Source organism: Pristiophorus japonicus, chromosome 30 (assembly GCF_044704955.1).
Source record: "Pristiophorus japonicus isolate sPriJap1 chromosome 30, sPriJap1.hap1, whole genome shotgun sequence".
In the NCBI taxonomy this organism is placed as follows: Eukaryota; Metazoa; Chordata; class Chondrichthyes; family Pristiophoridae; genus Pristiophorus; species Pristiophorus japonicus.
This window is the reverse complement of record NC_092006.1, coordinates 2,754,641-2,824,684: the sequence shown is the minus strand read 5'-3', so window position 1 is coordinate 2,824,684 and position 70,044 is coordinate 2,754,641. Positions and strand designations below refer to the sequence as shown.

The following is a 70,044-nucleotide window of genomic DNA, read 5'->3' as shown; positions in this document are numbered from 1 at the left end:
CTGTCGCCGTTGGAGTTTAGAAGAATGAGAGGCGATCTTATTGAGGCATATAAGATAATGAGGGGGGCTGGACAGGGTAGATGCAGAGAGGATGTTTCCCCCCTCGTGGGGGGAATCTAGAACAAGGTGGGCACATAGCCTCAGAATAAGGGGTCGCCCGTTTAAGACGGAGATGAGGAGGAATCTGGTGAATCTGTGGAATTCTCTGCCCCAGGGCGCTGTGGGGGGCTGGGTCATTGAATATATTCAAGGTGGAGCTGGACAGATTTTTGAGCGATAAGGGAGTGAAGGGGAGCGGGCGGGGAAGTGGAGCTCAGGCCAAGATCAGATCAGCCGCGATGCTATTGGATGGCGGAGCAGGCTCGAGGGGCCGAATGGCCGACTCCTGCTCCTGTTTCTTGTGCGCGTTGCTGTGAATGGCGATGTAATTGTGACCTGTTTGCGGCCCCCCCCACAGTGGCGGGATGAGCTAACCCAGTTCTGCGAGAAGGAATCCATGGTCAAAACCAGACAATATCACTGCTGCGTGGTGGCACAGGACGAACGCCAGCACTGTTTCGCCAGGGCCGGGGAGCCTCACGGCTACGGGCCCGTGGGTTCGCAGCAGGCGAAGGCGATGGTGGCGATGGCTCGGGGCCACTCGGCCCCGATGGAGATAAGGATGCCGGAGATCGCCTTCCCGCCCGCCGAACCGAACCAGCATAACATCCACAACATCTGCCACCTGAAGAAGTTCCGCCCCCACCATGACCTCAAGACCATGCCCCAGGTCGCCTACAATTGGCTGCTCCGTCGGGCCAAGGCCGTCAACCAGATGGAGGCCGCCTACAACAAGTGCTGCCAGGGCCCCGAAGCGTTGGACTGCGCGCACGAGCAAGTAAGGGGATGGGGTGGGGATGGGGTGGGGTGCTGCACTGTTGGAGGGGCGGTACTGAGGGAGCGCCGCACTGTCGGAGGGGCGGTACTGAGGGAGCGCCGCACTGTCGGAGGGGCGGTACTGAGGGAGCGCCGCACTGTCGGAGGGGCGGTACTGAGGGAGCGCCGCACTGTCGGAGGGGCGGTACTGAGGGAGCGCCGCACTGTCGGAGGGGCAGTACTGAGGGAGCGCCGTACTGCGCTGTCGGAGGGGCAGTACTGAGGGAGCGCCGCACTGTCGGAGGGGCGGTACTGAGGGAGCGCCGCACTGTCAGAGGGGCGGTACTGAGGGAGCGCCGCACTGTCGGAGGGGCAGTACTGAGGGAGCGCCGCACTGTCGGAGGGGCAGTACTGAGGGAGTGCCGCACTGTCGGAGGGGCAGTACTGAGGGAGCGCCGCACTGTCGGAGGGGCGGTACTGAGGGAACGCCACACTGTCGGAGGGGCAGTACTGAGGGAGCGCCGCACTGTCGGAGGGGCGGTACTGAGGGAGCGCCGCACTGTCGGAGGGGCAGTACTGAGGGAGTGCCGCACTGTCGGAGGGGCTGCCTTTCGGATGAGACGTTAAACCGAGGCCCCGTCTGCCCTCTCAGGTGGATGTAAAAGATCCCGGGGCCACTATTGGAAGAAGAGCAGGGGGAGTTCTCCCCGGTGTCCTGGGGCCAATATTTATCCCTCGACCAACATCACTAAAACAGATGATCCGGGTCATTATCACATTGCTGTGTGTGGGAGCTTGCTGTGCGCAAATTGGCTTCTGCGTGTCCCACATTACAACAGTGACCACAGTCCAAAAGTACTTCATTGGCTTTGGGACATCCGGTGGTCATGAAAGGCGCTATATAAATGCAAGTCTTTACTTCTCTCTCTCTCTCTCTCTCTCTCCCAGTGGATGAATGTGCTGTCTGAGTTCTGCAATAAAGAGTTCTCGGTGAAGGATAAACACTACCATTGCTGCAAGTCACACGGGCAGCACAGACTGGCGTGCTTCAGGGACGAGGCCCCTTACCCCAAATACGATCACGAGATTCAAACAATCAGCTTGATCCATGTGACGGAGCTGACAATGAGGATGGTGTGCCTGAAACCTCTCAAAGTACTGAGCAAAATGTAAGTGGCAAATTTTTAAAATCTTGTTCTCCCAGGGCAGGTACAGCACGGGGTTAGATACAGAGTAAAGCTCCCTCTACACTGTCCCATCAAACACTCCCAGGGCAGGTACAGCACGGGTTAGATAGAGAGTAAAGCTCCCTCTACACTGTCCCGTCAAACACTCCCAGGGCAGGTACAGCACGGGGTTAGATACAGAGTAAAGCTCCCTCTACACTGTCCCATCAAACACTCCCAGGGCAGGTACAGGGGGTTAGATACAGAGTAAAGCTCCCTCTACACTGTCCCATCAAACACTCCCAGGGCAGGTACAGGGGGTTAGATACAGAGTGAAGCTCCCTCTACACTGTCCCATCAAACACTCCCAGGGCAGGTACAGCACGGAGTTAGATACAGAGTAAAGCTCCCTCTACACTGTCCCATCAAACACTCCAGGGCAGGTACAGCACGGAGTTAGATACAGAGTAAAGCTCCCTCTACACTGTCCCATCAAACACTCCAGGGCAGGTACAGGGGGTTAGATACAGAGTAAAGCTTCCTCTACACTGTCCCATCAAACACTCCAGGACAGGTACAGGGGGTTAGATACAGAGTAAAGCTCCCTCTACACTGTCCCATCAAACACTCCCGGGGCAGGTACAGGGGGTTAGATACAGAGTAAAGCTCCCTCTACACTGTCCCATCAAACACTCCCAGGACAGGTACAGGGGGTTAGATACAGAGTAAAGCTCCCTCTACACTGTCCCATCAAACACTCCCAGGGCAGGTACAGCACAGGGTTAGATACAGAGTAAAGCTCCCTCTACACTGTCCCATCAAACACTCCCAGGGCAGGTACACGGGGTTAGATACAGAGTAAAGCTCCCTCTACACTGTCCCCATCAAACACTCCCAAGGCAGGTACAGGGGGTTAGATACAGAGTAAAGCTCCCTCTACAATGTCCCCATCAAACAATCCCAGGGCAGGTACAGCATGGGGTTAGATACAGAGTAAAGCTCCCTCTACACTGTCCCATCAAACACTCCCAGGGCAGGTACAGGGGGTTAGATACAGAGTAAAGCTCCCTCTACACTGTCCCATCAAACACTCCCAGGGCAGGTACAGGGGGTTAGATACAGAGTAAAGCTCCCTCTACACTGTCCCATCAAACACTCCCAGGGCAGGTACAGGGGGTTAGATACAGAGTAAAGCTCCCTCTACACTGTCCCCATCAAACACTCCCAGGGCAGGTACAGGGGGTTAGATACAGAGTAAAGATTCCTCTACACTGTCCCTATCAAACACTCCCAGGGCAGGTACAGCACGGGGTTAGATACAGAGTAAAGCTCCCTCTGCACTCTCCCACTCTACTCTGCAGAATTCATCGGGCTGGAATGCCTCTGATTATCATTTGCCAGTGACCCTCGCGGGAAGTTCGGGTAATGGCTGCTTTGGGCTGAGCTGTGAGGCCGCCGGCAGTCGAACAGCCTGCCAATATCTCTGACCAGGTTGACAGGTGGTGATTTTCCGCGTTAGGTGAGGCGACGGAGGGTCCTGTGGAACTGCGATCTGAGCATAAGGAGTGAATCGGTCGAGGTTGAGGAGATTGGGGAGGGCGGGGGACATATGTATTTCGAAAGAGAATTGTTTGCTGACTGAATTTGTTTCTCTTTATTTCGTTCAGGCCTGCAAGCCACCTGGTGAGGAAGATGCAGAAAAACTGCTGCTCCCATGAGACGATGGAGCAACGGGTTCAGTGTGGAATCGCAGAGGTCAGAACACGTCTTGTGTTACCATTTACTCCCTCCCTCTCCCGCCCACTCGCTGGCTGTTGCTCAGATGTGAAACGCAGGCCCCCCCCTCTGCTACGTGACACGAGGTGGCCATTTTATGTGTGGCCCTCCCCCCGGGATGTATTTGCTGACCGCCTATTCGACTGTGTGAGGCGTCACGGACAGGCCAGATCCCTGAGGCTGGTACCTTTCTCCTGGCCTGGAGTCCAACGTTAGTTCGTCAAGCACCACCGGCCTATCTCCGCATAGATCAGTGGTTTAACGCCAGGAAATTGCCTGATTTGATTGGCCAGTTGCATGGTGTCTTTCCCACGGCCAGCCACCAGGGGAGCTGTTTCCCCACATTCTTTTTGTCCCTCTACCTGATTGTTGCTCAGTGCTGTCCCCTGGTGGCCCGGTCAGGTTACAGCTGGGACAGTGTAGAGGGAGCTTTACTCTGTATCTAACCCCCTGTACCTGCCCTGGGAGTGTTTGATGGGACAGTGTAGAGGGAGCTTTACTCTGTATCTAACCCCCTGTACCTGCCCTGGGAGTGTTTGATGGGACAGTGTAGAGGCAGCTTTACTCTGTATCTAACCCCCTGTACCTGCCCTGGGATTGTTTGATGGGACAGTGTAGAGGGAGCTTTGCTCTGTATCTAACCCCCTGTACCTGCCCTGGGAATGTTTGATGGGACAGTGTAGAGGGAGCTTTACTCTGTATCTAACCCCCTGTACCTGCCCTCGGAGTGTTTGATGGGACAGTGTAGAGGGAGCTTTACTCTGTATCTAAACCCGTGCTGTACCTGCCCTGGGAGTGTTTGATGGGGACAGTGTAGAGGGAGCTTTACTCTGTATCTAACCCCGTGCTGTACCTGCCCTGGGAGTGTTTGATGGGACAGTGTAGAGGGAGCTTTGCTCTGTATCTAACCCCGTGCTGTACCTGCCCTGGGAGTGTTTGATGGGGACAGTGTAGAGGGAGCTTTACTCTGTATCTAACCCCCTGTACCTGCCCTGGGAGTGTTTGATGGGGACAGTGTAGAGGGAGCTTTACTCTGTATCTAACCCCGTGCTGTACCTGCCCTGGGAGTGTTTGATGGGACAGTGTAGAGGGAGCTTTACTCTGTATCTAACCCCCTGTACCTGCCCTGGGAGTGTTTGATGGGACAGTGTAGAGGGAGCTTTACTCTGTATCTAACCCCCCTGTACCTGCCCTGGGAGTGTTTGATGGGACAGTGTAGAGGGAGCTTTACTCTGTATCTAATCCCGTGCTGTACCTGCCCTGGGAGTGTTTGATGGGACAGTGTAGAGGGAGCTTTACTCTGTATCTAATCCCGTGCTGTACCTGCCCTGGGAGTGCTTGATGATTCCATTCACCGATGCTAATCATCATCATTATAGGCAGTCCCTCGGAATCGAGGGAGACTTGCTTCCACTCTAAAAGTGAGTTCTTGGGTGACTGAACAGTCCCATACGGGAATTACAGTCTTTGTCACAGGTGGGACAGATAGTCGTTGATGGAAAGGGTGAGTGGGGAGTCTGGTTTGCCGCACGCTCCTTCCGCTGTCTGCGTTAGGTTTCTGCATGCTCTCTGCGACGAGACCCGAGGTGCTCAGCGCTCCAATGCACAATGAGCAGGATATTTGGGAGTGGAAGTTGGGGGAATTGCACAGGAAGGTAATTTACATTGAACAGAATTGTTGGAGCCTCAAATTAAACATTGCCTATCTCATTTTCTACACAGAAAACGGCGTTCGCTGACGAGATGTGCGGTAGACATCGAGGAGATTGGAAAGATCGTATGAAGTGCTGTTCTAAGGATGCAGCCTCCTGCTTGGACTCTCATTACCTGGCGCACGTTCAGCTGGCCAAAAGGAAACGATACTGAGTGTCCTGGGGGAGGGGGGTTCGTAGGTGATGGCTTCACGCAGCTGAGCATTAAAATACGTAACATTAAATATTCAATGCTTTGATTTCTCTGGCTTGCATCTCCCTGCTTTTGGCTTCTGCTCGGCTCGTTTGTACTTCGCAGCCCCACGTCGCCATCCAATGGTTGCATTTGGGACTTGCCCGAGTGATGTGACGGGATGGACTGAGAGAGACAGAGAGAGAGAGGGACAGAGAGTGAGTGAGGGAGAGAGAGACAGAGAGGGATGGAGTGAGTGAGAGACTGGGAAGTGGGGGAGGGGGGGGGGGTGTGGGGGAGAGAGAGAGGGGGGGGGGGGAATGAAGAGAGTGAGTCAGTGAGTGACGGAGATGGAGAAAGTGAGTGAGAGACGGAGAGAGAAAAGAGGTGAGCGTGGGAGAGATGGAGTGAGCGAGTGAGAGAGGGATTGAGTGAGTGAGAGACGGAGAGAGAGGGAGATGGAGAGTGAGTCAGTGAGTGAGGGAGATGGAGAGAGTGAGTGAGAGACAGAGAGAGATGGAGAAACTGTGAGCGAGACGGAGAAAGTGAGTGAGAGAGAGAGATCCCACAATCACACATCCCTGAGATTTGGTCCATTCTGTCAATAAATTCTTGTATTCAGTTCCAGATGAAGCCAGTGATTTGTGTTGAGTTGACGGGGGGGGGGGGGGGGGGTGTTACTATAATTAGCCTCCAGTCAGGACTCTTCCCCCAGGAACCCACAATCGTGCTGTCCCTGAGAGAGGTCTGACTGGAGAGCAAGGGATGTGGCTCTCAGCCAGGCGCTGTTGGAGGGATTCCATTCCGTTTGATTTCCTTCCCGTATACCTGCTGGCTGTAATTTTTGAGAGGGGAGCTTTGCATTTAAAAGCTTAAAAAAAATGTTTTTTTAAAGTTAATTGTCAGCGACACACACACATACACTGCACCGCACTGTCGGAGGGGCGGTACTGAGGGAGTGCCGTACTGTTGGAGGTGCCGTTGTTGATTTCTGGATTCTTTTACCTCAATCTGGTTCAGCAAAATTACTGAAACGAATACCGTTTGTGCTTTAAACACAGCAAGCTTTTATTTAAAAAGCAAATCCCGATCGGGGACCTTATCAGACAGAAGGAATGCAACTCTGATAGAACGCACCCACTTCCTACGGACAAAGGGACGTTACATTGTAAAGAGACGACGGTTATACATTTTCGGCAAAAGATAACAAGATAGGGCTAGAGTGACATCCTAGTTCAGCTTATTCCTTTTGATCCCTCTTTCCCTTTGTCCACTCATAAGCCGACCTAAGTATGGTCTGATTTTAAACAAAGACCTTCTATTAATGTTTCAGGTTAATAACATGATTTAATAAGACCTTGAGGTTTTTCTGCAAGCTGTTTCGCAGTCTCGAGTCTGAGATGTCATGGCTATTCCTCCATGAATTCTTTGTTAGCTTATACTGTCCATATACAATTCCCACGTTCTCAACTTCAATGTCTCTATACATTTTTAAACATTCACATTCCCCCCTTTTATCATTCTAGGAGTATCGCATTCATCCATTCACACTCTATTTCCTGAATCATATTGTTGTTAGTGTCGAGTAGTTCTTTAGTTCGTTGGATCATAACTCGGGAGCCCTTGACCACAAGAGGGTTTGCTAACCTTGCCATCATTACTTTACAACAAAGGTTAAGGCAACCAACAATTAGATAGGATCTCCAAGATCCATCTGATAGCTCATCAAACCAGCTAGATCCTTCTGCTGGTGTGGATAACTTCTTCACCTCCCTTCTTATGTGATCAGCGAGATTGGTTATGTTTTCTGAACTATCAGGAATGTAAGTGCAACATTCAGATCCTATCAGGGCACACGTTCCCCCTTTCTCAGCTAACAGGTAATCGAGGGCCATTCGGTTTTGTAATGCTACGGTCCTTATTGCTACCATTTCAGCTGTGATGGCCTCCAGAGCTTCAGCAGTATTGTTAGCTATCTGTTCCAATATCGTCTCTAGGTTCTGTACTTCATCCATGAGACGTCCTATCCCGATTGGGAACATTAAGACCCCAAAGAACTTGTAGGTGGGGGTGATGGCTCGCTTGTATCGGCTGGAGGCATGTGCTTCCGCCTGGGTATGTACTTGCCGCACAAATGGCACCACATATCCCAGATAGCAGAACCCTGTCCATCGCCCAGGCAACCAAGGATTCGGATCGTGAGAGTGGATGGTGACTCGTGCACCTGTGGTGAGGTTGAGACTGTGTGGGCAATTGCTGTCCCTTGTTACTGGTGTCATTTCGGGTTAGACATATGTCCCCGGTTGGCCTCCCAATCCCTGAGGTATTGGTCAGGGCTAAGAATGGGGGTTCCTTTTCACGGTTGTAGGTTGGTTGGTACCATCCCTGAAACGTCTGACTAATGGGATCTCCAGCACTCTCCCACTTGGTGACCTCCCCGTGGTCATTCATGTGGTAACGGTATGATACGCCTCCTGATCTCCGTGATCCCTCTTTTGACCCGCCTTTCCTCTCTTGTATTTGTATTGGCCCCCTGCTCCTCTCGTGATAGTTTGGCTCTGAATCCATCTGACAGTCTCAGTTAGGGTCAGTGGAACGGGGTGCAAAGGAATTCCCCCTTTGGAATGTATAGGGAAATGTATAGGGAATGTGAACACACCCAGCATCTAGAAAAGTTCTCATTTTGCGCATAAACATAAGACATGTATAAAAAGGTGTTTACATGGAGCTCTCATCTCTGTCTCCCCTCCCATGCGCCGAAACTGTCATATATCAACACTATTATACAGACTGTGGCATACAGACAGTTTCATCTTATGTCTCAGGATTCAGATAAATAGTCCAATTATTTTGCTGATTAAAAGAGTTCGGTTCTCCCGTCTCTCTTCTCAGGTCACCGTCGGTGTAGCTGGCTGTCTATCACTACGGGTAAAAGTTCAAACTGGTTCACGTTCCATTTAGGATGCCAACGGCCTTGTTCAGCTATGGAGAAGAGGAAGTCTGGAACAGAAACAGGAATTAGAATAACCAGTAAAATAGGTTCGTTAGAGGGTGGTGAGCTTGCAGTGGTGCAGGTGAACCCAGGCACCCCTCCCCTCAACCTTGGCTGCAGTGGGGGTAGTGAGTAACACCTGAAAAGGCCCCTCCCATTGTGGCTCTAATCCCTTCCAAATCCATACTTCCCTGGTGCCACGAGGATACAATTCGGGTAAAACTGGGAGGTCGAGGTGAGCATCTTGAACCTGGTTGTGAGCTAGTCGCAGAGCCTGAGTCAGAGAAAGGACATAGGTGGTCATCAGTCGAGCTGAGATCTCATACCTAGGAACAATTTCCCTCATTAACACCTTAACAACAATTTGAGCCTTATTGTCCAGGTTAGGGTAGGCTTCAATCCATCTGCTAAACACATCTACTATTACTAACACATATTTGTAACACTGAACTTTTTGCAACTCAATGTAGTCCAACTGAAATGTCTCAAAGGGACCTTCGGGTAGGGGCGTTTTACCCCAATCACAGGGGACTCCCTTCCCTGGATTATGTTGCTGGCAAACCAGGCAACGACTACTGATGTTCTGGGCGAGCGCCTGGAGTCTAGGGTGCCACCAAGTAGCCAAAAGTGTATCACTCGTGGTCCTTGCTCCACAATGAGTAGCAAAATGCATATATTCAATAACCCATAGAGCCAACTCGTCAGACATGCAAGTCTGTTCCGCGGGAGTGGTCCAGAGTTTAGAAACATTGTCATAAGTACATCCATAATCTTTCCACAACAGTTTATCTTTTTCAGGAGTGTCCTCCTGTGCTTTTATAACATCTTGGATGGTTGGCATTGGTTTTTCCGAGGCTAACTTATCCTTCGCAGGATTTTTTTTAGTCTGACTCATCATTTTGGGCACTACCATCTGTTGGTCACGAGAGGCCTGTTTGGCCTCTTTGTCAGCACAGTGGTTCCCTATATCAACCGGGGATTTTCCGGTGGTGTGGGCGGTACATTTAACAATGGCAATGTGCTTGGGGAGCATGAGTGCTTGCAACAAATCAGATACTAGTTGCTTATTTTTCCATAATTGTCTGAAATCATGGGCCACCCCAAAGGCATACCTAGAGTCGGTATAGATATTGACTTTGAGATCTTTGGCCAAGATACAGGCTCGGGTGAGGGAGAATAGTTCAGCCTGCTGGGCAGAATAGGCGGTTTCAAAAGCGGCAGATTCCAAGACCTGATTCTCCTGGTTTACTATGGCGTATCCTGAGATTCGTGTACCTTCTGGATTAATAGAAGAACTTCCGTCAACATACATAATACAGTCTGGATCTTCCATTGGTACATCAACTAAATCTTCCCTGACTGATGTGGCCTCTTAAATTAAAGATAAACAATCATGACTGGGTTCTTCCTCATCTTGGGGTGGCTCAGTGAGAAAACAGGCCGGATTAATTGCAGTACAGTGCCGAAAGTTTAGGATTGCCTGTGATTTCAGTGGGTTCTGTCGGATAGAGGGCCAGTCCACATTGCCCTGCACTGGGATCTCAATCGGATCAATGGGAGTATAACCCACTTGGGAGGGGTCCTCTGCCCACACATGAGGATCCACATAGTCAGGTATGCCAGAGCCAGTATGATGCTGCAGAGTCGTTAAGACCTTCTCGGGGGCCCCGTGGAATTGGACTGTTCGGCCATGTTTTACAACTTGCACATCCCGGCTGGTAGGGTCAGCCTCGTCTATAGCCTGGCGCACCATAACTTCCAAATCTTTAGCGTGGTGGGGAGGTAATACTTCGAGTAATATGTGGTGCCACAGTTGGGGGCTGTCCATTTCCACAAAATCTGCCTTCCCTTCCGGTCCAGTCACTCTAGCCCTTAATAGAATTCCCTTCACTTCCCCTTCGTGATCCTGATAAAAGTTCTGCAGGTCCTGATTCTTTCCACTGGGATCGTATGCTAGGGTCACGTGATTGGGTGCCTGCGGCAGGTCCAGAGACCACCACCGAGGGGTTCTAGTGGTATAATACTGCCGCTTAAGGATTCCCTGTTTTACAATCATCCCATCATCTCCACACTCCAAATGCAACTGGAATTTGCAGAGGAGGTCTCTAGCCATCGAGTTACAGTCCAGATTGGTTGTGATAACAAATCGATGTTCCACCGATTCTTCCCATTTTAACCGGTTCTGACACTGGGAATGTAGAGACTTGTCCCAGGAATCCTGACAGTCTCTGTGTTTCAGTGAAGGCGGGGAGTTTAAGCTTTGATTGTACAGAAGACATGAAGGCTCCCGTATCTATCAAGAAGGGTTGCCACTCATTCAGAATTTTTAACAATATCATCGGTTCGTCATCCGGGGAGGGTCCCTGCACAATCAAGCTGCGTAGTCAATACTAATCGGGGGACGGTTGGCCAAAGGGGTTGTTCTGGGAGAAGTTAGTGTAAGATCCCCGTCCTCTCCCCCCTTGCCCCCCTCCTCTTCCTTTTTCGTGCTGACGGGAGGGACAATTTCTATTCCAATGTCCTTCTTGCCCACAAATAAAGCATCCATCTCGTCTTTCCCAGCCCCGACCTCTTCCCATACCAGGCCGGGGACAGTAGGGCGGTCCGTAATTAGCAGGGCCCGGGACATTTGGGTGTTTGATATAACCGTATCCCTGTTTATCCACCCAACCCTGCACGCAATACTGCGGTTCCATCTGGTATCCCCTTGGGTCAGGTTTTGGTCCTTCCACCCGAGGCGGCTCCATACTGATGGGCTTCTGAAGGGTCGTGGTGAGAGCATTAAAGATCGCGTTTCGGCGATCCTGGACATCGTTAGGGTGAGCAACCACCAATGCATCATGAGTAGCACGTCCTCGGTGAGTTAGAAATCGGGCATGCTCAGTTGGGCTCAGGGTTTGCTTTACCAGGGCCCACAGGTCCCTTGATTCTGCATTATATCCATGCATGTCGAGGTCACTCCGTGAAATCGGAGGTCAGGGTTAAGTTGGGTTTGTGGATCCCTTTCAGCTTATTTATCTTAGCCTTTTAACTCTTCAATTTGTTTTGTTTGAGTATCTATTTCTTTATTGTATCAGGCAAGTATTATTACATAAGCTAGTTCTGTTTTTATTTTTATTCTGACTATCGCACCATTCCTCTGTTAGGTGAGTCTTTTTTCTATTAAGAAATCCAAATTGATAATGTTCAGTATGAAACGGCTGTCAATGGAAAGGGTTAACTCCTTTACAGGTTTGTAAGAAGACCTGATGTCATTACGTGACTTCACGTAACCATCTGAAAAAAAAAAATCTTTTCATCAGGAAAGGCAGCATTTTTTAACTTCTTATTCAAGTACTTGCCAAAGATATTTTTTTAATTGATTTAAAACGAGACCACACATTTGTTTACTGAAATTCAATTTCATCATCAGCCTCGGTCAATGCAAAGCCAACCATTTTAACTACGTAGTCTATCGATACCTTTCTCAGAGGTCCCAGTGGAACTCTGAGTACGTTTCTCTTGCGCGCACTCTTTCTTTAAGACGTCTACGGTTTTTAATATGTCCTCCTTCTGTCAATGAAAGCCCTAATTTAATGGAGTTTTTCTGCCAACTGGACAGGAGTGATTTTTTTTTTTAGACTGCAGTGGAATTTTTCTCATAATTTAAAATCTCAGAACATTTTTTTTTTCTTTCAGCACCTATTTAGTACGTTACTTTTTTTTTGTCTTTTCCATAACTAGAGAGAAGTCTGTCACGTGGGCTGTGGACTGCTTTTCGTTATCTCAATTGTTCCAGCCTCAAGGTCGTGTTATTTAATATAATATTTTTTTGGAATCCTTTTGAATCCATCTCAGTTGTTTTGCTGTGCCTTCTCTGAATGTTTTCTTTCGACAAGTAAGTGAGCATGTCAAATCCTTTTTTAACCACCGGGACCATGTATTTTTTTCTTTTTTTTTTACTCAACAAACCTGTCCTTTGTGCATTTCCTGGCTCCGTAACTTATCATCCGAATATACGTAATTCAATAAGGTTCACACTCTTAAACTTCCCACATACAGGACAACACTACGAAGGGTTAAAAAAAACTTTCATTCTGTTTGAAAAAGTGGGTGGAGCTAAAACAAACCACAACTCCCCGCCTTTTTTTTTTACACAGTAAAAATCACACAAGCATTTCTCATTTAAAACAAACGTTCACAAGAGTCTCTTTTCTTTCCTATTAATTTTTGGATCCATGATTGATCATCTATCCCTATCTAGCTCTAACTATCCCTACTTTCCGTGTCGCCGCACGGATCTACTTGGGCCTCGAACCCACACAGACACTGGGCCTCGAACCCACGCAGACACTGGGCCTCGAACCCAGGCAGGCTCTGGGCCTCGAACCCAGGCAGACTTACCTATTCTAACCTATCTTTCCAAGTCGCCGCTTGGTTTGCGTCACCGCGCAATTTCCCTATCTCTATCCCTATTCTAAGTTTGAGAGGTATTCACCAGATTGTCCTGGATCTCGTTCAGACACTACCTGAGAACCAGCGAGTGGCTAAACTTTCCTCAGACTTTTGAAACCGGGGGAAACTGGAGCAGTATTGAAATCATACTCACTCCAGTGGCCACTTTCCCCTCGTCTCGTCCAAGGCCAGTCTGGCTCTTAATTCGCAAGTTTTCGGCAGTCGTCCGTTGAGATTCCGCTTCTGACACCAAATGTTGATTTCGGGATTCTTTTACCTCAATCTGGTTCAGCAAAATTACTGAAACGAATACCGTTTGTGCTTTAAACACAGCAAGCTTTTATTTAAAAAGCAAATCCCGATCGGGGACCTTATCAGACAGAAGGAATGCAACTCTGATAGAACGCACCCACTTCCTACGGACAAAGTGACGTTACATTGTAAAGGGACGACGGTTATACATTTTCGGCAAAAGATAACAAGATAGGGCCAGAGTGACATCCTAGTTCAGCCTATCCCTTTTGATCCCTCTTTCCCTTTGTCCACTCATAAGCCGACCTAAGTATGGTCTGATTTTAAACAAAGACCTTCTGTTAATGTTTCAGGTTAATAACATGATTAATAAGACCTTGAGGTTTTTCTGCAAGCTGTGGGTTTTGTTTCAATATGTGTTAGTGTTGTAACATTTCGCAGTCTCGAGTCTGAGATGTCATGGCTATTCCTCCATGAATTCTTTGTTAGCTTATACTGTCCCTATACAATTCCCACGTTCTCAACTTCAATGTCTCTATACATTTTTAAACATTCACACCGTCATTCAGAGGAGATATTAAACCGATATTAATCCCTCTTGGATTTGACATTATAAATCCCACGGCACTATTGGAAGAAGAGCGTGAGGGGCGGGGGGGAGGGGGAGAAAGAGTTCTCCCCGGTGTCCTGTGGCCAACATTCTGCTCTCAATAATCACTGGCAGATCACCTTTGTGGGATCTGCTGGGTGTTAAGTTGCTGCTCTATTGACCGATATAACGACTCGTAAAGCTGGGTGTAAGACTTTCACAAGATCTAACGATGTTAGATAAATGCACCATTTCTTTTTAAACTGACATCTGTGGGCTTTTAAGTTCGGAAATGTATCTGTATTGCTTAAAGAATGTGTCTGTGGTATATCTGTGTGGGAAGCGGGGGAACATACGGTTAGATTGGCAGCTATACAGGCCAAGGGTTTGGATGTAAATAGTTTGGCTTTAATATTCTTTACTGTGTCACCGTTTAACTTCTGAATTTGTAATGCATTTTGTAACCTGATCACATCATCCTTCCTGCTGACACACCACAAATAAAGCAATTTCTAAGAAACCAGGTTGTGTCTCAATATCTTTTCATCCAGTTCTTCTCCTGACCTTATCTGGGAGGGGTTGGGGGGTGTCACTGACTGACCCTCCTTTAGCTCGTCCACTCTTCATAGGAATAGGAAGAGGCCATTCGGCCCCTCATTGTGGCTTCGAGCCCCACTCCAAAGACTTGAGCACAAAAATCCAGGCTGACGATCGCAGTGGCAGTACTGAGGGAGCGCCGCACTGTCGGAGGGGCAGTACTGAGGGAGCGCCGCACTGTCGGAGGGGTAGTACTGAGGGAGCGCCGCACTGTCGGAGGGGCAGTACTGAGGGAGTGCCGCACTGTCGGAGGGGCGGTACTGAGGGAGTGCCGCACTGTCGGAGGGTCGGTACTGAGGGAGCGCCGCACTGTCGGAGGGTCGGTACTGAGGGACCGCCGCACTGTCGGAGGGGCGGTACTGAGGGAGCGCTGCACTGTCGGAGGGGCAGTACTGAGGGAGCGCCGCACTATCGGAGGGGCGGTGCTGAGGGAGTGCCGCACTGTCGGAGGGGCGGTACTGAGGGAGTGCCGCACTGTCGGAGGGGCAGTACTGAGGGAGCGCCGCATTGTCGGAGGGGCAGTAATGAGGGAGCGCCGCACTGTCGGAGGGGCGGTACTGAGGGAGCGCCGCACTGTCGGAGGGGCAGTAATGAGGGAGCGCCGCACTGTCGGAGGGGCGGTACTGAGGGAGCGCCGCACTGTCGGAGGGGCGGTACTGAGGGAGCGCCGCACTGTTGGAGGTGCCGTCTTTCGGATGAGACATTAAACCGAGGCTCCGTCTGCCCTCTCGGGTGGATGTAAAAGATCCCAGGGCTACTATTGGAAGAAGAGCAGGGGGAGTTCTCCCTGGTGTCCTGGGGCCAATATTTATCCCTTAATCAACATCACTAAAACAGATGATCTGGGTCATTAACACATTGCTGTTTGTGGGAGTTTGCTGTGCACAAATTGACTGTTGCGTTTCCTACATTACAACAGCGACCATACTCCAAAAGTACTTCATTGGCTGTGAAGCGCTTTGAGACATCCGGTCGTGAAAGGCGCTATAGAAATGCAGGTTTTCTTTGCCTGAGCCTATTTCCCCATTCAATGAGATCTTGGCTGATCTGTATCTTAACTTCATCTTCCCGACTTGGTTCCGTAACCCTTGATACCTGTAATGTAAGCGCCTGTGAGTATCGTCTGAGATTTGTAGAGGTGTTGAGCCAGTCACGTGATGGTCACAAGACTCAATAAAACCCTGGCCAGTTAGGTCTAGGTCATCCGCGATGAGGCAGGTGGTTATGACATAAAAATAGGCCTCACACTAAACATCCGTAAGACAAAGGTCCTCCATCAACCTGACTTCGCCACACAGCACTGCTCCCCGGTCATCAAAATCCACGGCCCGGCCCTGGACAACGTGGACCATTTTCCACACCTCGGGAGCCTACTGTCAACAAGGGCAGACATTGACGAGGAGAATCGACACCGCCGCTAGTGCGCCAGTGCAGCCTTCGGCCGCCTGAGGAAAAGAGTGTTCGAAGATCAGGCCCTCAAAACTGCCACCAAGCTCACGGTCTACAGGGCTGTAGTGATACCCGCCCTCCTGTATGGCTCAGAGACATGGACCATGTACAGTAAACACCTCAAGTCGCTGGAGAAATACCACCAACGATGTCTCCGCAAGATCCTGCAAATCCCCCGGGAGGACAGACGCACCAACGTTAGCGTCCTCGACCAGGCCCAACATCCCCAGCATCGAAGCACTGACCACACTCGACCAGCTCCGCTGGGCAGGGCCACATTGTCCGCATGCCCCCCAGACACGAGACTCCCAAAGCAAGCGCTCTACTCGGAACTCCTTCACGGGCAAACGGGCCAAAGGTGGGCAGAGGAAACGTTACAAGGGACCACCCTCAAAGCCTCCCTGATAAAGTGCAACATCCCCACCGACACCTGGGAGTCCCTGGGCCCAAAGACCAGTCCGCCCTAAGTGGAGGAAGTGCATCCGGGAGGGGCGCTGAGCACCTCGAGTCTCGTCGCCGAGAGCGTGCAGAAACCAAGCGCAGGCAGCGGAAGGAGCGTGCGGCAAACCAGTCCCACCCTCCCCTTCCCTCAACCACTGTCTGTCCCACCTGTGACAGGGGACTGTGGCTCCCGTATTGGGCTGTTCAGCCACCTGAGGACTCACTTTTAGAGTGGAAGCAAGTCTTCCTCCACTCCGAGGGACTGCCTCTGATGATGGTGGTGGAGTCATTATCAGAGCATCTACAGACATAACAATTGGCGACGAGATTACGGACCTTCACGTGAAAATGGCTACCATTGTGAGATTAGTGAATGAACCGGTAATGTGTAGTGTGATTGTTAAACCTTTCGCTAATAAACCAACTAGTTCTCAATAGCAATGTGTTGCGATGAATTCTTCAGCAAAGAACCCATGAAGCAATACATTACACTACCCTTACAACAAAAATCTATCGATCCTTATCTGAGGAAGGATATTCTTGCCTTAGATACGGGCCAATGAGGGTTCACTCGACCGATCCCTGGGAGGAAGGGTTGTCCTATGAGGAGAGGTTGAGTAGACTGGGCCGATACTCTCTGGAGTTCAGAAGAATGAGAGGGTGATCTCATTGAAACATACAACATTCTTACAGGGATTGACAGGGTAGATGCAGGGAGGATGTTTCCCCCCGGGGCTGGGGAGTCTAGAACCAGGGGGTCACACAGTCTCAGGATAAGGGGTCGGCCATTGAGGACTGAGATGAGGAGGAATTTCTTCACTCAGAGGGTGGTGAATCTTTGGAATTCTCTGCCCCCGAGGCTGTGGAGGCTCAGTCGTTGAGTATATTCAAGGCTGAGATCGAGAGATTTTTGGACTCGAGGGGAATCGAGGGATCGGGGGGGAAAGTGGAGCTGAGGTGGAAGATCAGCCGTGATCTGATTGGATGACGGAGCAGGCTCGAGGGGCCGAATGGCCGACTCCTGCTGCTGGTCCTTACGTTCACGATGGGGAGTTTTGCCGTTTGGGAGGGACCTTCGGCCCAGCTCGGAGGTGGGGGGTGGGGGCCGGCGGGGCACTGGGCCGGCCGGGGTGGGGGGGCATGTGAGTGATTCGGGGGAGGGGTGCGAGGGTCCGTCACTCCCCGAGGAGGGGGAGGGGGTGTGAGGGTCCGTCACTCTCCGAGGAGGGGGAGGGGGTGTGAGGGTCCGTCACTCTCCGAGGAGGGGGAGGGGGTGTGAGGGTCTGTCACTCTCCGAGGAGGGGTAGGGGTGTGAGGGTCCGTCACTCTCCGAGGAGGGGGAGGGGGTGTGAGGGTCCGTCACTCTCCGAGGAGGGGGAGGGGGTGTGAGGGTCTGTCACTCTCTGGAGGGGAGGGGGAGGGGGTGTGAGGGTCCGTCACTCTCTGGAGGGGAGGGGGAGGGGGTGTGAGGGTCTGTCACTCTCTGGAGGGGAGGGGTAGGGGGTGTGAGGGTCCGTCACTCTCTGAGGAGGGGGAGGGGGTGTGAGGGTCCGTCACTCTCCGAGGAGGGGGAGGGGGAGGGGGTGTGAGGGTCTGTCACTCTCTGGAGGGGAGGGGGAGGGGGTGTGAGGGTCCGTCACTCTCTGGAGGGGAGGGGGAGGGGGTGTGAGGGTCTGTCACTCTCCGAGGAGGGGGAGGGGGTGTGAGGGTCTGTCACTCTCTGGAGGGGAGGGGGAGGGGGTGTGAGGGTCCGTCACTCCCCGAGGAGGGGGAGGGGGAGGGGGTGTGAGGGTCCGTCACTCCCCGAGGAGGGGGAAGGGGGTGTGAGGGTCCGTCACTCCCCGAGGAGGGGGAAGGGGGTGTGAGGGTCCGTCACTCCCCGAGGAGGGGGAAGGGGGTGTGAGGGTCCGTCACTCCCCGAGGAGGGGGAGGGGGTGTGAGGGTTCGTCACTCCCCGAGGAGGGGGAGGGGGTGTGAGGGTCTGTCACTCCCCGAGGAGGGGGAGGGGGAGTGAGGGTCCGTCACTCCCCGAGGAGGGGGAGGGGGTGTGAGGGTCTTTCACTCTCTGTAGGGGAGGTGGAGGGGGTGTGAGGGTCCGTCACTCCCCGAGGAGGGGGAGGGGGAGGGGGTGTGAGGGTCCGTCACTCCCCGAGGAGGGGGAGGGGGAGTGAGGGTCCGTCACTCCCCGAGGAGGGGGAGGGGGTGTGAGGGTCTTTCACTCTCTGTAGGGGAGGTGGAGGGGGTGTGAGGGTCCGTCACTCCCCGAGGAGGGGGAGGGGGAGGGGGTGTGAGGGTCCGTCACTCCCCGAGGAGGGGGAAGGGGGTGTGAGGGTCAGTCACTCCCCGAGGAGGGGGGAGGGGGTGTGAGGGTCCGTCACTCCCCGAGGAGGGGGAGGGGGTGTGAGGGTCCGTCACTCCCCGAGGAGGGGGAGGGGGTGTGAGGGTCTGTCACTCTCTGGAGGGGAGGGGGAAGGGGGTGTGAGGGTCCGTCACTCCCCGAGGAGGGGGGAGGGGGTGTGAGGGTCCGTCACTCCCCGGGGCGGAGGGAGGGAGGTCGCTCCGTGTTTCCACGGCGACCGGCAGCGAGAGAAGGCGGAGCCTGTTCGCGGGGGGGGGGGGGGTGGTGCTGGGGGATGGGGCGGAGCCAGACCGAGGGGCGGAGCCTCTGGTGGAACCCGCCGGAGAGTTCCGGAACCTTATATTCTTTTTTTTTAAAAAAAAGCCTTGGCGAGACTCCAGGATTTTCCAGAACCTTCCGGATCTTTCCCCCGGGGCGGAGAGAGAGAGAGAGAGAAGGTTCCGGAACCGGGGGGGGAGGGGTTTTTTCGGTCAACGTTCCGGGTTGACGGAGGGATTTTCCATTTGTTTTCTTCTTCTTCTTCCGGAACGTTCTGCGGAACTTTCCGGAAGTTTCCGGAATCCGCGTCGCTCTGCGTCTGTGAGGCGCCGCCTCGATCCGCCGCCGTGGTTCTCGTTGTTGTTGTTGGCTCGTGTTCCGGAACGTTCCGGGACCCTGGGCGCGCTCCCAGCCAATCCCGGGGCTCCGTTCGCTCTGACACCCCCCCCCCCGGGGGAGGGGAAAGGGGGGGGCGGGGCCTCCCCCGGGGGTGGGCGGGGCCAACATCAACAACCCGGACCGAGTTTGCGGTGACACCGCGCTCCCCGTTCCCTTTTTTTGGGGGGGGGGGGGGGGCCGGGAACTGCTTTTTGGTGGGACACGGACTTCCGGTTAATGAGGGGGGACCTGTTTTTGCTGGGACACCGACTTCCGGTTAGTGAGGGGGGAACTTTTTTTGCTGGGACACCGACTTCCGGTTAGTGAGGGGGGAACTTTTTTTGCTGGGACACCGACTTCCGGTTAGTGAGGGGGGAACTTTTTTTTGCTGGGACACCGACTTCCGGTGGCCGGGGACGCGTTAGACGGCGACACGCGATGTGGCGGAGGGATTAGAGCATGACACCGACTTCCGGTCCCGGCGGTGCAGGCGGAGCGGGTGAGTGAGGCCAGCGGGGGGAGAGGAGTCTGAGGGACTGAGGGACGGAGGGGGAAGAGAGGGACTGGGGGACGGTGTGAGGGGACAGAGGAGGTGAGGGACTGAGGGACGGAGGGTAAGGGGAGTGAGGGGGGAGAGAGTGAGGGGGGCAGAGTGCTGGGGGTGAGGGGAGGGAGTGAGGGACTGAGTTACTGGGAGGGGGTGAGGGGGGAGGGACTAAGGGGAGGGGGGTGAGGGGAGAGACTGAGGGACTGGGTGGGGAGGGATTGGGGGGTGAGTAAGAGAGTGAGGGGACTGTGGGGGGATGGGAATTGGGGGAGTTGTGAGGGGCTGAGGGGGGAGACTGAGGGACTAGGTGTGTGATGGGTGAGTGAGGGGACCGGGGGGGGGGGGGTGAGTGAGTGAGGGGACCGGGGGGGGGGGAGTGAGCGAGGGGACGGGGGGGGTGTGAGTGAGTGAGGGGACCGGGGGGTGAGTGAGTGAGGGGACCGGGGGGTGAGTGAGTGAGGGGACCGGGGGGTGAGTGAGTGAGGGGACCGGGGGGTGAGTGAGTGAGGGGACCGGGGGGTGAGTGAGGGGACCGGGGGGGGAGTGAGTGAGGGGACCGGGGGGGTGAGTGAGTGAGGGGACCGGGGGGTGAGTGAGTGAGGGGACCGGGGGGTGAGTGAGGGGACTGGGGGGTGAGTGAGTGAGGGGACCGGGGGGGGGGGGGGGGGTGAGTGAGGGGACCGGGGGGGGGGAGTGAGGGGAGGGGACCGGGGGGGGGGAGTGAGGGGAGGGGACCGGGGTGTGAGTGAGGGGACCGGGGGGGGGGTGAGTGAGGGGACCGGGGGGGGGGGTGAGTGAGGGGACCGGGGGGGGGGGGGGGGGGTGAGTGAGGGGACCGGGGGGTGAGTGAGTGAGGGGACCGGGGGGTGAGTGAGGGGACCGGGGCGGGGGTGAGTGAGTGAGGGGACCGGGGGGTGAGTGAGTGAGGGGACCGGGGGGTGAGTGAGTGAGGGGACCGGGGGGTGAGTGAGTGAGGGGACCGGGGGGTGAGTGAGGGGACCGGGGGGGGTGAGTGAGTGAGGGGACCGGGGGGGGAGTGAGTGAGGGGACTGGGGGGTGAGTGAGTGAGGGGACCGGGGGGGGGGGGGGGTGAGTGAGGGGACCGGGGGGGGGGAGTGAGGGGAGGGGACCGGGGTGTGAGTGAGGGGACCGGGGGGGGGGGGTGAGTGAGGGGACCGGGGGGGGGGGTGAGTGAGGGGACCGGGGGGGGGGGAGTGAGGGGACCGGGGGGTGAGTGAGGGGACCAGGGGGTGAGTGAGTGAGGGGACCGGGGGGGGGGGGGGGGGGGGGGGGTGAGTGAGGGGACCGGGGCGGGGGTGAGTGAGTGAGTGAGGGGACCGGGGCGGGGGTGAGTGAGTGAGGGGACCGGGGGGGGAGTGAGTGAGGGGACTGGGGGGTGAGTGAGGGGACTGGGGGGTGAGTGAGTGAGGGGACCGGGGGGGGGGAGTGAGGGGAGGGGACCGGGGGGGGGGGGGGGGGGGGGGGGTGAGTGAGGGGACCGGGGGGGGTGGTGAGTGAGGGGACCGGGGGGGGGGGGAGTGAGGGGACCGGGGGGGGTGGTGAGTGAGGGGACCGGGGGGGGGGGGGGAGTGAGGGGACCGGGGGGTGAGTGAGGGGACCGGGGGGTGAGTGAGTGAGGGGACCGGGGGGGGGGGGGGGGGGGGGGGGGGGGGGGGGTGGTGAGTGAGGGGAGGGGACCGGGGGGTGAGTGAGGGGACCGGGGGGGGGTGAGTGAGGGGACCGGGGGGGGGGAGTGAGGGGAGGGGACCGGGGGGTGAGTGAGGGGACCGGGGGGGGGTGAGTGAGGGGACCGGGGGGGGGGGGGGGGGGGGGGTGAGTGAGGGGACCGGGGGGGTGAGTGAGGGGAGGGGTGAGTGAGGGGAGGGGACCGGGGGGGGGTGAGTGAGGGGACCGGGGGGAGTGAGGGGACCGGGGGGGTGTGAGTGAGGGGACCGGGGGGGGGGTGAGTGAGGGGACTGGGGGGGAGTGAGTGAGGGGACCGGGGGAGGGGGTGTGAGTGAGGGGACCGGGGGAGGGGGTGTGAGTGAGGGGACCGGGGGGGGGTGAGTGAGGGGACCAGGGGGGGGGGTGAGTGAGGGGACCGGGGGGGGGGTGATGAGGGGACCGGGACCGGGGGGGGGGGGGTTGAGTGAGGGGACCGGGGGGGGGGGTGTGAGTGAGGGGACCGGGGGGGGGGGTGAGTGAGGGGACCGGGGGGGGGGGGGGGGGGGGGGGTGAGTGAGGGGACCGGGGGGGGAGTGAGTGAGTGAGGGGACCGGGGGGGTGTGAGTGAGGGGACCGGGGGGTGTGAGTGAGGGGACCGGGGGAGGGGGTGTGAGTGAGGGGACCGGGGGGGGGTGAGTGAGGGGACCAGGGGGGGGGGTGAGTGAGGGGACCGGGGGGGGGTGTGAGTGAGGGGACCGGGGGGTGTGAGTGAGGGGACCGGGGGGGGGGGGTGAGTGAGGGGACCGGGGGGGGGGGGTGAGTGAGGGGACCGGGGGGGGAGTGAGTGAGTGAGGGGACTGGGGGGGTGTGAGTGAGGGGACCGGGGGGTGTGAGTGAGGGGACCAGGGGGGTGTGAGTGAGGGGACCGGGGGGTGTGAGTGAGGGGACCGGGGGGGTGTGTGAGTGAGGGGACCGGGGGGGTGTGAGTGAGGGGACCGGGGGGGGGGGTGAGTGAGGGGACCGGGGGGGGGGGTGAGTGAGGGGACCGGGGGGGTGTGAGTGAGGGGACCGGGGGGGGGGGGTGAGTGAGGGGACCGGGGGGGGGGGTGAGTGAGGGGACCGGGGGGGGGGGTGAGTGAGGGGACCGGGGGAGGGGGTGTGAGTGAGGGGACCGGGGGGGGGGGTGAGTGAGGGGACCGGGGGGGGGGGTGAGTGAGGGGACCGGGGGGGGGGGTGAGTGAGGGGACCGGGGGGGGGGGGGTGAGTGAGGGGACCGGGGGGGTGTGAGTGAGGGGACCGGGGGGGGTGTGAGTGAGGGGACCGGGGGGGTGAAGGTTTGGGGGAGTGAGGGACTGGGGGCTGATCCTGGGACTTGGGTGCTGGTTCCTAATCCCTGGGGGCTTCGATAGGAGTCTGTCAATCTCGGCCAACCTCCCACTGAGGAGGAGCCCGCAGCATCGAACTGCCCTGAACCGGCGATCCCGACAGTCAGGGGATCTGTGGTGGGGGCGATTGCAATGGCTGTGGTGTCCTGGGGAGCGTCCGTTGTGTGTACGCATTGCGGAGGCCGCATTAACGTGCTTGAGCCCTGTGCCAGTATTCCCGAAATTCCTTCAGTGGCTGTGAAGCGTTTTGGCACATCCAGTGATCGACAAAGGCGCGGCAGAAATGCGCGTCTTTCCTGCCCGAATTCAGGACTTAAAACACGTGATCTGGGGTGACGTTCACAGCCGACCTTTCGCGGAAAGGTGAACATGTCTGTCCGGGGAGATGTAAAAGATGCTGTGGGGGGGGGTAAGGGTAGGGAGGTGTCTCTGTGCGAGCTGACCATTGTCGCCATGGATCCACCTCCACTCGAGTCCGCATCTGATTATTCAAAACATCCAAAAGTTATCGGGCAGGAAACGACTGGCTGGTGCTTTCCTTCGCACTCTGCTGCCGTGTAATCTCCTGGGGAGGGGCAGAAGTAAAACCCAGGGCCAAGAAAGGACAATGTATTCTGTAAATTTCCTCCCCTAAACACTCTTCCCCCTCTCCAAAAAAAAATCAAGCAATTGCCTTGATGGAGAATCAAAGAATGATTGGCCTCCTGTGACATATCAGCCCATTTTTGATAGAACTATCCAATCAGACCCACTCCCCCCCTTCCCCACAGCCAATGAAGAACTTTTTTGAACTGTAGTCACTGCTGTAACGTCGGAAACGCGGCAGCCAATTTTTGCGCACAGCAAGCTCCCACAATCTGTTTTAGTGATGTTGGTGGAGGGATTAATATTGGCCCCAGGACACCGGGGAGAACTCCCCCTGCACTTCTTCCAATAGTGGCCCCGGGATCTTTTACGTCCACCTGAGAGGGCAGACGGGGCCTCGGTTTCACGACCCATCCGAAAGACGGCACCTCCAACAGTGTGGTGCTCCCTCAGTACTGCCCCTCCGACAGCGCAGTACGGCGTTCCCTCAGTACTGCCCCTCCGACAGCGCAGTACGGCGCTCCCTCAGTACTGCCCCTCCGACAGCGCAGTACGGCGCTCCCTCAGTACTGCCCCTCCGACAGTGCAGTACAGCGCTCCCTCAGTACCGCCCCTCCGACAGCGTAGTGTGGCGCTCCCTCAGTACCGCCCCTCCGACAGCGTAGTGTGGCGCTCCCTCAGTACCGCCCCTCCGACAGCGTAGTGTGGCGCTCCCTCAGTACCGCCCCTCCGACAGCGTAGTGTGGCGCTCCCTCAGTACCGCCCCTCCGACAGCGTAGTGCGGCACTCCCTCAGTACTGCCCCTCCGACAGCGCAGTACGGCACTCCCTCAGTACCGCCCCTCCGACAGCGTAGTGTGGCGCTCCCTCAGTACCGCCCCTCCGACAGCGTAGTGCGGCACTCCCTCAGTACCGCCCCTCCGACAGTGCAGTACGGCACTCCCTCAGTACCGCCCCTCCGACAGCGTAGTGTGGCGCTCCCTCAGTACCGCCCCTCCGACAGCGTAGTGCGGCGCTCCCTCAGTACTGCCCCTCCGACAGCGCAGTACGGCGCTCCCTCAGTACCGCCCCTCCGACAGCGTAGTGCGGCGCTCCCTCAGTACTAGCACTGGGAGTGTCGGCCTGGATTCAGCGTCCAGTCTGTGGAGTGGGGCTTGAACGCACAACCCTCTGACTCTAATTGCGTTTCACGGTGGTTGTGCCCCCTTGTCCTGACGCTTGCTCCCTTTCCCCGCAGAGATGTCGCTATCCAAACGTGACCTCGATGAGCTGAAGCCATGGGTGGAGAAGACAGTGAAGCGGGTGCTGGGCTTCTCCGAGCTGACCGTGGTCACGGCCGCCCTGAACTGCGTGGGCAAGGGGATGGACAAGAAGAAAACCGTGGGTAAGCGCGCACAGGCCTTCTCTTTCTTCCGTTCACGGGATGTGGGTGTTGCTGGCAAGGCCGGCACTTTAGCAGAAACAAAATCAAAGAGCAAGTTATTATTTAAATGGAGAAAGATTGCAAAGTGCTGCAGTACAGCGGGACTTGGGGGTACTTGTGCATGAAACACAAAAGGATAGTATACAGGTACAGCAAGTGATCAGGAAGGCCAATGGAATCTTGGCCTTTATTGCAAAGGGGATGGAGTATAAAAGCAGGGAAGTCTTGCTATACAGTTATATATCATCATCATCATGGGCAGTCCCTCGGAATCGAGGAAGACTTGCTTCCACTCTAACAATGAGTCCTCAGGTGGCTGAACAGTCCAATACGAGAGTCACAGTTCCCTGTCACAGGTGGGACAGACAGTGGTTGAGGGAAGGGGAGGGTGGGACTGGTTTGCCGCACGCTCCTTCCGCTGCCTGCGCTTGGTCTCTGCACGCTCTCGGCGACGAGACTCGAGGTGCTCAGCGCCCTCCCGGATGCATTTCCTCCACTTAGGGCGGACTGGTCTTTGGGCCAGGGACTCCCAGGTGTCGGTGGGGGATGTTGCACTTTATCAGGGAGGCTTTGATACAGTTATACAGGGAATTGGTGAGGCCACACCTGGAGTACTGCGTGCAGTTTTGGTTTCCATATTTACGAAAGGATATACTTGCTTTGGAGGCAGTTCAGAGAAGGTTCACTCGGTTGATTCCGGAGATGAGGGGGTTGACTTATGAGGAAAGGTTGAGTAGGTTGGGCCTCTACTCATTGGAATTCAGAAGAATGAGAGGTGATCTTATCGAAACGTATAAGATTATGAGGGGGCTCGACAAGGTGGATGCAGAGAGAATGTTTCCACTGATGGGGGAGACTAGAACTAGGGGGCATGGTCTTAGAATAAGGGGCTGCCCATTTAAAACTGAGATGAGGAAGAATTTCTTCTCTGAGGGTTGTAAATCTGTGGAATTCTCTGCCTCAGAGAGCTGTGGAAGCCGGGACATTGAATAAATTTAAAACAGAGATAGACAGCTTCTTAACCGATAAGGGGGCGGGCAGGGAAGTGGAGCTGAGTCCATGATCGGATCAGCCATGATTGTATTAAATGGTGGAGCAGGCTCGAGGGGCCGAATGGCCGACTCCTGCTCCTATTTCTTATGTTGTTACCCATCCCCCTAATTGCCCCTTGAGAAGGTGGTGGTGAGCCGCCTTCTTGAACCACTGCAGTCCGTGTGGTGAAGGTGCTCCCACAGTGCTGTTAGGGAGGGAGTTCCAGGATTGTGACCCAGCGACGATGAAGGAACGGCCGATATATTCCCAAGTGGGGATGGTGTGTGACTGGGAGGGGAACGTGGAGGTGGTGGTGTTCCCAGGCGTCTGCTGCCCTTGACCTTCGAGGCGGGTAGAGGTCGCGGGTTTGGGAGGTGCTGGCGAAGAAGCCTTGGCGAGTTGCCGCGGTGCATCTTGTAGACGGTGCACACTGCAGCCACGGTGCGCCGGTGGTGGAGGGAGTGAGTGTTGAAGGTGGTGGGTAGCGTGGCCCATCGAGCGGGGCTGCTTTGTCCTGGATGGTGTCGAGCTTCTCGAGTGTTTGTTGGAGCTGCAACTCACCCAGGCAAGTGGGGAGTGTTCCCTCACACTCCTGACTTGTGGGTTGTAGCTGGTGGGAGAGGCTTTGGGGAGTCAGGAGGTGAGACTCCTAATTCTTACGTTCTTATTATTGTGTGGAAACTGCTTCTGTGCACGGCTCACTTCTGCCCTTCTCCCCGCAGAGCACTTGAAGCCGTTCTTGGACGACTCGACGGTACGGTTCGTGGACAAACTGTTCGAGGCAGTGGAGGAAGGTCGAAACACACGGCACTCCAAGTCCAGCAGTGAGAAACACCGCAAGAGGGAGCTGAAGGTGAGGCTCGGACCCCAGGAGGGTGGGGGCGGCCGAGGGGCAGACCCAGGGGTGGGGAGGGGCGGGGGGGGGGGCCGAGAGTTGGACCCCGGGGGTGGGGGCCAGCCGTCACTGCCCTAGCCCTGCGCCTCCAGCAGGTGGCGCCCCCTCGCGGGTGACCTCCGCCCCCGGCAACCCCGCCTCTGCCGGTTGAGCTGCCAATCGGACCATCATCCTCTCTGCCTTATTCCTCTCTGCACCTTGTGCCAGAGGTGTAAACCACCCCCCCCCCCCCCAATCACTGGGAGTGAGCCTCTAATTGTCGAATCTCGCAGCACAGGAGGATCCCACTGGGCCCATCCAGCCCGTGCTGTGCCGGCTCTGTGACAGAGCGACCCAATCAGTCCCACTCCCCCCGCTCTTTCCCCACAGCCCGGCACATTTCCAGTATTTATCCAATTCCCGGTTTGAAAGTCACTATTGAATCTGCTCCCACCGCCCTTTCAGGCAGCGCGTTCCCGATCACAACAACTCGCTGCGTAAAAACATTCTCCCCATCTCCCCCTCTGGTTCCATCGCCGATTATCGTCAATCTGTGTCCCTCTGGTTCCATCGCCGATTATCGTCAATCTGTGTCCCTCTGGTTCCATCGCCGATTATCGTCAATCTGTGTCCCTCTGGTTCCATCGCCGATTATCGTCAATCTGTGTCCCTCTGGTTCCATCGCCGATTATCGTCAATCCGTGTCCCTCTGGTTCCATCGCCGATTATCGTCAATCTGTGTCCCTCTGGTTCCATCGCCGATTATCGTCAATCTGTGTCCCTCTGGTTCCATCGCCGATTATCGTCAATCTGTGTCCCTCTGGTTCCATCGCCGATTATCGTCAATCTGTGTCCCTCTGGTTACCCGCCCTCCTGACACTTACTCCCAGTTTACTCTCTCAGATGCCCTCATAATTCATAAGCTGCTCTATCTTGCTTTAGGTGATGAGAACATTCCAGTTTGTTGGGCATTGTGTTAATCTCTGTCTCCATTAGACATTTCTCTCGATCCTCCAGCCATAGCCTCGCCCCCTCCCGATCTCTGTACACCCCTACACCCCTCCCGATCTCTAACCTCCAGCCCCTACACCCCTCCCGATCTCTGTACACCCCTACACCCCTCCCGATCTCTGTACACCCCTACACCCCTCCCGATCTCTGTACACCCCTACACCCCTCCCGATCTCTGTACACCCCTACACCCCTCCCGATCTCTGTACACCCCTAGACCCCTCCCGATCTCTGTACATCCCTACACCCCTCCCGATCTCTGTACATCCCTACACCCCTCCCGATCTCGAACCTCCAGCCCCTACACCTCTCCCGATCTCTAACCTCCAGCCCCTACACCCCTCCCGATCTCTAACCCTCAGCCCCTACACTCCTCCCGATCTCTAACCCTCAGCCCCTACACCCCTCCCGATCTCTAACCCTCAGCCCCTACACCCCTCCCGATCTCTAACCCTCAGCCCCTACACCCCTCCCGATCTCTAACCCTCAGCCCCTACACCCCTCCCGATCTCTAACCCTCAGCCCCTACACCCCTCCCGATCTCTAACCCTCAGCCCCTACACCCCTCCCGATCTCTAACCCTCAGCCCCTACACCCCTCCCGATCTCTAACCCTCAGCCCCTACACCCCTCCCGATCTCTAACCCTCAGCCCCTACACCCCTCCCGATCTCTAACCCCCAGCCCCTACACCCCTCCCTATATCTAACCTTCAGCCCTTACACCCCTCCCTATCTCTAACCTCCAGCCCTTACACCCCTCCCTATCTCTAACCTCCAGCCCTTACACCCCTCCCTATCTCTAACCTCCAGCCCTTACACCCCTCCCTATCTCTAACCTCCAGCCCTTACACCCCTCCCTATCTCTAACCTCCAGCCTTTACACCCCTCCCTATCTCTAACCTCCAGCCCTTACACCCCTCCCTATCTCTAACCTCCAGCCCTTACACCCCTCCCTATCTCTAACCTCCAGCCCTTACACCCCTCCCTATCTCTAACCTTCAGCCCTTACACCCCTCCCTATCTCTAACCTCCAGCCCTTACACCCCTCCCTATCTCTAACCTCCAGTCCCTACACTCCTCCCTATCTCTAACCTCCAGCCCTTACACCCCTCCCTATCTCTAACCTCCAGCCCTTACACCCCTCCCTATCTCTAACCTTCAGCCCTATACCCCTCCCTATCTCTAACCTTTAGCCCTATACCCCTCCCTATCTCTAACCTCCAGCCCTTACACCCCTCCCTATCTCTAACCTCCAGCCCTTACACCCCTCCCTATCTCTAACCTCCAGCCCCTACACTCCTCCCTATCTCTAACCTCCAGCCCCTACACTCCTCCCTATCTCTAACCTCCAGCCCTTACACCCCTCCCTATCTCTAACCTTCAGCCCTATACCCCTCCCTATCTCTAACCTTCAGCCTTACACCCCTCCCTATCTCTAACCTCCAGCCCCTACACCCCTCCCTATCTCTAACCTTCAGCCCTTACACCCCTCCCTATCTCTAACCTTCAGCCCTTACACCCCTCCCTATCTCTAACCTCCAACCCTTACACCCCTCCCTATCTCTAACCTTCAGCCCTATACCCCTCCCTAGCTCTGTACCCTCCTCCAACTCCGACACCCCTCCCTATCTCTGCGATCTCCTCCAGCCCCACAGCCCTCCGAGATATCTGCGCTCCTCCAATTCTGCCCTCTTGAGCATCCCTGATTATAATCGCTCCACCATCGGTGGCCGTGCCTTCAGCTGCCTGGGCCCCAAGCTCTGGAACTCCCTCCCTAAACCTCTCCGCCTCTCTCTCCTCCTTTAAGACGCTCCTTAAAACCTCCCTCTTTGACCCAGCTTTTGGTCGCTGGTCCTAATATCTCCTTATGTGGCTCGGTGTCAAATTTTGTCTCATTGACGCTCCTGTGAAGCTCCTTGGCACGTGAAAAGCACTGTATAAACGCACGGTGTTGTTGCCTGTAAGCCTCAATGATCTGGACCAGTGGCCTATCCTTTTTCTCTTGCCGACAGGAAGTCTTCGGCGAAGACTCGGAAGTCACTCGGGAATTGTCTTCGAAGAGGAAACGGATCCCGAGGTTTGAAGAGGTGGAGGAGAATGAAATCATCCCTGGCCCGCCCACGGAGAGCCCAGGGATGCTCACCAAGATTCAGGTCAGTCCGTGTCAGCCAATGAGCTGGAAGTGGGGCGGGATTTAGGGCAGGCCTCACGGCAAACAGTCTATTTTACAGCAGAGTTCATTTACTCAGCAAAACCGAGTCTGTATAAACAGCACACTACAGCAAACAATATACAGAGTCTATTTAAACGGCACAGTCTAGCAAACAATATACAGAGTCTATTTAAACGGCACAGTCTAGCAAACAATATACAGAGTCTATTTAAACGGCACAGTACAGCAAACAATACACACAGTCTATTTAAACGGCACACTACAGCAAACAATACACACAGTCTATTTAAATGGCACACGACAGCAAACAATATACAGAGTCTATTTAAATGGCACACGACAGCAAACAATATACAGAGTCTATTTAAATGGCACACTACAGCAAACAATATACAGAGTCTATTTAAATGGCACACGACAGCAAACAATATAGAGTCTATTTAAATGGCACACTACAGCAAACAATATACAGCAAAGAGCCTCGATGAACTGCAGCAAAACAGAACTCACCACCTAAAGTATAGCAATGTCTCCTGATAAAAGCAGGGTGATTAACCCCGTGCTGTACCTGCCCTGGGAGTGTTTGATGGGACAATGTATAGGGAGCTTTACTCTGTATCTAACCCCCTGTACCTGCCCTGGGAGTGTTTCATGGGACAGTGTAGAGGGAGCTTTACTCTGTATCTAACCCCCTGTACCTGCCCTGGGAGTGTTTGATGGGACAGTGTAGAGGGAGTTTTACTCTGTATCTAACCCCGTGCTGTACCTGCCCTGGGAGTGTTTGATGGGACAGTGTAGAGGGAGTTTTACTCTGTATCTAACCCCGTGCTGTACCTGCCCTGGGAGTGTTTGATGGGATAGTGTAGAGGGAGCTTTACTCTGTATCTAACCCCGTGCTGTACCTGCCCTGGGAGTGTTTGATGGGACAGTGTAGAGGGAGCTTTACTCTGTATCTAACCCCGTGCTGTACCTGCCCTGAGAGTGTTTGATGGGACAGTGTAGAGGGAGCTTTACTCTGTATCTAACCCCCTGTACCTGCCCTGGGAGTGTTTGATGGGACAGTGTAGAGGGAGCTTTACTCTGTATCTAACCTCCTGTACCTGCCCTGGGAGTGTTTGATGGGACAGCGTAGAGGGAGCTTTACTCTGTATCTAACCCCGTGCTGTACCTGCCCTGGGAGTGTTTGGTGGGACAGTGTAGAGGGAGCTTTACTCTGTATCTAACCCCCCCCTGTACCTGCCCTGGGAGTGTTTGATGGGACAGTGTAGAGGGAGCTTTACTCTGTATCTAACCCCGTGCTATACCTGCCCTGGGAGTGTTTGATGGGACAGTGTAGAGGGAGCTTTACTCTGTATCTAACCCCGTGCTGTACCTGCCCTGAGAGTGTTTGATGGGACAGTGTAGAGGGAGCTTTACTCTGTATCTAACCCCCTGTACCTGCCCTGGGAGTGTTTGATGGGACAGTGTAGAGGGAGCTTTACTCTGTATCTAACCTCCTGTACCTGCCCTGGGAGTGTTTGATGGGACAGCGTAGAGGGAGCTTTACTCTGTATCTAACCCCGTGCTGTACCTGCCCTGGGAGTGTTTGGTGGGACAGTGTAGAGGGAGCTTTACTCTGTATCTAACCCCCCCCTGTACCTGCCCTGGGAGTGTTTGATGGGACAGTGTAGAGGGAGCTTTACTCTGTATCTAACCCCGTGCTATACCTGCCCTGGGAGTGTTTGATGGGACAGTGTAGAGGGAGCTTTACTCTGTATCTAACCCCGTGCTGTACCTGCCCTGGGAGTGTTTGATGGGACAGTGTAGAGGGAGCTTTATTCTGTATCTAACCCCGTGCTGTACCTGCCCTGGGAGTGTTTGATGGGACAGTGTAGAGGGAGCTTTACTCTGTATCTAACCCCGTGCTGTACCTGCCCTGGGAGTGTTTGATGGGACAGTGTAGAGGGAGCTTTACTCTGTATCTAACCCCGTGCTGTACCTGCCCTGGGAGTGTTTGATGGGACAGTGTAGAGGGAGCTTTACTCTGTATCTAACCCCGTGCTGTACCTGCCCTGAGAGTGTTTGATGGGACAGTGTAGAGGGAGCTTTACTCTGTATCTAACCCCCTGTACCTGCCCTGGGAGTGTTTGATGGGACAGTGTAGAGGGAGCTTTACTCTGTATCTAACCTCCTGTACCTGCCCTGGGAGTGTTTGATGGGACAGCGTAGAGGGAGCTTTACTCTGTATCTAACCCCGTGCTGTACCTGCCCTGGGAGTGTTTGGTGGGACAGTGTAGAGGGAGCTTTACTCTGTATCTAACCCCCCCCCTGTACCTGCCCTGGGAGTGTTTGATGGGACAGTGTAGAGGGAGCTTTATTCTGTATCTAACCCCGTGCTGTACCTGCCCTGGGAGTGTTTGATGGGACAGTGTAGAGGGAGCTTTACTCTGTATCTAACCCCGTGCTGTACCTGCCCTGGGAGTGTTTGATGGGGACAGTGTAGAGGGAGCTTTACTCTGTATCTAACCCCGTGCTGTACCTGCCCTGGGAGTGTTTGATGGGACAGTGTAGAGGGAGCTTTACTCTGTATCTAACCCCCTGTACCTGCCCTGGAAGTGTTTGATGGGACAGTGTAGAGGGAGCTTTACTCTGTATCTAACCCCCTGTACCTGCCCTGCGAGTGTTAATGCTATGAACCTCGACTTGATTCCACTCCATGCTCTTAAGTTCAGTTTTCCTTTTCACTTGCAGATCAAACAGATGATGGAAGCGGCGACAAAACAGATCGAGGAGAGGAAGAGGCAGCTCAGTCTGATAACTCCTTCGTTCCAGCCGGTAGGGGATGCGAAGTCGCACGGGTCCAGGAGGGGGCGGTGTCACGGGAGCTCCCCTGAGCAGCCAGCCCCTGCTATGTCTGATAGTGGCACGGTGCTGGGCTGCAAAGGACAGGTTATGGATCTGTCCTGGGGGTGGGGGCCTCCTATTTCTCATCCACACGCTGCCCCTCGGCAGGGCGACAGTTTCCACATGTACGCTGCCAGCACACAACTCTCCCTCTCCTCCGCTTCTCTCCGCGGTCCCTAAATTGTCAGACTGCTTGTCCCACATCCAGTGCTGGGTGAGCAGAAAGTCTGAACGTTGGGAAGACCAAAGCCTTGGTTTTCGGTCCCCGCCACAAACGCCATTCCCCAGACCCCGACTCCACCCCCTCTCCCCAACTCCTCTCCGAGGCTGAACCAGACCGTTCGCAACCTTGGTGTCGTACTTGACCCCAAGCTGAGCTTCTGGCCACATATCCGCAGCTTAACTCAAACTGTCCGTTTCCCCCTCCGTAACATCGCCCGCCTCCGCCCCCTGTCTCAGCTCATCCCCTGTTGCAGCCCTCATCCGTGCCTCTCTCCCCTCCAGACTTGACTATTCCAACGCACTCCTGGCCGGCCTCCCACGTTCTACCCGACGTAAACTAGAGGTGATCCAAAACTCGGCTGCCCCCGTGTCCTAACTCGCACCGAGTCCCGCTCACCCATCACCCCCTGTGCTCGCTGTCCCCGTGTCCTAACTCACACCCAGTCCCACTCACCCATCACCCCCTGTGCTCGCTGCCCCCGTGTCCTAACTCACACCCAGTCCTGCTCACCCATCACCCCCTGTGCTCACTGCCCCCGTGTCCTAACTCGCACCCAGTCCCGCTCACCCATCACCCCCTGTGCTCGCTGACCGTGTCCTAACTCACACCCAGTCCCACTCACCCATCACCCCCTGTGCTCACTGCCCCCGTGTCCTAACTCGCACCCAGTCCCGCTCACCCATCACCCCCTGTGCTCGCTGACCGTGTCCTAACTCACACCCAGTCCCACTCACCCATCACCCCCTGTGCTCACTGCCCCCCTGTCCTAACTCGCACCCAGTCCCGCTCACCCATCACCCCCTGTGCTCACTGCCCCCGTGTCCTAACTCGCACCCAGTCCCGCTCACCCATCACCCCCTGTGCTCACTGACCCGTGTCCTAACTCGCACCGAGTCCCGCTCACCCATCACCCCCTATGCTCGCTGCCCCCGTGTCCTAACTCGCACCCAGTCCCGCTCACCCATCACCCCCTGTGCTCGCTGCCCCCTGTCCTAACTCGCACCGAGTCCCGCTCACCCATCACCCCCTGTGCTCACTGACCCCGTGTCCTAACTCGCACTGAGTCCCGCTCACCCATCACCCCCTGTGCTCGCTGACCGGTGCAGAGGGACCTGGGGGTCCTTGTGCATGAATCCCAAAAAGTTAGTTTGCAGGTGCAGCAGGTAATCAGGAAGGTGAATGGAATGTTGGCCTTCATTGCGAGAGGGATGGAGTACAAAAGCAGGGAGGTCCTGCTGCAACTGTACAGGGTATTGGTGAGGCCGCACCTGGAGTACTGCGTGCAGTTTTGGTCACCTTACTTAAGGAAGGATATACTAGCCTTGGAGGGGGTACAGAGACTGTTCACTAGGCTGATTCCGGAGATGAGGGGGTTACCTTATGATAGATTGAGTAGACTGGGTCTTTACTCGTTGGAGTTCAGAAGGATGAGGGGTGATCTTATAGAAACATTTAAAATAATGAAAGGGATAGACAAGATAGAGGCAGAGAGGTTGTTTCCACTGGTCGGGGAGACTAGAACTAGGGGGCACAGCCTCAAAATACAGGGGAGCCAATTTAAAACCGAGTTGAGAAGGAATTTCTTCTCCCAGAGGGTTGTGAATCTGTGGAATTCTCTGCCCAAGGAAGCAGTTGAGGCTAGCTCATTGAATGTATTCAAGTCACAAATAGATAGATTTTTAACCAATAAGATAATTAAGGGTTACGGGGAGCGGGCGGGTAAGTGGAGCTGAGTCCACGGCCAGATCAGCCATGATCTTGTTGAATGGCGGAGCAGGCTCGAGGGGCTAGATGGCCTACTCCTGTTCCTAATTCTTATGTTCTAACTCGCACCCAGTCCCGCTCACCCATCACCCCCTGTGTTCGCTGACCTACATTGGCTCCCAGTCTGGCAATGCCTTGATTTCAAAATTCTCATTCTTGTTTTCAAATCCTTTCATGGCCTACACCCCTCCCTATCTCTGTAACCTCCTCCAGCCCCTACACCCTCCCTATCTCTGTAACCTCCTCCAGCCCCTACACCCTCCCTATCTCTGTAACCTCCTCCAGCCCCTACACCCCTCCCTATCTCTGTAACCCCCTCCGGCCCCTACACCCCTCCCTATCTCTGTAACCCCCTACACCCCTCCCTATCTCTGTAACCTCCTCCAGCCCCTACACCCCTCCCTATCTCTGTAACCCCCTCCAGCCCTCAACCCCTCCCTATCTCTGTAACCCCCTCCAGCCCTCAACCCCTCCCTATCTCTGTAACCTCCTCCAGCCCCTACACCCCTCCCTATCTCTGTAACCTCCTCCAGCCCCTACACCCCTCCCTATCTCTGTAACCCCCTGCAGCCTCACAACCCCCCAAAGCATCTGCGTTCCTCTAATTCTGCCCTCCTGAGCATCCCTTTCCATCGCTCCACCATTGGTGGCCGTGCCTTCAGCTGCCTGGGCCCCAAGCTCTGGAACTCCCTCCCTAAACCTCTCTGCCTCTCTCCTCCTTCAAGACGCTCCTTAAAACCTCCCTCTGTGACCCAGCTTTTGGTCACCTGCGCTAATTTCTATTTATGCGGCTCGGTGTCAAATTTTTTATCTCCTGTGAAGCGCCTTGGGACATTTCACTACGGTAAAGGCGCTATATAAATGCACGTTATGGGAGATAGAGCGAGGTATGAGATCTGTGACCTTTAGGACTGGCTCCTCGCATCCTTCCCAGTCCTGGGAAGTTGAAAGTGCAGTCTTGGGAAGTTGAAAGTGCAGTCTTGAGATTGGAAGGAATTTCCCGGAAATTAACTGCAGAATAGGTGGAGGGAATAAACCTTCGGCCAAGGTCTTTAGGCTCCCTGTGATCACTTGGTGTAACAGGCTCGAGGGGCTGAATGGGCCTCCTCCTGTTCCTGTGTAACAGGCTCGAGGGGCTGAATGGGCCTCCTCCTGTTCCTGTGTAACAGGCTCGAGGGGCTGAATGGGCCTCCTCCTGTTCCTGTGTAACAGGCTCGAGGGGCTGAATGGGCCTCCTCCTGTTCCTGTGTAACAGGCTCGAGGGGCTGAATGGGCCTCCTCCTGTTCCTGTGTAACAGGCTCGAGGGGCTGAATGGGCCTCCTCCTGTTCCTGTGTAACAGGCTCGAGGGGCTGAATGGGCCTCCTCCTGTTCCTGTGTAACAGGCTCGAGGGGCTGAATGGGCCTCCTCCTGTTCCTGTGCAACAGGCTCGAGAGGCTGAATTGGCCTCCTCCTGTTCCTATGTAACAGGCTCGAGGGGCTGAATTGGCCTCCTCCTGTTCCTGTGTAACAGGCTCGAGGGGCTGAATTGGCCTCCTCCTGTTCCTGTGTAACAGGCTCGAGGGACTGAATTGGCCCTCCTCCTGTTCCTGTGTAACAGGCTCGAGGGGCTGAATTGGCCCTCCTCCTGTTCCTGTGTAACAGGCTCGAGGGACTGAATTGGCCCTCCTCCTGTTCCTGTGTAACAGGCTCGAGGGGCTGAATTGGCCCTCCTCCTGTTCCTGTGTAACAGGCCCGAGGGGCTGAATTGGCACTATCCCGATCTCCTGGGCCAATATTTATCCCAACTACAACTCCCATTTATACAGCGCCTTTAATGCAGTAAAACGTCCCAAGGTGCCTCACTAGAGCATAAAGCAGGCAAAATTTGACACCAAGCCACAGAAGGAGACATTAGGGACAGGTGAGCAAAAGCTGGGTCAAAGAGGTCTGTTTTAAGAAGCATCTTACAAGAGAAAGAGAGAGGCGGAGAGGTTTAGGGAGGGAGTTCCAGAGCTTGGGGCCCAGGCAGCTGAAGGCACGGCCACCGATGGTGGAGCGATTATAATCAGGGATGGTCAAGAGGGCAGAATTAGAGGAGCGCAGAGATCTCAATGGGTGTAAGGGCTGGAGGAGGTTACAGAGATAGGGAGGGGTGTAGGGGGTTACAGAGGTAGGGAGGGGTGTAAGGGCTGGAGGAGGTTACAGCAATAGAGAGGGGTGTCGGGGCTGGAGGGGGTTACAGAGATAGGGAGGGGTGTAGGGGGTTACAGAGGTAGGGAGGGGTGTGGGGCTGGAGGAGGTTACAGAGATAGGGAGGGGTGTAGGGACTGGAGGAGGTTACAGAGATAGGGAGGGGTGTAGGGACTGGAGGAGGTTACAGAGATAGGGAGGGGTGTAGGGGCTGGAGGAGGTTACAGAGATAGGGAGGGATGTAGGGGCTGGAGGAGGTTACAGAGATAGGGAGGGGTGTAGGGGCTGGAGGAGGTTACAGAGAGAGGGAGGAATGTAGGGGCTGGAGGAGGTTACAGAGATAGGGAGGGGTGTTGGGGCTGGAGGAGGTTACAGAGATAGGGAGGGGTGTGGGGCTGGAGGAGGTTACAGAGATAGGGAGGGGTGTGGGGCTGGAGGAGGTTACAGAGATAGGGAGGGGTGTAGGGGCTGGAGGGGGTTACAGAGATAGGGAGGGGTGTAGGGGCTGGAGGAGGTTACAGAGATAGGGAGGGGTGTCGGGGCTGGAGGAGGTTAGTGATAGGGAGGGGTGTCGGGGCTGGAGAGGGTGATGAAAGGCGCTATATGAATGCGGGTTGTTTGTGGCAGTGTCCCCGCTATCCCGTGTGTAACGTGCGATCTGCTTCCTCCTTCCTAGCGGGTCTCAGCCCCCGCCCCCACGGCCGACCTGCCCCCCATGGGCCAGACCATCCAGCCCTCCCAGGCCGCCTCCTTCATGAACGACGCCATCGAGAAGGCCAAGAAGGCGGCAGAGCTTCAGGCCCGTATCCAGACCCAGCTCTCCCTGAAACCCGGGCTGCTCCAGAGCACCAACCTGGTGGGACTGGCTAACCTGCACGCTATGGGCATCGCCCCACCGTGAGTATCGGGGGGGGAGGGGGGGGAGCGCTTGGGAAAGAGGGGGGCAGTCCAGGGTGGGGGAGCGGGGAGGGGGGGGGAACTGGGTGTGGGGGGGGGAGCGGGGGGTTTGGGGAAGGGGGACTGTGTGGGCGGAGGGATTGGTTGGAGGAGGGGGGTGACTGGGTGTGGGGGGGGGAGCGGGGGGTTTGGGGAAGTTGGACTGTGTGGGCAGAGGGATTGGTTGGAGGGGGGGGACTGGGTGTGGGGGGGAGCGGGGGGTTTGGGGAAGGGGGACTGTGGGCGGAGGGATTGGTTGGAGGGGGGTGTGTGGGTGTGGGGGGGAGCGGGGGGTTTGGGGAAGGGGGACTGTGAGGGCGGAGGGATTGGTTGGGGGGGGGGGGATTGGGTGTGGGGAGGGGGGGAGCGGGGGGTTTGGGGAAGGGGGACTGTGAGGGTGGAGGGATTGGTTGGAGGGGGGTGTGTGTGGGGGAGCGGGGGGTTTGGGGAAGGGGGACTGTGAGGGCGGAGGGATTGGTTGGAGGGGGGTGTGGGGGTGTGGGGGGGAGCGGGGGGTTTGGGGAAGGGGGACTGTGAGGGTGGAGGGATTGGTTGGAGGGGAGTGTGGGGGGGAGCGGGGGGTTTGGGGAAGGGGGACTGTGGGTGGAGGGATTGGTTGGAGGGGGGTGACGGTGTGTGGGGGGGGGGAGCGGGGGGTTTGGGGAAGGGGGACTGTGGGTGGAGGGATTGGTTGGAGGGGGGGGATTGGGTGTGGGGGGGAGCGGGGAGTTTGGGGAAGGGGGACTGTGGGTGGAGGGATTGGTTGGAGGGGGGGGATTGGGTGTGGGGGGGGAGCGGGGGGTTTGGGGAAGGGGGACTGTGTGGGCGGAGGGATTGGTTGGAGGTGGGTGTGGGGGGGAGCGGGGGGTTTGGGGAAGGGGGACTGTGTGGGCGGAGGGATTGGTTGGAGGGGGGGGGGAGCGGGGGGTTTGGGGAAGGGGGACTGTGTGGGCGGAGGGATTGGTTGGAGGGGGGGGACTGGGTGTGGGGGGGGAGCGGGGAGTTTGGGGAAGGGGGACTGTGAGGGCGGAGGGATTGGTTGGAGGGGGGGGGGACTGGGTGTGGGGAGCGGGAGGTTTGGGGAAGGGGGACTGAGGGCGGAGGGATTGGTTGGAGGGGGGTGTGGGGGGGAGCGGGGGGTTTGGGGAAGGGGGACTGTGTGGGTGGAGGGATTGGTTGGAGGTGGAATGGGGGAAGAGACTGTTGGGCAGAATGGTCTGTTTCTGTGCTGTAAATACTGTGTAATACCCCACCCCCCCACGTACCAAGCAGCAGCCAAAGCATTAAGCTGACGCCTTACAGGAATGTACAAGATTCTGAGGCGGCTGGGCAGGGTCGATGCAGAGAGAACTCGGGGGCATGGTTTCAGAATAAGGGGCCGCCCATTTAAGACTGAGATGAGGAGGAATTTCTTCTCTCGGAGGGTGGTGAATCTGTGGAATTCTCTGCCCCAGAGAGCTGTGGAGGCTGGGACATTGAATATATTTAAGGTGGAGATAGACGGATTGTTGAGCGATAAGGGAGTGAAGGGTTACGGGGAGCGGGCGGGGAAGTGGAGCTGAGTCCATGATCGGATCAGCCGCGTCTCAGTCGTGTATTGAAGGCCGAGATCGATAGATTTTTGGATGTGAAGGGAATCGAGGGAGCGGGCGGGGAAGTGGAGCTGAGGTCCATGATCGGATCAGCCGTGATCTCATTGAATGGCGGAGCGGGCTCGAGGGGCCCACTCCTGCTCCTGTTCCTTACGTTATTCTGTTGCCTTTAACCTGGTGGTTTCGAGTGGAAGCTGACTTACGATAGCCCCCCCACGCGCCCCTCTCAATCTTGTCGGCACGTTAAAGCGTGAGGCAAAGCCTCCCTGATAAAGTGCAACATCCCCCACCAACACCTGGGAGTCCCTGGGCCCAAAGACCAGTCCGCCCTGAGTGGAGGAAGTGCATCCGGGGGAGGGGCACTGAGCACCTCGAGTCTCGTCGCCGAGAGCGTGCAGAAACCAAGCGCAGGCAGCGGAAGGAGCGTGCGGCAAACCAGTCCCACCCTCCCCTTCCCTCAACCACTGTCTGTCCCACCTGTGACAGGGACTGTGGTTCTTGTATTGGGCTGTTCAGCCACCTGAGGACTCATTGTTAGAGTGGAGGCAAGTCTTGGGTGCGGGGGGTGGGGGGAGGGGGGGAGGGAGTGTTCCCGGTGTTGGGTGGGTCCAGAGCCGGGGGAGTGGGGGGCACGGTCTTGGGATGGGGGGGGGTGGGCTGTTTGGGGAGAGACTGACTTCTTCACTCGGGGAGTTGTTGGCCTGTGGGGTTCCCCGCCGCGGAGAGTTGTTGATGCCAGTTCATTGGATGTGTTCGGGAGGGAGTTGGATGTGGTTCTTGCGGCTGGTGGTGGTGGGTGGGTGATCAGCCATGGTCTTGTTGAATGGCGGTGCAGGCTCGATGGGCCGAATGGCCGACTCCTGCCCCTATTTTCGATGTGTTGTAACGGGCGTGTCACCAACAGGAAAGTGGAGTCGAAGGAGCACCTGAAACCCACGCCATTGATCCTGGATGACCAGGGCCGGACCGTGGACGCCACGGGCAAGGAGGTGGAGCTGACCCACCGGATGCCCACCCTCAAGGCCAACATCCGCGCGGTGAAACGAGAACAGTTCAAGCAGCTCCTCCTGAAGGAGAAGCCCACCGACGACCTGGAGTCCAACACCTTCTACGACCCCCGTGTGCCCGTGCTGCCATCCCAGCGCCAGAAGAGGCTTTTCCGCTTCCACGAGCGGGGCAAGTTTGAGAAAATTGCCCAAAGGATACGCACCAAGGTACCCGGCCAGCTCGCGGTCAACTGGGGGAGGGGGCGGCGTAGCTCGAACAGAGGGGTGCGGGGGTGGGAACCTAATCTAAAACGGTTGAAGGTTTTGATAAGAGTATACCTGGGTTAGACCACACTGGGAGCACCGTGCACAGTTCTGGTCTCCATATACCTGGGTTAGACCACACTTGGAGCACCGTGCACAGTTCTGGTCTCCATATCCCTGGGTTAGACCACACTTGGAGCACTGTGCACAGTTCTGGTCTCCATATACCTGGGTTAGACCACACTTGGAGCACCGTGCACAGTTCTGGTCCCCATATACCTGGGTTAGACCACACTTGGAGCACCGTGCACAGTTCTGGTCTCCATATACCTGGGTTAGACCACACTTGGAGCACCGTGCACAGTTCTGGTCCCCATATACCTGGGTTAGACCACACTTGGAGCACTGTGCACAGTTCTGGTCTCCATATACCTGGGTTAGACCACACTGGGAGCACCGTGCACAGTTCTGGTCTCCATATACCTGGGTTAGACCACACTTGGAGCACTGTGCACAGTTCTGGTCTCCATATACCTGGGTTAGACCACACTTGGAGCACCGTGCACAGTTCTGGTCTCCATATACCTGGGTTAGACCACACTTGGAGCACCGTGCACAGTTCTGGTCTCCATATACCTGGGTTAGACCACACTCGGAGCACCGTGCACAGTTCTGGTCTCCATATACCTGGGTTAGACCACACTTGGAGCACTGTGCATCGTTCTGGTCTCCAGATACAGCAGGCAGTGAAGGCGGCAAATGGTATGTTGGCCTTCATAGCGAGAGGATTTGAGTATAGGAGCAGGGAGGTCTTACTGCAGTTGTACAGGGCCTTGGTGAGGCCTCACCTGGAATATTGTGTACAGTTTTGGTCTCCTAATCTGAGGAAGGACGTTCTTGCTATTGAGGGAGTGCAGCGAAGGTTCACCAGACTGATTCCCGGGATGGCAGGACTGACATATGAGGAGAGACTGGATCGACTAGGCTTGTATTCACTGGAGTTTAGAAGAATGAGAGGGGATCTCATAGAAACATATGAAATTCTGACGGGACTGGACAGGTTAGATGCAGGAAGAATGTTCCCGATGTTGGGGAAGTCCAGAACCAGGGGTCACAGTCTAAGGATAAGGGGTAAGCCATTTAGGACCGAGATGAGGAGAAACTTCTTCACTCAGAGAGTGGTGAACCTGTGGAATTCTCTACCACAGAGAGTTGTTGAGGCCAGTTCGTTAGATATATTCAAGAGGGAGTTAGATGTGGCCCTTATGGCTAAAGGGATCAAGGGGTATGGAGAGAAAGCAGGAAAGAGGTACTGAGGGAATGATCAGCCATGATCATATTGAATGGCGGTGCAGGCTCGAAGGGCCGAATGGCCTACTCCTGCACCTTGTTTCTATGTTTCTATGAGTAAAAGAATCCCGGGGAGGAGCATGGTAAGGGGAGGGAGAGACCATCTTGGGGAGGAGTGGAGGGAGAGACCATCTAGGGGAGGGGGAGGTGCAGGGTTTGAGCAAGACGCTGGAAGTGTATCATTAACACAGCCCTCCCCGTTCCACCTCCAGGCACAGCTGGAGAAACTACAGACCGAGATCGCACAGGCGGCCAAGAAAACGGGCATCCAGACCTCGACCAAGTTGGCCCTGATCGCCCCCAAGAAGGAGCTGAGGGAGGGGGAGGTGCCGGAGATCGAGTGGTGGGACTCCTACATTATCCATGGAGGCATTGAGCTGTGAGTTCCAAGCTGGGTCACTGTCCCGGATACTCTTTCCCCCCCCCCCCCCACTCTCCCGAGGAGGGCTGAGGGAATGTGCGACTGTCGGACGGTGTGAGGGGGGGGTCTGTAGGATCAGATGTCACAGCGCCTCACACCCTCCAACAACCGAGCACACACTCCCTCCCTCGCGGCCGCCCTCCCGCGGGCCCGCTTAACTGCCGACGCTGCTTCGAAATCGGCCGCGGGGCGGTGCAAGACAGACCTGTGAGGCGTGCGAGACTGAGCGCTCCGGGGAGAAACATAGGAACAGGAGGAGGCCCATTCAGCCCCTCGAGCCTGTTACACAGGAACAGGAGGAGGCCCATTCAGTCCCTCGAGCCTGTTACACAGGAACAGGAGGAGGCCCATTCAGCCCCTTGAGCCTGTTACACAGGAACAAGAGGAGGCCCATTCAGCCCCTCGAGCCTGTTACACAGGAACAGGAGGAGGCCCATTCAGTCCCTCGAGTCTGTTACACAGGAACAGGAGGAGGCCCATTCAGCCCCTTGAGCCTGTTACACAGGAACAAGAGGAGGCCCATTCAGCCCCTCGAGCCTGTTACACAGGAACAGGAGGAGGCCCATTCAGTCCCTCGAGCCTGTTACACAGGAACAGGAGGAGGCCCATTCAGCCCCTCGAGCCTGTTACACAGGAACAGGAGGCGGCCCATTCAGCCCCTCGAGCCTGTTACACAGGAACAGGAGGAGGCCCATTCAGCCCCTCGAGCCTGTTACACAGGAACAGGAGGAGGCCCATTCAGCCCCTCGAGCCTGTTACACAGGAACAGGAGGAGGCCCATTCAGTCCCTCGAGCCTGTTACACAGGAACAGGAGGAGGCCCATTCAGCCCCTCGAGCCTGTTACACAGGAACAGGAGGAGGCCCATTCAGCCCCTCGAGCCTGTTGCACAGGAACAGGAGGAGGCCATTCAGCCCCTCGAGCCTGTTACACAGGAACAGGAGGAGGCCCATTCAGCCCCTCGAGCCTGTTACACAGGAACAGGAGGAGGCCCATTCAGCCCCTCGAGCCTGTTACACAGGACCAGGAGGAGGCTCATTCAGCCCCTCGAGCCTGTTACACAGGAACAGGAGGAGGCCCATTCAGCCCCTCGAGCCTGTTCAATGAGATCGTGGCTGATGTGTGACCTAACTCCATATACCCGCCTTGGGGCCATATCCATTCATACCTTGGTTAACAAAAATCTATCAATCTCAGATTTAAAGCTAATAATTGACCCAGCATCAATTGCCGTTTGTGGGAGAGAGAGTTCCAAACCTCTGCCACCCTTTGTATGTAGAAATGTTTCCTAACTTCACTCCTGAAAGGTCTGGCTCTAATTTATACGCTCTGCCCCCTGGTCCTAGACTCCCCAATCACCGGGAATAGATTCTCTCAATCAGTTGACTTAATATCTTGAAAGCTTCAACCAAATCGCCCCTTAACCATCTAAATTCCAGGGAATACAGTGGGAGCAGAGAGTGCCCTGGAAAGCTGCATTTTCAGCCACCTACCACCAGATGGCAGCCTTGGCGCACAATTCACTGGCTTCACCCAAAGTGTGGTGCAGCGCCGCCATCTACTGCTGGCGGGCAGTACTGCAGGAAACAATTATTGCAAACTGTGTTACGAACATACAAACGATCACAGACAGATCAAGACCATCTAGTCCATCGAGCCTGTCCCACACAATCCCGATACCTTGTGTCTCACTATATATACTGCAGTTGCACAGGGCCTTGGTGAGGCCTCACCTGGAGTATTGTGTTCAGTTTTGGTCTCCTAACCTGAGGAAGGACATTCTTGCTATTGAGGGAGTGCAGTGAAGGTTCACCAGACTGATTCCCGGGATGGCAGGACTGACATATGAGGAGAGATTGGATCGATTGGGTTTATATTCACTGGAATTTAGAAGAATGAGAGGGAATCTCATAGAAACATATAAAATTCTGACGGGACTGGACAGGTTAGATGCAGGAAGAATGTTCCCGATGTTGGGGAAGTCCAGAACCAGGGCTCACAGTCTAAGGATAAGGGGTAAGCCATTTAGGACCGAGATGAGGAGAAACTTCTTCACCCAGAGAGTGGTGAACCTGTGGAATTCTCTACCGCAGAAAGTTGTTGAGGCCAATTCATTGGATATATTCGAAAGGGAGTTAGAAGTGGCCCTTAAGGCTAAAGGGATCGAGGGGTATGGGGAGAAAGCAGGAAAGGGGTACTGAGGGAATGATCTGCCATGATCTTATTGAATGGTGGTGCAGCCTCGAAGGGCCGAATGGCCTGCTCCTGCACCTATTGTCTATGTTTCTATGAAGTGCCGTAACCTGCAGGGCTACGGATCGAGAGCTGGAATGTGGGATTAGGCTGGATGGCTCTTTGTCAGCCGTCGCGGACTCGATGGGCCGAAATGGCCTCCTTCCGTGCTGTAAATCTCTGTGATTCTCTGATACAGGTACAGCGCCTGCAATCCGGAATCCTCGGCACCAAGTCCGTGCCGGTTTTGGGGGTTTTCGGGATTTCAGTCAAGAAAATTAAACGCCTGAAATCCAGAATCCTTGCCCTATACCCTCCTTGAATGCCTCCCCACTGCTCTGACACTGATTTGCCATCAAGTAGCTGTTTCCAGTCCACTGTGGCCAAATCACTTCTCAGCTTGGCAAAGTTGGTTATTCCTGGTCCTTTTCCATAACCACCTTAAATCTAGCTGAATTATGATCACTAGCACCTAAATGCTCTCCCACTGATACCCCTTCCTCCTGCCCAGCTTCATTCCCTGAAACTGAATCCAGAATCGCCCCTCACGTTGGGCCTGCGACAAACTGGCTCAAAACGTTCTCTTGAATGCATTTTAAAAATTCCGCACCCTCTATGCCCTTCACATGAATTGTGTCCCAGTTAATATTGGGATAGTTGAAATCCCCGACTATTGCTGTCCTATGGTTTTTGCACTTCTTAGAAATTTGCCGACATATTTGCTCCTCTATCTCCCTCTCACTGTAGCAGTATTTCCCCAACATTCTTGTTTCCTCCTCCTCCGGCACCATCAGTGCTGCTGGGGTCCGGGCTCCCTTACATAAGAACATAAGAAATAGGGGCAGGAGTCGGCCATTCGGCCCCTCGAGCCTGCTCCGCCATTTAATACGATCATGGCTGATCCGATCATGGACTCAGCTCCACTTCCCCGCCCGCTCCCCATAACCCCTTATCCCCTTATCGGTTAAGAAACTGTCTATTTCTGTCTTAAATTTATTCAATGTCCCAGCTTCCACAGCTCTCTGAGGCAGCGAATTCCACAGATTTACAACTCTCAAGAAATTCCTCCTCATCTCAGTTTTAAATGGGCGGCCCCTTATTCTAAGACCATGCCCCCTAGTTCTAGTCTCCCCCATCAGTGGAAACATCCTCTCTGCATCCACCTTGTCAAGCCCCCTCATAATCTGATATGTTTCGATAAGATCACCTCTCATTCTTCTGAATTCCAATGAGTAGAGGCCCAACCTACTCAACCTTTCCTCATAAGTCAACCCCCTCATCCCCGGAATCAACCGAGTGAACCTTCTCTGAACTGCCTCCAAAGCAAGTATATCCTTTCGTAAATATGGAAACCAAAACTGCACGCAGTATTCCAGGTGTGGCCTCACCAATACCCTGTATAGCTGTAGCAAGACTTCCCTGCTTTTATACTCCATCCCCATTGCAATAAAGGCCAAGATACCATTGGCCTTCCTGATCACTTGCTGTACCTGCATACTAACCTTTTGTGTTTCATGCACAAGTGACCCCCAGGTCCCGCTGTACTGCAGCACTTTGCAATCTTTCTCCATTTAAATAATAACTTGCTCTTTGATTTTTTTTCTGCCAAAGTGCATGACCTCACACTTTCCGACATTATACTCCATCTGACAAATTTTTGCCCACTCACTGAGCCTGTCTCTGTCCCTTTTGCAGATTTTTTGTGTCCTCCTCACACATTGCTTTTCCTCCCATCTTTGTATCGTCAGCAAACTTGGCTACGTTACACTCAGTCCCTTCTTCCAAGTCGTTGATGTAGATTGTAAATAGTTGGGGCCCCAGCACTGATCCCTGCGACACCCCACTAGTTACTGATGGCCAACCCGAGAATGAACCACTTATCCCGACCCTTGGGGCCTCTAGCCCTTTGGTGTGTGGCCCGAGTGGCTGTTTGTATACGAGTCTAGGCAGCCAGTGTCGGAGGCAGTGGGGAGTGGGGCCACACCAGCTCTGATCCTGGCTCTCGCCTGATAGCGACTCGTGCTCTCCCCGGCCAGAGAGCGTGCAATAGATACTGCGGTGAGGCAGTGCGGTGAGGCGAACACTTGTATATAACAAGGGGAGAGCGGGATCGCTGGCAAATCTGTACCCATCTGCTATCTCATGTTTCTCTGTCTTTCGTCTCTCTCCCTTGTCTTGAATTTGAACACTGTGTCTGCACACGCAGGTCTCCAGATAACCTGTCCAGTGAACAGAATTTTCACGGGATCACGAACCTCGTTGAACATCCGACACAGATCAGCCCTCCAGGTATGTACACGACTGGGGTTTTAGTATTCACGTCACTGGGTCAGGGGCGCGCAGGGGCAGTGGGAGGGATTGAGCGAGTCGCACTTTTTCCCCTCTCATCGCCATACCCTAATTTTCTCTCCTCAAGGTGCCAGTTCCGATAAGCTGTCATGTGAGCCTGGTCAGTAAGTTTTAGCTGATTAAGGAAAAATTGCATTTCTATAGCACCTGTCACAAGTACGGGATGTCCCAATCGCTTTAGAACCAATTAAGTATTTTTTAAAAAAAGGGTGCTCACTGTTGTATTGTGGGAACCGCGGCAGCCAATTTACGCACAGCAAGATCCCACACACCACAATGTGATAATGACCCGGATCGTCTGTTTTAGTGATGTTGGTTGAGTGATAAATATTGGCCCCAGGACACCGGGGAGAACTCCCCCTGCTCTTCTTCCAATAGTGGCCCCGGGATCTTTTACATCCACCCGAGAGGGCAGACGGGGCCTCGGTTTATCGTCTCATCCGACAGACAGCACCTCCAACAGTGCGGCGCTCCCTCAGTACTGCCCCTCCGATAGTGCGGCGCTCCCTCAGTACAGCCCCTCCGACAGTGCGGCGCTCCCTCAGTACCGCCCCTCCGACAGTGCGGCGCTCCCTCAGTACCGCCCCTCCGACAGTGCGGCGCTCCCTCAGTACCGCCCCTCCGACAGTGCGGCGTTCCCTCAGTACCGCCCCTCCGACAGTGCGGCGTTCCCTCAGTACCGCCCCTCCGACAGTGCGGCGCTCCCTCAGTACCGCCCCTCCGACAGTGCGGCGCTCCCTCAGTACTGCCCCTCCGACAGTGCGGCACTCCCTCAGCACTGCCCCTCCGACATTGCAGCGCTCCCTCAGTGCTGCCCCTCCGACAGTGCGGCACTCTGAAGACAAAGACAAGCCTGAAGGCTCTGTGCCTCAATGCGAGGAGTATTCGGAATACGGTGGATGAATTAACTGCGCAGATAGCAGTTAACGGATATGATGTAATTGGCATCACGGAGACATGGCTCCAGGGTGACCAAGGCTGGGAACTCAACATCCAGGGGTATTCAACATTTAGGAAGGATAGACAGAAAGGAAAAGGAGGTGGGGTGGCGTTGCTGGTTAAAGAGGAAATTAATGCAATAGTAAGGAGGGACATTAGCTTGGATGATGTGGAATCTGTATGGGTGGAGCTGCGGAATACCAAAAGGCAGAAAACGCTAGTGGGAGTTGTGTACAGACCACCAAACAGTAGTAGTGAGGTTGGGGACAGCATCAAACAAGAAATACGGGATGTGTGCAATAAAGGTACAGCAGTTATCATGGGCGACTTTAATCTACATATAGATTGGGCTAACCAAACTGGTAGCAATACGATGGAGGAGGATTTCCTGGAGTGTATTAGGGATGGTTTTCTAGACCAATATGTCGAGGAACCAACCAGGGAGCTGGCCATCCTAGACTGGGTGATGTGTAATGAGAAGGGACTAATTAGCAATCTTGTTGTGCGAGGCCCCTTGGGGAAGAGTGACCATAATATGGTAGAATTCTTTATTAAGATGGAGTGTGACACAGTTAATTTGGAAACTAGGGTCCTGAACTTAAGGAAAGGTAACTTCGACGGTATGAGGTGTGAATTGGCTAGAATTGACTGGCAGAGGATACTTAAAGGGTTGACGGTGGATAAACAATGGCAAACATTTAAAGATCACATGGATGAACTTCAGCAATTGTACATCCCTGTCTGGAGTAAAAATAAAACAGGGAAGGTGGCTCAACCGTGGCTAACAAGGGAAATTAAGGATAGTGTTAAATCCAAGGAAGAGGCATATAAATTGGCCAGAAAAAGCAACAAACCTGAGGACTGGGAGAAATTTAGAATTCAGCAGAGGAGAACAAAGGGTTTAATTAAGTGGGGGAAAATAGAGTACAAGAGGAAGCTTGCAGGGAACATAAAAACTGACTGCAAAAGATTCTATAAATATGTGAAGAGAAAAATATTAATGAAGACAAATGTAGGTCCCTTGCAGTCGGATTCAAGTGAATTTATAATGGGGAACAAAGAAATGGCAAACCAATTGAACAAATACTTCGGTTCTGTCTTCACGAAGGAAGACACAAATAACCTTCCAAAGGTACGAGGGGACAGTGGGTCTGGAACTGAAGGATATCCTTATTAGGAGGGAAATTGTGTTTGGGAAATTGATGGGATTGAAGACTGATATATCCCTGGGGCCTGATAGTCTGCATCCCAGAGTACTTAAGGAAGTGGTCCTAGAAATAGTGGATGCATTGGTGATCATTTTCCAACAGTCTATCGACTCTGGATCAGTTCCCATGGACTGGAGGGTAGCTAATGTAACACCACATTTTAAAAAAGGAGGGAGAGAGAGAAAACGGGTAATTATATACCGGTTAGCCTGACATCAGTAGTGGGGAAAATGTTGGAATCAATCATTAAGGAGGAAATAGCAGCGCATTTGGAAAGCAGTGACAGGATCGGACCGAGTCAGCATGGATTTATGAAAGGGAAATCATGCTTGACGAATCTTCTGGAATTTTTTGAGGATGTAACTAGCAGAGTGGACAAGGGAGAACCAGTGGATGTGGTGTATTTGGACTTTCAAAAGGCTTTTGACAAGGTCCCACACAAGAGATTGGTGTGCAAAATCAAAGCGCATGGTATTGGGGATAATGTACTGATGTGGATAGAGAACTGGTTGGCAGACAGGAAGCAGAGAGTCGGGATAAACGGGTCCTTTTCAGAATGGCAGGCAGTGACTAGTGGAGTGCCTCAGGGCTCAGTGCTGGGACCCCAGCTATTTACAATATACATCAATGATTTAGATAAAGGAATTGAGTGTAATATCTCCAAGTTTGCAGACGACACTGAGCTGGGTGGCGGTGTGAGCTGTGAGGAGGACGCTAAGAGGCTGCAGGGTGACTTGGACAGGTTAGGTGAGTGGGCAAATGCACAGCAGATACAGTATAATGTGGATAAATGTGAGGTTATCCAGGTTGGGGGCAAAAACATGAAGGCAGAATGTTATCTGAATGGCGGCAGATTAGTAAAAGGGGAGGTGTAACGAGACCTGGGTGTCATGGTACATCAGTCACTGAAAGTTGGCATGCAGGTACAGCAGGGGGTGAAGAAGGCAAATGGTATGTTGGCCTTCATAGCGAGAGGATTTGAGTATAGGAGCAGGGAGGTCTTACTGCAGTTGTACAGGGCCTTGGTGAGGCCTCACCTGGAATATTGTGTTCAGTTTTGGTCTCCTAATCTGAGGAAGTACGTGCTTGCTATTGAGGGAGTGCAGCGAAAGTTCACCAGACTGATTCCTGGGATGGCAGGACTGACATATGAGGAGAGACTGGATCGAGTGGGCCTGTATTCACTGGAGTTTAGAAGGATGAGAGGGGATCTCATAGAAACGTATAGAATTCTGACGGGACGGGACTGGACAGGTTAGATGCGGGAAGAATGTTCCCGATGTTGGAGAAGTCCAGAACCAGGGGTCACAGTCTAAGGATAAGGGGTAAGCCATTTAGGACCGAGATGAGGAGAAACTTCTTTACTCAGAGAATTGTGAACCTGTGGAATTCTCTACGACAGAAAGTTGTTGAGGCCAATTCGTTAGATATATTCAAGAGGGAGTTAGATATGGCCCTTACGGCTAAAGGGATCAAGGGATATGGAGAGAAAGCAGGAATGGGGTACTGGGGAATGATCAGCCATGATCATATTGAATGGTGGTGCAGGCTCGAAGGGCCGAATGGCCTACTCCTGCACCTATTTTCTATGTTTCTATGCTCCCTCAGTACTGCCCCTCCCACAGTGCGGCGCTCCCTCAGTACTGCCCCTCCGACAGTGCGGCGCTCCCTCAGTCCTGCCCCTCCGACAGTGCGGCGCTCCCTCAGTCCTGCCCCTCCGACAGTGCGGCACTCCCTCAGTACCGCCCCTCCGACAGTGCGGCACTCCCTCAGTACCGCCCCTCCGACAGTGCGGCACTCCCTCAGTACTGCCCCTCCGACAGTGCGGCACTCCCTCAGTACTGCCCCTCCGACAGTGCGGCACTCCCTCAGTACTGCCCCTCCGACAGTGCGGCACTCCCTCAGTACCGCCCCTCCGACAGTGCGGCACTCCCTCAGTACCGCCCCTCCGACAGTGCGGCACTCCCTCAGTACTGCCCCTCCGACAGTGCGGCACCCCCCTCAGTACTGCCCCTCCGACAGTGCGGCACTCCCTCAGTACTGCCCCTCCGACAGTGCGGCACTCCCTCAGTACTGCCCCTCCGACAGTGCGGCACTCCCTCAGTACTGCCCCTCCGACAGTGCGGCACTCCCTCAGTACTGCCCCTCCGATAGTGCGCTGCTCCCTCAGTACCGCCCCTCCGACAGTGCGGCACTCCCTCAGTACTGCCCCTCCGACAGTGCGGCGCTCCCTCAGTACTGCCCCTCCGACAGTGCGGCACTCCCTCAGTACTGCCCCCTCCGACAGTGCGGCGCTCCCTCAGTACTGCCCCTCCGACAGTGCGGCGCTCCCTCAGTACCGCCCCTCCGACAGTGCGGGGCTCCCTCAGTACTGCCCCTCCGACAGTGCGGCACTCCCTCAGTACTGCCCCTCCGACAGTGCGGCACTCCCTCAGTACTGCCCCTCCGACAGTGCGGCGCTCCCTCAGTACTGCCCCTCCGACAGTGCGGCGCTCCCTCAGTACTGCCCCTCCGACAGTGCGGCGCTCCCTCAGCACCGCCCCTCCGACAGTGCGGCGCTCCCTCAGTACCGCCCCTCCGACAGTGCGGCCCTCCGACAGTGCGGCGCTCCCTCAGTACTGCCCCTCCGACAGTGCGGCGCTCCCTCAGCACTGCCCCTCCGACAGTGCGGCGCTCCCTCAGCACCGCCCCTCCGACAGTGCGGCGCTCCCTCAGTACCGCCCCTCCGACAGTGCGGCGCTCCCTCAGTACTGCCCCTCCGACAGTGCGGCGCTCCCTCAGTACTGCCCCTCCGACAGTGCGGGGCTCCCTCAGTACTGCCCCTCCGACAGTGCGGCGCTCCCTCAGTACCGCCCCTCCGACAGTGCGGCGCTCCCTCAGTACTGCCCCTCCGACAGTGCGTGTTATAAACCCCGTGTTTGTGGCGTTCGCGCGGCTGCCCCTGCTCGCGTCTCCGGAACCCCCGCTGCTGAGTGATTTTCCCCCCCCCTCCTGCGTCGGGCCTGGGACTGATCGGTGCTCTTTGTTTTCTCTCCCCCCCCCCCCCCCCCCCCCCCCCCCCCCCCCCCCCCCCGCCTGCTGCACAGTCGACACGGACAAGCCCGTGACGCTCGGCGTTTACCTGACCAAGAAGGAACAGAAGAAACTTCGCCGGCAGACAAGGCGAGAGGGCCTGAAGGAGATGCAGGAAAAGATCCGCCTGGGGCTGATGCCACCGCCTGAGCCCAAGGGTAAGGACCCTGTGCCCCCCGCCCCCCCGCCCACACTCCTGGCCGCCATTCACCCCGCCTCCTAACCGCGCCCCTTCTCTCTCTCTCTCTCTCTCACTCCAGTGCGAATATCCAATCTGATGCGGGTGCTGGGCACGGAAGCCGTACAGGACCCCACCAAGGTCGAGGCTCACGTCCGGGCACAGATGGCAAAGAGGCTAAAGTAAGTGGGCGCAAGGCGTTTTGGAGGGGGGGTGTAGGGGCGATGGTCCGAAATCCCGTGTCGGGGTGGGTGTGGAGTGGACAGCTCGCAGGGACAGCTGGGTGCTGGGGAGAGGGGAAGGGTGCAGAGTAGGGGTGCAGGCAGGGCTGCCTATGGTCCAGGGAATCGCACGGCACCGAAGGAGGCCACTGGGCCCATCGCGCTCGTGCCGGCTCTTTGCAAGAGCGATGCAGTCCGTGCCACAATTAGAGTGTCAGCTGTGGCTCTGGGCAACACACTCAGAAGGTTGTGGGTTCGAGTCCAACTCCAGGGACTTGAGCACGTAAATCTAGGCTGACACTCCCAGTGCAGTGCTGAGGGAGCGCAGTACTGAGGGAGCGCCGCACTGTCGGAGGGGCAGTACTGAGGGAGCGCCGCACTGTCGGAGGGGCAGTACTGAGGGAGTGCCGCACTGTCGGAGGGGCAGTACTGAGGGAGCGCCGCACTGAGGGAGCGCCGCACTGTCGGAGGGGCAGTACTGAGGGAGCGCCGCACTGAGGGAGCGCCGCACTGAGGGAGCGCCGCACTGTCGGAGGGGCAGTACTGAGGGAGCACCGCACTGTCGGAGGGGCAGTACTGAGGGAGCACCGCACTGTCGGAGGGGCAGTACTGAGGGAGTGCCGCACTGTCGGAGGGGCAGTACTGAGGGAGCGCCGCACTGTCGGAGGGGCAGTACTGAGGGAGTGCCGCACTGTCGGAGGGGCAGTACTGAGGGAGCACCGCACTGTCGGAGGGGCAGTACTGAGGGAGCGCCGCACTGTCGGAGGGGCAGTACTGAGGGAGCGCCGCACTGTCGGAGGGGCAGTACTGAGGGAGCGCCGCACTGTCGGAGGGGCAGTACTGAGGGAGCGCCGCACTGTCGGAGGAGCAGTACTGAGGGAGCGCCGCCAGTACTGAGGGAGCGCCGCACTGTCGGAGGGGCAGTACTGAGGGAGCGCCGCACTGTCGGAGGGGCAGTACTGAGGGAGCGCCGCACTGTCGGACGGGCAGTACTGAGGGAGCGCCGCACTGTCGGAGGAGCAGTACTGAGGGAGCACCGCACTGTCGGAGAGGCGGTACTGAGGGAGCGCCGCACTGTCGGAGGTGCTATCTTTCTGATGAGACGTTAAACCGAGGCCCCGTCTGCCCTCTCGGGTGGATGTAAAAGATCCCGGGGCCACTATTGGAAGAAGAGCAGGGGGAGTTCTCCCCGGTGTCCTGGGGCCAATATTTATCCCTCAACCAACATCACTAAAACAGATGATCCGGGTCATTATCATATTCTGTTTGTGGGAGCTTGCTGTGCGTAAATTGAGCTGCCGCGTTTCCCACATTACAACAGTAATGGCACTCCAAAAGTACGTCATTGGCTGTAAAGTGCTTTGGGACGTCCGGTGGACGTGAAAGGCGCTATAGAAATGCAAGTCTTTTTCACTCTCCTCTTTCTCCGTAGCCCTGCAAATTCATTCTTTTCGAGTATTGATCCAATTCCCCCTTTTGAAAGTTATTATTGAACCTGCTCCCACCGCCCTTTCAGGCAGCACGTTCCCGATCACGAGAATTCTTTCCTCGTATCGCCTCCGATTCTTTTGCCAATCACCTGAAATCTTTGCCCTCTGACCCTTCTCCATGGTGCCCAGAATTGGCTACAATACTCCAGCTGGGTGCTTAACCAGTCAGTGTTTTATACAGGTTTAGCATCACTTCCCACCTTTTAGCCCTGCGTTCCTGACTAGGTGTTGGGCAAGAGGCAGAGAAACAGAAAATAGGTGCAGGAGCAGGCCATTCAATGTGATCATGGCTGATCATTCCCCCAGTACCCCATTCCTGCTTTCTCTCCATACCCCTTGATCCCTTTAGCCGTAAGGGCCACATCTAACTCCCTTTTGAATATATCCAACGAACTGGCCTCAACAACTCTCTGCGGTCGAGAATTCCACAGGTTCACAATTCTCTGAGTGAAGAAGTTTCTCCTCATCTCGGTCCTAAATGGCTTACCCCTTATCCTTAGACTGTGTCCCCTGGTTCTGGACTTCCCCAACATTCTTCCTGTATCTAACCTGTCCAATCCCGTCAGAATTTTATATGTTTCTATGAGATCCCCTCATTCTTCTAAATTCCAGTGAATATAAGCCTAGTCGATCCAGTCTCTCCTCATATGTCAGTCCTGCCATCCCTGGAATCAGTCTGGTGAACCTTCGCTGCACTCCCTCAATAGCAAGAACGCCCTTCCTCAGATTAGGAGACCAAAACTGAACACAATATTCCAGGTGAGGCCTCACCAAGGCCCTGTACAACTGCAGTAAGACCTCCCTGCTCCTATACTCAAATCCCCTCGCTATGAAGGCCAACATACCATTTGCTGCCTCCACTGCCTGTTGTACCTGCATGCCAACTTTCAATGACTGATGTACCATGACACCCAGGTCTCGTTGCACCTCCCCTTTTCCTAATCTGTCACCATTCAGATAATCTGCAATGGAATGGAATGGATGGGGGGGGAGCGGGGATAGGTAGACGGGATGGGGGAACATAACATAAGAACGAGGAGCAGGAGTCGGCCATACGGCCCCTCGAGCCTGCTCCGCCATTTAATAAGATCATGGCTGATCTGATCATGGACTCAGCTCCACTTCCCCGCCCGCTCCCCGTAACCCTCGACTCCCTTATCGTTCAAAAATCTGTCTATCTCCACCTTAAATATCTTCAATGTCCCAGCCTCCACAGCTCTCTGAGGCAGAGAATTCCACAGAGTTACAACCCTCTGAGAGAAGAAATTCCTCCTCATCGCCATCTTAAATTCTGAGACTATGTGCCCCCTAGTTCTAGATTCCCCCACGAGGGGAAACATCCTCTCTGCATCTACTCTGTCCAGCCCCCTCAGAATCATATACGTTTCGATAAGATCACCTCTCATTCTTCGAAACTCCAATGAGAACAGGCCCAACCTGCTCAACCTTTCCTCACAAGACAAACCCCCTCAGCTCAGGAATCAACTGAGTGAATCTTCTCTGAACTGCCTCCAATGCAAGTATATCCCTCCTTAAATACGGAGACCAAAACTGCACGCAGTACTCCAGGTGTGGCCTCACCAATACCCTGTACAGTTATCGCAGGACTTCTCTGCTTTTATACTCCATCCCCTTTTGCAATAAAGGCCAAGATACCATTGGCCTTCCTGATCACTTGCTGTACCTGCATCCTAACCTTTTGTGTTTCATGCACAAGTACCCCCCAGGTCCCGCTGTACTGCAGCACTTTGCAATCTTTCTCCATTTAAACTATAATTAGTTTTTTTATTCTTCCTACCAGATATGAGGATAACCTCACATTTTCCCAGGTTATATTCCACCTGCCAAATTTTTTCCCCCACTCACTGAGCCTGTCTATATCCCATCGCAGATTCTTTGTGTGGGAAGGAGAGAGAGAGAGCGGGAGGGATCGATGGCGGGCGAGAGTGTAGTGTGGGTGGTTGTGTGGGCATGAGGCAGGGGGGGGGGCGAGCCGTTGGTGTTGGGGAAGGGGGGGTTGGGTCAGAGAGACCGCGACAGAGCTTGGGGTACGGTGACCGAAAGGTGGAGCGCGTGGGGGGAGGGTACAGGGGGGGGGGGGGAGTCGCGGGCCGGGGGGGTGGGGGAGGAATCGCGCGGACTGCCAACGGGTCTCGCCCACGATGTGTTCTCTCTGCCGCCAGAGCCCACCAGGACGCCAACAGCGCGCGTAAACTGACGGCCGACCAGCGGAGGGAGAAGAAGATGAAGAAACTGAAGGAGGACGTGTGCCTGGGCGCCCACATCGCCGTCTATCGGTGAGCATAGCTTTCTTCTGGGGGGGGGGGGGGGAGATTTTGATGGGGGATAGGTGTCCCAACGTTACCCCCCCCCATCTCTGAGGTGGTGAGGCTCAGTGCCCTCCCGCTCATCGCCCGAAATGGGCGTCGTTTTTCGCGCGGGCTGTCGTGGGAGCTCTTCGACTGTGGGGGGCGTCACACCCCCGCCGATCCCGAAATCCTCCCGCTCTTCAGCAAAGCGGGTGGGCCGCCTGGTGATTACGTGCAGGAATACCGGCTACTTTATATTTCATTTCCCCCTTTCATAAGAAATAGGAGCAGGTGTAGTCCCTCAGTACCGCCCCTCCGACAGAGTGGCGCTCCCTCAGTACCGCACCTCCGACAGTGCGGCGCTCCCTCAGTACCGCCCCTCCGACAGTGTGGCGCTCCCTCAGTACCGCCCCTCCGACAGTGTGGCGCTCCCTCAGTACTGCCCCTCCGACAGTGCGGCGCTCCCTCAGTACTGCCCCTCCGACAGCGCAGAGTGGCACTCCCTCAGCACTGCCCCTCCGACAGTGTGGCGCTCCCTCAGTACTGCCCCTCCGACAGTGTGGCGCTCCCTCAGTACTGCCACTCCGACAGTGCGGCACTCCCTCAGTACTGCCCCTCCGACAGTGCGGCGCTCCCTCAGTACTGCCCCTCCGACAGCGCAGAGTGGCACTCCCTCAGCACTGCCCCTCCGACAGTGCGGGGCTCCCTCAGTACTGCCCCTTCGACAGTGCGGCACTCCCTCAGTACCGCCCCTCCGACAGTGCGGTGCTCCTTCAGTACTGCCGCTCCGACAGTGCGGCGCTCCCTCAGTACTGCCCCTTCGACAGTGCGGCACTCCCTCAGTACTGCCCCTCCGACAGTGCGGTGCTCCTTCAGTACTGCCGCTCCGACAGTGCGGAGCGGCGCTCCCTCAGTACAACAGTGTGAGTGTAATTATCTCTCCCGATCGATAAGGAGGGTGGTATTCGGGGCACTGTGTTGAGTAGCAGCCGCACTACCCCTGGAATTGCACTAACACGGATCATCGTCCATTACTTATAGAATCCGTAATCTGAGCAACTCGGCGAAGAAGTTCAAGGTGGAAACCAACGCGGGACAGCTGTACCTGACGGGAACAGTGGTCCTGCACAAGGACGTCAACGTGGTGGTGGTGGAAGGAGGTGAGCAACTGTGGGGGCTCCAGCCCAGCCCGGGTAGATGGGCCGAATGTCTCCCCCTGTATCTAACCCCCTGTAACTGCCCTGGGAGTGTTTGATGGGACAGTGTAGAGGGAGCTTTACTCTGTATCTAACCCCCTGTACCTGCCCTGGGAGTGTTTGATGGGACAGTGTAGAGGGAGCTTTACTCTGTATCTAACCCCCTGTACCTGCCCTGGGAGTGTTTGATGGGACAGTGTAGAGGGAGCTTTACTCTGTATCTAACCCCCTGTACCTGCCCTGGGATTGTTTGATGGGACAGTGTAGAGGGAGCTTTACTCTGTATCTAACCCCGTGCTGTACCTGCCCTGGGAGTGTTTGATGGGACAGTGTAGAGGGAGCTTTACTCTGTATCTAACCCCGTGCTGTACCTGCCCTGGGAGTGTTTGATGGGACAGTGTAGAGGGAGCTTTACTCTGTATCTAACCTCCTGTACCTGCCCTGGGAGTGTTTGATGGGACAGTGTAGAGGGAGCTTTACTCTGTATCTAACCCCCTGTACCTGCCCTGGGAGTGTTTGATGGGGACAGTGTAGAGGGAGCTTTACTCTGTATCTAACCCCCTGTACCTGCCTTGGGAGTGTTTGATGGGACAGTGTAGAGGGAGCTTTACTCTGTATCTAACCCCCCTGTACCTGCCCTGGGAGTGTTTGATGGGACAGTGTAGAGGGAGCTTTACTCTGTATCTAACCCCCTGTACCTGCCCTGGAAGTGTCTGCACCATCAGGTTGGGGGAGGGTGGGTTCAGGAGCCGAGAATCATGGTTTTGAGGTGTTGCCGGTTTTGTTTATTCAGGTCCGAAGGCGCAGAAGAAATTCAAGCGATTGATGCTGCATCGTATTAAGTGGGCTGAGCAGACAGCGAGCTCCCGGGATGATGGTGAGTCGGGGGGGCGTGTTCGAACCGGAGGGGCAGTGAAAGTTGTAGAACATGCTTGTGCGTACGGGCCTGTCGTCGCAGTAGCAGCGCTGGAACAAAAGTACTAGGAGCAGGAGTCGGCCATTCGGCCCCTCGAGCCTGCTCCGCCATTTAATACGACCATGGACTGATCCGATCATGGACTCAGCTCCACTTCCCCGCCCGCTCCCCATAACCCTTCACTCCCTTATCGCTCAAAAATCTGCCTATCTCCGCCTTAAATATATTCAATGACCCAGCCCCCACAGCTCTCTGGGGCAGAGAATTCCACAGATTTACAACCCTCTGAGAGAAGAAATTCCTCCTCATCTCCGTCTTAAATGGGCGAGCCCTTATTCTGAGACTATGCCCCCTAGTTCTCGATTCCCTCACGAGGGGAAACATCCTCTCTGCATCTACCTTGTCCAGCCCCCTCAGAATCTTGTACGCTTCAATAAGATCCCCTCTCATTCTTCTAAACTGCAATGAGTACAGGCCCAACCTGCTCAACCCTTCCTCAGAACAATATTGAGGTGTAACTGCTGGGGGCGGGCTCTCGAAGTATCAGTTAAATCAGCGGCAGGGTAAAAGCAAAAGTCACTGATGTACAGCCTGAATATTACAGCGGCAATACCCCACAGACTGGCCTCGTGTAGAGGCAGGAGTGGGTCTCACTGGACAGCTCTTTCGACGAGCTGGCAGAGGCAAGGTGGGCTGAATGGCCACCTCCTGTGCTGTGCAACTGTGCACTGCAATCAGCTGCACTTGCCTATTCGGAGCAGCGGCCTTAAAGGGACAGGCCGGGTTTGCAGTTGAGCCGAACAGTCCTGGGCCCAGAACCTTGATTAGCCGAGGCACAGAATACAAGAGCAGGGAGGTTATGCTTGAACTATATCAAACACTGGTTAGGCCACAGCTGGAGTACTGCGTGCAGTTCTGGTCACCACATTACAGGAAAGATGTGATTTGCACTGGCGAGGGTACAGAGGAGATTTACCAGGATGTTGCACTAGAGAGGGTGCAAAGGAGATTTACCAGGATGTTGCACTAGAGAGGGTACAGAGGAGATTTACCAGGATGTTGCACTAGAGAGGGTGCAGAGGAGATTTACCAGGATGTTGCACTGGAGAGGGTGCAGAGGAGATTTACCAGGATGTTGCACTAGAGAGGGTGCAAAGGAGATTTACCAGGATGTTGCACTGGAGAGGGTACAGAGGAGATTTACCAGGATGTTGCACTAGAGAGGGTACAGAGGAGATTTACCAGGATGTTGCACTAGAGAGGGTACAGAGGAGATTTACCAGGATGTTGCACTGGAGAGGGTACAGAGGAGATTTACCAGGATGTTGCACTGGAGAGGGTACAGAGGAGATTTACCAGGATGTTGCACTGGAGAGGGTACAGAGGAGATTTACCAGGATGTTGCACTGGAGAGGGTACAGAGGAGATTTACCAGGATGTTACCTGGACTGGAGAATTTTAGCGATGAGGAAAGATTGGATAGGCTGGGGTTGTTTTCTTTGGAACAGAGGAGGCTGAGGGGAGACCTGATTGAGGTGTATAAAATGATGAGGGGCCTGGATAGAGTGGATAGGACGGACCCGTTTCCCTTGGCAGAGGGGTCAACAACCAGGGGGCAGAGATTGAAAGTAATTGGGGGGAGGTTTAGAGGGGATTTGAGGGGAAATGTCTTTACCCAGAGGGTGGTGGGGGTCTGGAACTCACTGCCTGAAAGGGTGGCAGAGGCAGAAACCCTCACCACATTTAAAAAGTACCTGGATGTGCACTTGAAGTGCCGTAACCCACAGGCTATGGACCGAGAACGGAAAAGTGCGATTAGGCCGGGTAGCTCTTGGTTGACCAGCGCGGGCACGATGGGTCGAAATGGCCTCCTCCCGTGCTGTAAATTTCTCTGATTCTAACCGAGCCACAGTGAAGGAGACCCGCTCCTGAGTCCGTGGATGTGTGGGGACTGGGCCAGGACCCGTGTCCTAACTCGCACCGAGTCCCGCTCACCCATCGCCCCCTGTGCTCGCTGCCCCGTGTCCTAACTCGCACCAAGTCCCGCTCACCCATCACCCCCTGTGCTCACTGCCCCCGTGTCCTAACTCGCACCCAGTCCCGCTCACCCATCACCCCCTGTGCTCGCTCCCCCGTGTCCTAACTCGCACCAAGTCCCGCTCACCCATCACCCCCTGTGCTCACTGACCTACATTGGCTCCCGGTTAAGCAACGCCTCGATTTCAAAATTCTCATCCTTGTTTTCAGATCCCTCCATGACCCTTGTCCCTCCCTATCTCTGTAACCACCTACACCCCTCCCTATCTCTGTAACCCCCTCCAGCCCCTATACCCCTCCCTATCTCTGTAACCTCCTCCAGCCCCTACACCCCTCCCTATCTCTGTAACCTCCTCCAGCCCCTACACCCCTCCCTATCCCTGTAACCTCCTCCAGCCCCTATACCCCTTCCTATCTCTGTAACCTCCTCCAGCCCCTACACCCCTCCCTATCTCTGTAACCTCCTCCAGCCCCTACACCCCTCCCTATCCCTGTAACCTCCTCCAGCCCCTATACCCCTCCCTATCTCTGTAACCTCCTCCAGCCCCTACACCCGTCCCTATCCCTGTAACCTCCTCCAAAATCCTACACCCCTCCCTATCCCTGTAACAACCTCCAGCCCCTACACCCCTCCCTATCCCTGTAACCTCCTCCAGCCCCTACACCCCTCCCTATCTCTGTAACCTCCTTCAGCCCCTACACCCCTCCCTATCTCTGTAACCCCCTACACCCCTCCCTATCTCTGTAACCTCCTCCAGCCCCGATACTCCTCCCTATCTCTGTAACCTCCTCCAGCCCCTATACCCCTCCCTATCTCTGTAACCTCCTCCAGCCCCGATACCCCTCCCTATCTCTGTAACCTCCTCCAGCCCCTATACCCCTCCCTATCTCTGTAACCTCCTCCAGCCCCGATACCCCTCCCTATCTCTGTAACCTCCTCCAGCCCCACAGCCTCCGAGATGTCTGCGCTCCTCTAATTCTGCCCACCTGACCATCCCTGATTTCCATCGCTCCACCATCGGTGGCCGTGCCTTCAGCTGCCTGGGCCCCAAGCTCTGGCACTCCCTCCCTAAACCTCTCCGCCTCTCTCTCCTCCTTCACGGCGCTCCTTAAAACCCACCCAAGTTTTTGGTCACCTGCGCTAATTTTTATTTGTGAGGCTCGGTGTCAATTTTTAATCTCCCGATACTCCTCTGAAGCGCCTCGGGACATTTCACTACGTTAAAGGCGCTATATAAATACACGTTGTTGTTGATTGCTGTTCACTGCGCTGAGAATCTGCCCAGTTAATTTTCAGTCCTGGGGCGTATAATCTTGAGCTTCTGGTCTTCCCCACAGATGACGATGGATCGGACGATGAGGTGGTCAAGAAGATGAACAAGTGCGTGTTGGTGTGGGAGGTAAGGAGCGGTTTTATTGCAGTTATTACTGACCGGGGAGGCCGCTCGATTTGTTTGTTATACTCAAGCCCAGGGGCAAGGGTCTTTGTTGGCAGGGTATCCGACCCCGGGAGGTATCCGACCCCGGGAGGCCGTCCGACCCCGGGAGGCCGTCCGACCCCGGGAGGCCGTCCGACCCCGGGAGGCCGTCCGACCCCGGGAGGCCGTCCGACCCCGGGAGGCCGTCCGACCCCGGGAGGCCGTCCGACCCCGGGAGGCCGTCCGACCCCGGGAGGCCGTCCGACCCCGGGAGGCCGTCCGACCCCGGGAGGCCGTCCGACCCCGGGAGGTGTCCGACCCCGGGAGGCGTCCGAGCCGTGACTGTTCCTGTCCTTGCTGACTCGGCCAGGTCGCTGTAAAACAGGACCTGCAACCCTGGGTGTTCCCCACCCAGCCCCCCATAACTGGGGTGTAACTGCAGCGCAGAGACACCAACAGCACAGAGATATGGCTCAACGTCACTGTATACAGGCTGGCCCCTCTCCCCACAGAGCTGTCGGGGGAAGCCCTGATCAGCCCCGACACCCCTCCCTATCTCTGTAACCTCCTCCAGCCCCTACACCCCTCCCTATCTCTGTAACCTCCTCCAGCCCCTACACCCCTCCCTATCTCTGTAACCTCCTCCAGCCCCTACACCCCTCCCTATCTCTGTAACCTCCTCCAGCCCCTACACCCCTCCCTCTGTAACCTCCTACACCCCTCTCTATCTCTGTAACCTCCTCCAGCCCCTACACCCCTCCCTATCTCTGTAACCCCCTCCAGCCCCTACACCCCTCCCTATCTCTGTAACCTCCTCCAGCCCCTACACCCCTCCCTATCTCTGTAACCTCCTCCAGCCCTACAATCCCCCCGTGATCTCTGCGCTCCTCCAATTCTGGCCTTTTGCCCATCCCCCGATTATAATCGCTCCACCATCGGTGGCCGTGCCTTCAGCTGCCTGGGCCCCAAGCTCTGGAACTCCCTCCCTAAACCTCTCCGCCTCTCTCTCCTCTTTTAAGACGCCCCTTAAAACCTCCCAGCTTTTGGTCCCCTGACCCTAATATCTCGTTATGCGGCTCGGTGTCAAATTTGATAACGCCTCCCGTGAAGCGCCGCGGCACGTTGTACTACTTTAACAGCGCTGTGTAAATGCAAGTTGTCAGCGGGAGCAAACTTCTTTGCAAAGGACCCTGTTGGGTGCGATGGAAGTGAATGAGAAGCGACGGTTGTACAGGAAGTCTTGCAGCTGCTCGCAGATTTGTCAATCGGAGACACTGAAATCTTTGTGTGCGCGCCTCTCTCTCCCACCAGGGAACGGCAAAGGAAAGGAGCTTCGGTGACATGAAATTCAAGCAGTGTCCGACAGAGAGCATGGCGCGGGAGCATTTCAAGAAACACGGAGTGGAACAGTACTGGGATCTGGCCATCAGTGAATCGGTGCTGGAGGTTACAGAGGACTGAGGGCCCAAATCTTGCGATCCGCATCTTCGGACTGATTGGCAGTATGGGATTTTTCACGGGTGTTGGGGTTGAGGAGAAGTCTTGGCTTAAAAATGGGTTTTCACCTGGATCTGAGAAACATGGCCAGGTGTTCCAAGGTGCTCTGATCCAAAAATTACAGGATTCAATATTCTCTCCACTTCTAGATACAGCTGCCATCCGTGCGCTCATTATCTGCACGGCCATGATGTGTACAGAGCACGCAGGGAAACTGAAAGGTGTGCAGTTCCTTTTGAAAGTAAAATGAATATCGGCAGAGAGGATAGATCTGGTATAAGCAAAAGTAGCGGGAAAAATATTGAGTGGTCCAAAAGTGGAATAGTAGGCGGTCAGGTTTAAAGGGAGGGGCAGGGAGGGAGGGATCGGCAGATCTCATCAAGCCTTTTACAATCAGTTTTGAGAGCTGTGATTCTCCGTGATGTTTAAGGTTAATTGTATCCACACAGCTTCTTATCTTCCGCGGGCCCTCCCTGTAGCTAACCCTTTAAAGACTCTTAGTGGGGTACGGGTTTCACGGGCTGTGACGGTCCGCCCCGGGAACTGAGAGGACGCTCTTTACGCCTGCGTCCGGGCGGAGAGCTATTCGACTGTGTGTGCGTCGCGGCCAATTGCTCCCCCCCCCCCCCCCCCCCAGCACATGGGCTTCGGATCGCGATCAAGCCTGGCAGAGCCCCCCCCCCCCCCCCCCCCAAAGGGTGCTGAGGCTAATTTCATTAGCTGAGACCGGCTAATGCAGCTCCGAACCTGAGGCATTGTGCTTCATGTCGGATTAAAACCATGCGGGGGAAAAAAAAATAGATAAATTGTCCATAAAGTTTATCTTTTTTTTTAAGGGGGCTTGTCAGTGCAGAGACCATCGCTTTCAGTGCTGAGTGCGATTGGGATGTTTAATGAGGGCACTTTCACCGACAGTATACGTGTGCTGTCCTTCCAAAAGGCAAGATGAATGTGGTTTGGGCAAAGTTCTGCTGAAAATGCAGTGTTTCTTTTAAATTTCCAACGACCGTCTCTCTTGTTATTTTATCTCTTCGGTCCCACCTCCCCAAAATATTCTTGTTCTTTTGCGCGGAGTTGCCGGTGAGAGGGGGTGGTGGTTCCAGTGGTTGGCTGCCTGGAGTAACAGCATCTTGGCTGATGGGGGCCGGGTGAAAAAATCTCCCCTCTCTGCTGGCTATACCGGCCCCGAATGCAACGCGTTCAGGCCAATCGTAGCCCTGAGGGGGACTGGGCACACATCAGCACGTTTGAGCGGCCCACGGCTGTTTGCGTGAGAGCTGTAACTATCACGGTGTTGCTGTTTCTGATCCTGGGGTTAAGGCAGGTTGTTGGGGCAGTGTAGAGGGAGCTTTACTCTGTATCTAACCCCCTGTACCTGCCCTGGGAGTGTTTGATGGGACAGTGTAGAGGGAGCTTTACTCTGTATCTAACCCCCTGTACCTGCCCTGGGAGTGTTTGATGGGACAGTGTAGAGGGAGCTTTACTCTGTATCTAACCCCCTGTACCTGCCCTGGGAGTGTTTGATGGGACAGTGTAGAGGGAGCTTTACTCTGTATCTAACCCCGTGCTGTACCTGCCCTGGGAGTGTTTGATGGGACAGTGTAGAGGGAGCTTTACTCTGTATCTAACCCCGTGCTGTACCTGCCCTGGGAGTGTTTGATGGGACAGTGTAGTGGGAGATTTACTCTATCTAACCAGCCCAGGGGAGTTTTGTACTAGCCTCGGGGAGGGGAGAGATGTTTAATGTGGAATTGCGCACTCTGAGGAATGCTGATTTAGTTAGTGGCCCTCAATGCTCGAAGGTGACCATTGCATCCTTTCGTCCTGTGCTCTACCTGATTAATCTCACATTAACAACCAATCGTTACCTTTAATGAGAAAACCTCCGCGTGTCAACAGGCTGTAAAGAGACGAGGAGCTGCCCCGATGTGATTCAGTGCTGTCAAGGGTTACAGCTTGGAGTTTCATAATAAAGACTAAGTATTTTTTTCTAAAGTGGTTATGCAGTGTTTTGCAGACTGTCTCAGTAGCAGTTCAGCACGGTTGCATCATGCCTGATCCATTATTCATCCCCGGTGGTGAAAGGTGAATAACTTTCAATATGCCCTAGGGCTCAAAATAGGGACAGGCGAGGCCCATTCAGTCCCTTGAGCCTGTAGCACAGGAACAGGAGGAGGCCCATTCAGTCCCTTGAGCCTGTAGCACAGGAACAGGAGGAGGCCCATTCAGCCCCTCGAGCCTGTTACACAGGAACAGGAGGAGGCCCATTCAGTCCCTTGAGCCTGTAGCACAGGAACAGGAGGAGGCCCATTCAGCCCATCGAGCCTGTTACACAGGAACAGGAGGAGGCCCATTCAGCCCATCGAGCCTGTTACACAGGAACAGGAGGAGGCCCATTCAGCCCATCGAGCCTGTTACACAGGAACAGGAGGAGGCCCATTCAGCCCCTCGAGCCTGTTACACAGGAACAGGAGGAGGCCCATTCAGCCCCTCGAGCCTGTTACACAGGAACAGGAGGAGGCCCATTCAGCCCCTCGAGCCTGTTACACAGGGACAGGAGGAGGCCCATTCAGCCCCTCGAGCCTGTTACACAGGAACAGGAGGAGGCCCATTCAGCCCCTCGAGCCTGTTACACAGGAACAGGAGGAGGCCCATTCAGCCCCTCGAGCCTGTTACACAGGAACAGGAGGAGGCCCATTCAGCCCATCGAGCCTGTTACACAGGAACAGGAGGAGGCCCATTCAGCCCCTCGAGCCTGTTACACAGGAACAGGAGGAGGCCCATTCAGCCCCTCGAGCCTGTTACACAGGAACAGGAGGAGGCCCATTCAGCCCCTCGAGCCTGTTACACAGGAACAGGAGGAGGCCCATTCAGTCCCTCGAGCCTGTTACACAGGAACAGGAGGAGGCCCATTCAGCCCCTCGAGCCTGTTACACAGGAACAGGAGGAGGCCCATTCAGCCCCTCGAGCCTGTTACACAGGAACAGGAGGGGGCCCATTCAGCCCCTCGAGCCTGTTCCGTTATTCTATTAGATTGTACCTCGACTCCATATCCCTTATTATCCTCGAGCAATAAATATCTATCGACCACGGCATTGAAAATTTCAATTGACCTCCACCATCCGCAGCCCTTTGGGGGAAAGAATATTGCCATTTGATCCCTCAAGCTTGTGCTAGCTCTCCCTTTAGTCCCATTCCTCTGCCCGTCTCCCACACCATTTGAATGTTTCATTTATCCACCTCCCGTGTTTGTGTGGGGCGACTAAGCATGACTGCTTTGTCAGACGAGCACAGGCCCAGCGGGCCGAATGGCCTCCCGTACTGTTTAGGTTCTCCGACTCTCCCCTTTTGCAGCTCGTGTGTATTCTGCCGTCTTCTCCCTTCCTGCTCGGGTGTTCCATTGCCCTGCTGACTAACCTGTGTGGTGACAGCGATCAGAAAGGGCCCAGGTCCGCTGCTTGCTCTGTACTGTTGTCTAATCTACGGTGGCCCCTCGGGAATGACCATTTGGGACCAGGGCAATTGGTGCCCTTGCAGCAATCAGCATCTTCCAAATGGTGTCCGGTGGGTGTGTTTGTTATAGCTCCCCTTCCCCCTGCACAGTCCGGCTCAGGGACCAGCATGTTAAACTCGCTCCTGCAATTTTGCTTCTCAAAGGCACCGACTCCTGCACATTGCCCACGCTCCGATAAATTGTCCACGTGTGTGTCAGCTGTGACTCAGTGGGCAGAAGGCTCGCCTCGGAGTCAGGTGGTTGTGGGTTCCAGTCCCACTCCAGAGACTTGAGCACACGCATCTAGGCTGACATTTCCAGTGCAGTGCTGAGGGAGCGCCACACTGTCGGAGGGCCGGTACTGAGGGAGCGTCGGAGGGGCGGTACTGAGGGAGCGCCGCACTGTCGGAGGGGCGGTACTGAGGGAGCGTCGGAGGGGCGGTACTGAGGGAGCGTCGGAGGGGCGGTACTGAGGGAGCGCCGCACTGTCGGAGGGGCAGTACTGAGGCGGCGCCGCACTGTCGGAGGGGCAGTACTGAGGGGGTGCCGCACTGTCGGAGGGGCAGTACCGAGGGAGCGCCGCACTGTCGGAGGGGCAGTACTGAGCGAGCGCCGCACTGTCGGAGGGGCAGTACCGAGCGAGCGCCGCACTGTCGGAGGGGCAGTACTGAGGGAGCACCGCAGTGTCGGAGGGGCAGTACTGAGGGAATGCCGCACTGTCGAAGGGGCAGTACTGAGGGAGCGCCGCACTGTCGGAGGGGCAGTACTGAGGGAGCGCCGCACTGTCGGAGGGGCAGTACTGAGGGAGCGCCGCACTGTCGGAGGGGCAGTACTGAGGGAGCGCCGCACTGTCGGAGGGGCAGTACCGAGGGAGCGCTGCACTGTCGAAGGGGCAGTACTGAGGGAGCGCCGCACTGTCGGAGGGGCAGTGCTGAGGGAGCGCCGCACTGTCGGAGGGGCAGTACTGAGGGTGCGCCGCACTGTCGGAGGGGCAGTACTGAGGGTGCGCCGCACTGTCGAAGGGGCAGTACCGAGGGAGCGCTGCACTGTTGGAGGGGCGGTACTGAGGGAGCGCTGCACAGCCGGAGGTGTGGTCTTTTGGATGAAACATTAAACCGAGGCCCTGTTTGCCTTCTCATTTAAAAGATCCCACTGCCACTATTTGGAATAGCAGGGTGAGTTCTCCCTGGTGTCTCTCCTGGGACCAATCATGGATTAACAGCACAAAAACACCAATATTGGGTACTACGGGGGCAATCTCACCGCAAGGCCACTTGGGGATGCCTACTGTGGAAAATGGCACTCCGGAACAACCAGAATTATTGTGTGCCTAAGGCTGGATTGAGGCAAGACCCCGGAGTTTACCCCTGCCTCTAATCTGAGCTGGGACTGCCTGATGCCGACATGCAGGATAGCGCAGATGAATACGTGGCTTGAGCAGTGGTGCAGCAGGGAGGGATTCAAATTCTTGGGGCATTGGAACCGGTTCTGGGGGAGGTGGGACCAGTACAAACCGGACGGTCTGCACCTGGGCAGGTCCGGAACCAATGTCCTAGGGGGAGTGTTTGCTAGTGCTGTTGGGGAGGAGTTAAACTAATATTGCAGGGGGATGGGAACCTATACAGGGAGACAGAGGGAGACAAAAATGAGGCAAAAGCAAAAGACAGAAAGGAGATGAGGAAAAGTGGAGGGCAGAGAAACCCAAGGCAAAGAACAAAAAGGGCCACTGTACAGCAAAATTCTAGAAGGACAAAGGGTGTTAAAAAAAGCAAGCCTGAAGGCTTTGTGTCTTAATGCAAGGAGTATCCGCAATAAGGTGGATGAATTAACTGTGCAAATAGATGTTAACAAATATGATGTGATTGGGATTACGGAGACGTGGTTCCAGGATGATCAGGGCTGGGAATTCAACATTCAAGAAGGATAGAATAAAAGGAAAAGGAGGTGGGGTAGCATTGCTGGTTAAAGAGGAGATTAATGCAATAGTTAGGAAAGACATTAGCTTGGATGATGTGGAATCTATATGGGTAGAGCTGCAGAACACTAAAGGGCAAAAATCGTTAGTGGGAGTTGTGTACAGACCTCCAAACAGTAGTAGTGATGTTGGGGAGGGCATCAAACAGGAAATTAGGGGTGCATGCAATAAAGGTGCAGCAGTTATAATGGGTGACTTTAATATGCACATAAATTGGGCTAGCCAAACTGGAAGCAATACGGTGGAGGAGGATTTCCTGGAATGCATAAGGGATGGTTTTCTAGACCAATATGTCGAGGAACCAACTAGGGGGGAGGCCATCTTAGACTGGGTGTTGTGTAATGAGAGAGGATTAATTAGCAATCTCATTGTGCGAGGCCCCTTGGGGAAGAGTGACCATAATATGGTGGAATTCTGCATTAGGATGGAGAATGAAACAGTTAATTCAGAGACCATGGTCCAGAACTTAAAGAAGGGTAACTTTGAAGGTATGAGGCATGAATTGGCTAAGATAGATTGGCTAATGATACTTAAGGGGTTGACTGTGGATGGGCAATGGCAGACATTTAGAGACCGCATGGATGAATTACAACAATTGTACATTCCTGTCTGGCGTAAAAATAAAAAAGGGAAGGTGGCTCAACCATGGCTATCAAGGGAAATCAGGGATAGTATTAAAGCCAAGGAAATGGCATACAAATTGGCCAGAAATAGCAGCGAACCTGGGGACTGGGAGAAATTTAGAACTCAGCAGAGGAGGACAAAGGGTTTGATTAGGGCAGGGAAAATGGAGTACGAGA

General features: G+C 55.3%; 2 protein-coding genes across 3 annotated transcripts in view; both read left to right on the top strand.

Moving 5' to 3' along the window:
• Positions 1–5,748, top strand: part of ecm1b (extracellular matrix protein 1b) — a 13,306-nt gene extending 7,558 nt beyond the window's left edge. Inside the window, exons 3-6 of the mRNA XM_070868538.1 lie at positions 458–877; positions 1,804–2,024; positions 3,689–3,776; positions 5,520–5,748. Of these exons, the coding sequence (XP_070724639.1) occupies positions 458–877; positions 1,804–2,024; positions 3,689–3,776; positions 5,520–5,663 (873 nt within the window). The 3' untranslated portion in view covers positions 5,664–5,748. The remainder of the gene's footprint in view (positions 1–457; positions 878–1,803; positions 2,025–3,688; positions 3,777–5,519) is intronic.
• Positions 5,749–19,771: 14,023 nt separating this feature from the next.
• On the top strand, positions 19,772–65,201 carry prpf3 (PRP3 pre-mRNA processing factor 3 homolog (yeast)). Of its 2 annotated transcripts, none has more exons than XM_070868536.1 (16): positions 19,772–19,929; positions 24,849–24,995; positions 26,789–26,919; positions 29,964–30,104; positions 32,855–32,938; positions 37,843–38,063; positions 40,599–40,908; positions 42,507–42,673; positions 47,153–47,235; positions 52,529–52,672; positions 52,775–52,874; positions 56,587–56,700; positions 57,754–57,872; positions 58,702–58,785; positions 62,200–62,261; positions 63,591–65,201. In XM_070868536.1, the coding sequence occupies exons 1-16, from the start codon at positions 19,890–19,892 to the stop codon at positions 63,738–63,740; spliced, it is 2,097 nt and encodes a 698-aa protein (XP_070724637.1). In that variant the 5' UTR covers positions 19,772–19,889; the 3' UTR covers positions 63,741–65,201. The 2 variants fall into 2 exon arrangements, with proteins under 2 accessions (XP_070724637.1, XP_070724638.1); XM_070868537.1 differs by lacking the exon at positions 19,772–19,929 and adding an exon at positions 23,206–23,390.
• Positions 65,202–70,044: the final 4,843 nt, after the last annotated feature.

Coding starts and splice junctions, on each gene's coding strand:
- prpf3 (XM_070868536.1), top strand. CDS start 19,890: ATGACACCGACTTCCGGTCCCGGCGGTGCAGGCGGAGCGG. Junction 40,909..42,506: donor CCCAAAGGATACGCACCAAG/GTACCCGGCCAG, acceptor TTCCACCTCCAG/GCACAGCTGGAGAAACTACA. Junction 52,673..52,774: donor GCCACCGCCTGAGCCCAAGG/GTAAGGACCCTG, acceptor CTCTCACTCCAG/TGCGAATATCCAATCTGATG.